This window comes from Camellia sinensis, chromosome 5 (assembly GCF_055761805.1).
Source record: "Camellia sinensis isolate YWXY chromosome 5, ASM5576180v1, whole genome shotgun sequence".
Classification (NCBI taxonomy): Eukaryota; Viridiplantae; Streptophyta; class Magnoliopsida; order Ericales; family Theaceae; genus Camellia; species Camellia sinensis.
The window spans coordinates 82,934,817-83,006,905 of NC_138965.1; the positions used below are offsets into that span (position 1 = coordinate 82,934,817).

Genomic DNA, 72,089 nt, shown 5'->3' on the forward strand with positions numbered 1-72,089 from the left:
CGTTCAGTGAAAGAGGTTCAAAAGTTGATGGGAATGGCCGCTGCACTCAACAGGTTCATCAGTCGGTCCACAGATCGCTACCGACAATTCTTTCATACACTACGGCAGGGCAAGGCTTTCGAATGGTCCGCCGAGTGTGAAGCCGCTTTCAACGGCCTTAAGACCTACCTCCGATCAGTGCCACTCTTGACAACACCTTCGGCAGGTGACCCGCTCATTTTGTATCTAGCAGTTTCCGACCGGGCCGCTAGCGCCGTACTGATAAAGGAAGAGCTGGGGGAGTAGCAGCCAGTGTATTATGTGAGTAAGGCAATGGTTGACGCCGAAACACGCTACCTTCTGCTGAAAAAACTCATCCTAGCCCTAGTCATGGCGGCAAGAAAACTGATGCATTACTTCCAAGGGCATAGGATTCGGGTGCTAACAAATTATCCCCTCCGATCAGTACTACGTAGTGCAGAAGCATCAGGAGGCGTTTCAAAGTGGGCTCTTGAACTTGGCCAGTACGATATTCAGTTTTTACCTAGAACCTCAATCAAGGGACAGGTGCTGGCCGACTTTGTCGCCGAATTCACTAGGGTTCTTGTCGACTTCAAGTCTAATGAAATTCCATCGAAGCCGAACTGGAGAATTTATGTTGGCAACATTTGGCAGTTGTACTATGACGGATCATCCAATCAGCAGGGCAGCGGAGCCGGAGTAGTAATCATGGCTCCTGACGACACAATAATTAAGCAGGCCGTCAAGCTCGGCTTCGAAGCATCAAATAGCGAAGTCGAGTGCAAAGCCCTTCTAACCGGTTTGCGGAATGCACATCTTCTGGGTGCTCGGCGTCTGCTTTTATTTTGCAATTCAAAACTAGTGATCAATCAGCTGAAGGGGGAGTATGCGGCAAGAAACGACCATATGGCGGCTTACATGAAAACGGCTAACTCCTTGCTGGCAAAATTTGACCATCATGAATTAAATCAGATAACACGTGATCAGAACACACATACAGATGCCCTGGCTTGCCTAGCCTCCGCCATTAACTCAGAGACTAAACGGACCATCGATGTAGGTTTCATCCCGGAGCCGAGCATTGGCCCTTCGGAGGAAGTTCAGGTCAATGTCATAGAAGCTGGACCGAGTTGGATGGATCCCATTGCTACATTCCTGTCTTCCGAACAGCTCCCAAAGGACAAGAAAGAAGCGCACAAGCTGCGAAACAAAGCCCTGCGATACTACTTGGATCCGCAAGGAAAGCTTTATAAAAAAATCCTTTTCTGGTCCATATTTGGAATGTGTGCATCCGGACAAAGTCGAAGAGCTTCTGACTGAAATACATGAAGGCAGTTGTGGCGCCCATTCTGGCGGGCGATCTTTGGCTCATCGAGCCGTGACTCAGCGGTATTACTGGCCGACAATGAAAGCCGACGCCGAATGTTACGTGAAAAAGTGTGAACAGTGCTAGAAGTTCTCTCATTTGACCCACCTGCCTACTAAAGAGCAAAGCTCCATAACCAGTCCTTGGTCATTCGCCCAATGGGGACTTGACATCGTCGGACCACTACCTCGTGCCACGGGTAACAAGCTGTTCTTGATTGTCGCGACAGATTATTTTACAAAATGGGTAGAAGCGGAGGCACTAACGCACATCCAAGGTACCGACATGAAGCATTTTGTTTGGAGAAATATCATAACATGATTCGGCATTCCAAGAGCACTTATCTCAGACAACGGCACCTAGTTTGATTGTGATGTCTACCGAGAGTTGTGCAGCAAGTATGGTATCCGACCTTACTTTTCCACGCCGGCTTATCCACAAAGCAATGGTCAGGCTGAAGTCTCTAACAAATCCATCTTGGATGACATCAAGAAGAGGCTAGAGAAAGCTAAAGGCAAATGGGTCGAAGAATTGCCGAGTGTGTTGTGGGCTCATCGAACTACGCCGAGGCGATCCACTGGGGAAACGCCGTTTGCTCTATGCTTTGGAACCCAGGCAATCATACCCCTGGAGATCGGCCTCCCAACCTTGAAATCGAAAGTTTTTGATATGGGCCAAAACGGCATGATGCTAGCCTTGGATTTAGTTCTAATTGAAGAACGAAGAGACTGTGCCCTTGCATCCGTGGCGCGGTATCAACAACAGCTTGCTAAGTCATATAATCAACGTGTTCAGCTGCGCCGCTACACGCCAGGAGAGTTGGTCCTGAAGAAAGTACTTCCAGTTGCCAGGAAACCGACCGATGGAAAATTGGGTCCTAATTGGGACGGCCCTTATCAGGTCGACTCGATCGCGGGAGTAGGGGCATAACGACTAAAAGACATGTTTGGAAGGAGTCTTCCACGGCCTTGGAATTCAACGCATTTACGTAAATTCTATCATTGACCCGGCTTGTGGGGCTTGATACTTGTACATATTTCACTTTTACAATGCAAAGTTTCTCATTTCTTCATCGCGCAATTCAGTTCACAAGTCTCCGGATTCGGAGCCCCATCGGCGCATGATGCCTTTAAGCCGATTAAGCCTCCGGATTCAGAGTGCCCTTCGTTCATATCACGATTGGCCGATTAAGCCTCTGGATTCGGAGCGCCCTTTGTGGATATCACGATTGACCAATACAAGTCTCCGAATTCGGAGCGCCCTTCGTGGATATCACGATTGGCCGATTAAGCTTCTGGATTCGGAACACCCTTCATAGATATCACGATTGACCAAATAAAGACTCCGGATTCGGAGCCCCATCGGCGCATGACGCCTTTGGGCTGATAAAACTCCAGATTCGGAGCACCTTTCGTGGATATCACGATTGGCTGATTAAGTCTTCGGATTCGGAACGCCCTTTGTGGATATCACGATTGGCCAAATAAAGACTTCGGATTCGGAGCCCCATCGGTGCATGACGCTTTTGGGCCAATAAAGCCTCCAGATTCGGAGCGCCCTTTGTGGATATCACGATTGGCCGATTAAGCATCCGGATTCGGAGCGCCCTTCGTGGATATCACGATTGGCCAAATAAAGACTCCGGATTCGGAGCCCCATCGGCTTATGATGCTTTTGGACCGATAAAGCCTCCGAATTTGGAGCGCCATCGGCGCATGACGCCTTTGGGCCGATTAAATCCTTCGGATTCGGATGGCCTTCGTACAAGCCGTATAAACAAAGGCTGAAATATGCAAATATTCAAAATGGAATAGTTCAAGCCGCATAAACGTAGCCTAAAACGTGCGAACATTCAAAATAAAATGTGTCCTTACATAAATCGATTTGCATCAAGTGTACTAATATAAATAAAAAGTACGCTACAAATTGAAAGCTAAGCGTTTTATTAAAATCAGCCAATAAATACATAATTTCGCTCTCAATCTACATAAGCATTACAAGGTCTTCTTCTGTTCGACGGCTCCCTCATCATCACTCTTCTCAACTTCGAAAGCGGAAAAGGAGAAATCATTCTGTTGGTACAATGACAACGCAGAATTCACACCTGCTGCCTGGAGAGCCTCAGCTTCCTGAAGTGCCTTGATCCAGCCGTGCTTAAACCCACGATTTTCACATCGGCAAACTTCTTCGGCGAGTTTCTCCTTGGTCTTCTGAATTGCAACCTTTCGGCTGTCATGGAAGCCTTTTTCATAGGTCGCGGCCCTCGTAGTCTCAATCGTGAACATGCTAGTTGTGTTCCGATCGGCAATAGCATCACTTATCAGCCTTTAAGTCACCTTTTCTTCCACAACTGGGTTGGGATGGCTGGCTAATTGAGACTCGACAGACTTGACTTTTTTTAGCTCACGCTCGGCCTTCTCCGCGCGAGCTTCTAACTTTCGAATGCGTTCATCTCTCTGCTCTATATTGCGCCGAGCGGCGCAAAGACGCATGCCGATTTCATAAGCGGTGTACAGCCCCTTCACCGCCCCGTGAATGCCTTCACGAAACACTTCGAAGTCCTGCCGACCTACCATCGACTGCTGGACTTCGGGTGGAAAAATCTATCGAGCGAACTCGATTGCCACATTTGGATCTCGAACGATCGAATCCGCCTCTGTCATTGGTCTATTCCCCACAAAGACCGCAAAACTCAATGGGCGTAGAGTCGCGTAGGATTCCCTTCTAGAACGAGGTTGAGGAGATTTGCCCTATGGCTGCTTATCCCTCCTGGGCGACCTACTTCGACGACGAGGAGATTGGTGTCTCTCCCGATCCCTCGAAGTCCTACTTCCCGTGCGCAAAGGTTCACCACTTCGACTCATATCTCCTCCCAGCTCAGCTAGCATCCTCGTTTTCCCTCTGCTGTTGAAGAAAAGTCTATTCGACATTCGCACTTGTTTAACCTTCCTCAAAGAGCTGGACTGAGTTGCTGACTAAGCATATAAATAGGACTTTCGTTCACGAAGTACATGCCCATTTATTCCCTACAAGGGCAGCACCTCCGAGACAATCTCATTAATATTGAAACCTCAACAGCCCAGCGCCGATTGAGTCATATGCTCCAATCGCCCCATCAACCTTTGTTATTCGGCGTTCTATGTTCATGAACCAGCTAGAGCAAGGGCAGATTCATCAATCTAGTCGGCTTGAGTGCCCCAACCGCTCCATGAATCAATTCATCAGTACAATATTCATAAGTTCATTTTATTCGGTGTTCTATGTTCATGAACCAGCTAGGGCAAGGGCAGATTCATCAATCTAGTCGGCTTGAGTGCCCCAGCCACTCCACGAATCGATTTATCAATACAATATTCATAAGTTCATTTTATTCAGCGTTCTATGTTCATGAACTAGCTGGGGCAAGGGCAGATTCATCAATCTAGTCGGCTTGAGTGCCCCAGCCGCTCCATGAATCGATTTATCAGTACAATATTCATAAGTTCATTTTATTCGGCGTTCTATGTTCATGAACTAGCTGGGGAAAGGGTAGATTCATCAATCTAGTCGGCTTGAGTGCCCCAGCCGCTCCACAAATCGATTTATCAGTACAATATTCATAAGTTCATTTCATTCGGCATTTTATGTTCATTTCATTCGGCGTTCTTGTTCATGAACTAGCTAAGGGCATATTCGTCAAGCTAATCAGCTTATATACCCTAGCTGCCTTATGAACTGACCTATCGGCACCTTATGAATTCATTTTATTCAATCATAAATCAAATTCATTAATTTGATCGGCTATTAAGTTTGCCGTCTCACGTAGTCATGACATTTTATTCTAACTGTTGATTCTTTTAATTATGTACTCATATAACAAATAATACAAGCAATAACTTGAGAGCATAGAAAATTTTCATTCATAAATTGGGCGCTAACAGCGAACATTTTACACATGAAAATCCAAAAAAGATGAAAATCAACTAACAAAGAACATACATTGAAATAGAAAATACCTAATAAAATTAAAATGTCTCCCAAATCAAGCCTCAGGATCAGACTCAAGCGGCTCAACGTCCACTTGCTCGTATGGAATTGGCATGGCCAATATAACTCCAGCGATAGCAAGGGCTTTGAGCCACCCGTGTTTGAATCCCCGATTCTCAAATTTAGGGACTTCTTCTACATAGTTTTCAAGGGTGGCGCTCTTTCCAGCCTCGAACACCGCAGAAGCCTCAGAGTCGACTTTTTCCTTTGCCTTCTTCAACTCTTCTAACTCGGCCTCTACCTTGGCAAGCGCCTCCTTGGCTAACTTGAGCGCTTCCTCGCTCGCGTTTGCCCTCTCCTCGGCGTCGGATTTGAGTTGGTCAATAATCCGAGCCCTCTCATTCTCAGCTTCGGCTCGAGCACTTTCCATTGTGGCTCTAACTACCTCAAACTCGGCCCTACTCCTCTGACCTTCAGCTTCCGACTTCAAGTGGCCAATTCTCTTAATGGCATCGTGCAACCGGCAGCCTAGTTCGACTATCCTTCCAACCGTCTGCAAAACAAGGAGTTGGGATTGTCACATACCAAGAAATATCGTATGCAAACTAAACGAGGAGTAAAAAAGATCAAGTCATATACCAGAAGGGCCGACTGGGCAGCTAATGCTACTGCTACCAAATTCGACTCGGCACGAAAGGTTTCCATGTCAGCCGGCAAGGAGACCAAGGCAGCCAAGCTCAGAGCCACAGCCGGATATTTCAAAGTCGACGCATCAGAGGAGATCGGCATGTTTTTTATCTTTGGTTTGACAACGAAAGGAACAACCACACCCGACTCCTCTAAGCGTAGCCGTTTGTCAGCGGGGCCCTCATTGGAGCCGGCCTTGCTCACGGTAGTACGTTTTTCTCCCTGATCTTCTGAAATCGGCCGTTCTTCTATTATCGGCCTCTTGGCATCCTTCTCCGTCTCGGCCGCACGAACTTGAGTCGTTTCTTCCACTATAATGGGTTCAGAAGATTCAGTCGGGGCAGGTCCAGAACGGGTGGCCTCGGCTTTCCGTCGAGCGGCCATGCGTTCGACGTTTCTCTTTCGTGCTAACTGTGAGAGGCTTTCCCCAGCCATGCCCTCAGAGTAAACGCCAGGAAGCTCTTCCAAATTCGTAAAATTATCTTCAAATGAGACGTCCCCTCTACCTGATGTGGACGGAGGGTCGGACGAGTTGAGTCCAGCTTCCTCAAAGGCCGAATTAAGAGCTTCGTCAATCTCCGCCGCCAACTGGTTCGGGTCCTCGGCGATTGGTTCGGCTGCTTGTTCTTCTACTTGCTCTGAATCAGATGCTTCTAAACCATTTTGTCTCAAGTTTTTGAAGCTGGGGAAGATAAGGGCTGTAAGATGGTTGTCACCTTTTGGGATCGGAATGTTGTCTGCCGCCAAAAATATCGTGTAAGTTGGCTCGTACCGTAGAAGAATGTGGGCCGCCCTCCCTTGTTTTTGAAGGTTTGGACGGCCGACAAACTGTAGCGCGGTTTTGATTTCTGCAAGTATAGCGTCGTCGTCTGAGACCAACACTTTCTTCAAGTCGCTTCCTGCATAAGCAAAGCAATTAGATGTATATAGGGTCGAATTCATATATGGAAATAACATAAACAAAAGTGATCTAATCGGCCACCTGGTTCGCCATCAGTATCCTTGGCTCTAAGAAAGTAGCGTCCTAGCTAGCCAATAGATTTGGCTAGGACATAACAGTGCCGAACAGCAGTATACCTAAATTAATCCTAAGACGCTGATTTAGCTCTACAATTCCTATTATGATACAAAAGAAATTCACGTTGGGCTGGGAAAGGATTAGACCCCAGTATCGTAGAACGGCCCTCAAAAATGGATGAAGGGGAAAGCGGACTCTGCCCTCAGCAATTGACAGGAGAGGAAAGACGATTGTACTCTCGTTATCCCTCTCCATATCAGTGGTGCTGTCTGCCAAAAGTGACAGATGAACGTCATCGGGAATGGAAAAATGGCGACGAAAGCCGGTGATTCAGTCCGCTGAAAGTAGCTCCTTCAGATGTTTTGCCATCATGGCCAGCCCAAGGATTATGAAAAACTAAAAGCAAACAAGGAAGTGGGATCGAAAGTGAAGGAGAAGAAAACTTACAGGGGGCGAAGGGAAAGACGAGAAACAAGGAGTTGCAGAAGCCGCGAAGTGAAGGAGTTGCACTAGAAGGTGAACCAGATATCTTTGAGTATTCAGAACATACATTCGAAGAGACAATTTCAAATCACATTAAATAGAGGCAGTGTACGAAGGGGCGGGAAAGCGTTACAATGACCAAAAAGCGTGTACGCGTTCTGACATGCATTGGGAAGAGGGTTAACCGTCGAATTTTTGACTTCCCAGGCTAGAAGCTAAACACGCCGACTAATTGATGCTAGTGGGGTGTTTGGGAGGCAATTGTGGGAGCCGAATTTAACTGGGTCAATAGGGACGAATGGACCCGTCCGGTCCAAAACGTAACCTCTATTCGGCATTGATCCTAGTCAATCGAAGAGCTGAATAAAATAACCGGCACTCTAGCCAGTAGAACAAACGCTGAGTAGAAGTACATGTAAAGGATCAAGGATGGGCCTGGCCCTAAGGCCCAAAGAGAACACCATAAATATGAGATCATCAGTCAGAGAAAGGTATGTGAGAATCATTACGCTTAACTTAAAATACAAGTAATCCAGAGAGTAGAGACTGACTTGCCTGTCGGAGTGCTAATTTGGACACCCCCAACCGGAGTGTTTATTCCTTTTCAGATGACTAGCTGAGGATCATGGGCGTCTCCCAAGATCAGAAGAGTATTTCCAAACCACACCCCCACAAAACTGTATGTTCGGAAAGAGGTTTTGGAAATTCTCGTATTTTGTTTTGAAACATTTGAATTGTTTTGAAAAAATAATATTTTGAATCACACGTGTTGTGCTATAGGAAAAAGGTAAATAAAGTGGTAAAGCTATGAAGGGATGTTAAAGAAGAATTAAGTTGGCCTATGTGTCCATGGTGAAAGACCTAAACTCATGCCGTAGGTGTCAAGCCTTTCGGTTAGCATCGGTAAAAATTACATTGTGACTTGTATAGTTTTTTTTTTTTTGGTGAATATGACTTGTATAGTTACTTGTATTAAAACTAGCCCTAGAGATTTGCCCATTTTATTTATTATCGTTTTGGCTTGAAATGATGTTTTGGAAAAAAAGGTTTTAGCAAGGTATCTACTGTTGCTTAGCAATGTATTCGCATTTGATTTAGCAATGCACTTGCTGGTTGGTATTGAGATACCTGGATTGGTTTTTGGAAAGGGATTTTATATCAAACAGATGTTTTGAACTCTGAAAACGTTTTGATTAAACATAAGGTTTTAGTAATTGAAAAAAAAAAGATTTTGTTGAGAAATCAGATGGATTTGAAAATGCATTTAGGCATATTGTATATATGTATTGCATCATGAACATTTATGCTGATAGAGCATGTTCAATTTTTGAAATATTCTCTACTGGGCTTTATGCTCAACCTACGTGGCTTAAAATGTTTTTCAGGTATACATGTACGAATGTGGACTAAGACGTAAACCTGTGTTCGGAACCGTGTATGGTGGTTCTGTTATTTGTAGGCCACAGGCCATTTATGTTATTTATTGGTCATGTGCCATTCTTGTAAGGGTTGCACCCATTGTTTATGATGTAAGCCTCAGGACGTTCAATTTATTTTATAACATCTGTGTATGTTTTTAGTTACAGAACATCCATTCAACTTAGATATTGTATCTAGGAATGTATGATATTGGATAAACACATGTATTATGTGACTATATTATATTCATTTGCACGAGAGTTGTTATCTATTGTTCATCGTTGGGTGGTTTATTCACGTGAGTCGAACCGTGTAAATCCGAAACGTGACAATCTCTTAAACTGGGAAGCATGCTTAGTTAGTAAAAAGTTTGGTGGACTAGGTTTCAGGAAAACAAAAAAATGCAATGAATCTTTATTGTGCAAATTATAGTGATCCTGATTTTGACCCGACTCTTGTAATGTTCCAGACTCGGGTTTAATGTTTTTGTGTTGTTGTTTATCCCTTTCTTCCCTTGTATACCTTTGAAATTGGTCTTTGAGTTGTCTTGGGCGTGTTTGGAACAGGTTGGGTACTAGTTGGTCTAGATTGTTGTTGCCCAGAATTCTGGTCTTCCGCTCGAGCGGGGTTTGCAAACCCTCAGTATTTTGTGCGTCTGCAAAAGTGTTGGAGGAGTGTCTTTAACGCTCGAGCGGCGTTTCCTACGCTCGAGCTGGTGGGCGCTCGAGCGGTCCTTCTTGTGCTCAAGTGGTTGGTTTGTTGTTTGCAGAAGTTCTGGAAGTGTGTATTCTGCGCTCGAGCGGGCCTCTTCTTGTGCTTGAGCAGAACAAAAGTTTGTGTCTGACGCTCGAGCGTCAAACTCTCCGCTTGAGCGGACTGCGCGTATATCAGATCGTGAAAAGCACTTTTTACATCACTTTTCATATCTTTTCAGCCAAAACCCTAAAGTTGAGAGCCTCTCTATCTAAAACACACACTCTCTCTCTCTCTCTACATTTTGGCCTAGATTCTTTGATCTCCTCACCCTACTCCCTTTGATAAAAGTTGGAGCTTCTCAAGATCTTCTCTTTGAACCGATTAAAGTTGGATTTCGGCACTTTTGGGGTTTCTCTTTTTCTTGGCTCATCTTCTCTCTTTGAGATAGGGATATTCTATACTTTGGTATGACTTTTAACCTAGTTATTTGGTATTATGTATAAATGGTGAAATCTTGGGAGTTTTGGATAAACCTAGGGTTTGGTTTTAAATTGAAAATAAGGGTTTTGATATTGTGCTTCATAGATGAATATGGGGGTTTGAATATAAGGGTATCTTGTGCTAAAATGGTGGACCTTGGCCTTTGGGTTGATATTTGAGAAATGGGGGAAATTTGCCCTAATATGTGTTAAATAATTATTTTGCATAAATAATGAAATTGATATGTGAAATGTGAAATTGGGAGAATGTGTGAATAAATGGTGTAGTTGGATTCGTTAAATCACTAACATATGGAAATTTGATAAGTTATCTGTTATAAAGATTGTATATCTATTTAGAAATATTTGTATTGGGCTATCGGGGGAGGATAGCTATGATTGTTGTAGAAATGGCATGATGATTAGGTGAATTGAAACTAATCATTTAAGTTTGTCATTAAATATGACGGTATGATTATGGCATTGAGTATGTGATATGGATAGTTATTGTATATGACGATGGATTTAAATACATTGTATATGTATAATGTTTTGGGAGAAAAAATGGGATGTACTCCATTGTTTGGGAGGAGATAGGGGATGGACTCTATTGGGAATTAAGTTTGCCGGAGTGTCCAGAGTGAAAGTCCCGAAATCTTATGAATACATGGGTGCCAATCCCGCGAACGAAATTTCCGTAAAATGACAAGGTTGAAGTGTTTGTATGATGGTTATATGGATAGGGATCCACTGAGTCGTAGTCTCAGTTGGATCATTTGGAAAATCATTTATATTTTCCATATGACTTGGAATGAAATGAATTAACTCGAAATGAATAAATGAGAATGGATTGAGGTATGAATATCAATAATGAATGGTTATGGAAAGAATGTAAGTTAATCATGAATATTGAACATTTATCTGGCACTTATATCTTAGTTAAACTTCATACATTGTATTAGACTGTTTCTACTGGGCTTTGACTCACCCTACTTGGGAAACCATTTTCAGGTACTCGTGACATGCCACCTCCAAGGACATAGCTTGGGAGGATTGAGGGCTGAAGGCTCCATTTTTGTTATATTTGAGCTTATATGTTAATTCAAGCTAAGGGTTTAACTTGTATAGAGCGTATGACTTTTTCTTTTGTTGTAACCAAGTGATGTCTTGGAAAAATGTAAGTCTGTATGGCATTTGTTTTGTTATCGTTAATTTGAATTACATGTTATAGATTCATAATGAATGTTTATGAATGTATAATGCATGTAATCCCCTTTTGTAATAGAAACTCTGATGAATGAAGTAGATCATTTTATTATGTTCTTAGATCTTCTAGAATGGATTGTTATATTATTTTGGGGGCGTTACACAAATGGTGGTAGAGATTTGAAAATGAACAAGAGGCCTTGTGGAGGAAAGTCATCTGTGCAAAGAACAATGTGGATCAAGCTGGTTGGCTACCATATCAATCAACATTCAGACATTGCTCAGTTGTGTGGAAGAATATTTCCTCTGCTCAGTTGTGTGGAAGAATATTTCCTCTCTAGAAAGGTACAATTCCTAAATTCTCAACCTATTTCTCAAAAACATTCAACTTCAGCTAGGAGATGGGAATATAATCAAGTTCTGGAAAGATGCTTGGATCTCAAATCCACCTCTATCAGAAATCTATCCTAGATTATTCTCACTAGCATTAGATAAGGACTCATGTGTTTATCACTTCATGCATCATGAAGATTCAACCAACCCACCTTGGATAATTCAGTATAGAAGAGATCTAAGAGGTTGGGAAGAGGAACTACATCAGAACCTCCTCACAAGACTGCAACTTCCATCAATTAATAGAAGAAGCAACAAAGATGCATCGATATGGAATCCACTACCCACTGGGTCATTTACAGTTAACTCTATTTACTGTTTCTTTGAGAACTCTCAACATCTCACATCCTTCCCTGTGATGAAGCTCTGGAAATCAATTGCACCACCAAGGACTAAAGCCTTTGGATGGCTTGCTTAGTGGGATCGGGCTGCCTCCTCTGAGCTACTTTTCAAAAGACACATCATTCCTGCCCCTATTCAATGTGCTTTCTGCGGATGTGAGGAGGAAACATCAAAACATATTCTACTGCACTGCCACTACTCATGGACGATCTGGATTGACATTGCAAAGGGGGACTTACGTGTAGGTTGTGAATTTATTGTCCAGTAAATTCTATGAGAATTAATAATGTTTTTTTTATCAAAACACTATTTAAAAACGTCACTAATTGTTAATTTTAAGTGATAGTTTAAAAATTTTATCACAAAAAATATTACTAATTATAAATTTTAACTACCGTTTAAAAAAATTGTTACAAAAAAAGTCACTAATTTTCAACTTTCAGCGATAGTTCAAAAAATCCGTCACAGAAAAACGTCACTAATTGTATGTTTAAGCAACAATTAATAAAAGCCATGACAAAAAAGTCATTAATTGTCAATTTTTAGTGATATATGCAAAAAATCATCAGAGAAAATATCCAATTAAGTTTAACTATCAAAGACATGTTTACCCCATTGCAAAATGGTGGGGTTTAGTTTGGATAGCTCCAGGGTCAATACAAGATCTGCTAGTATGGTCGTAATGGAATAGTATTTAACAGTAAAGAACCAGCTTGGGATGAGATTGTGGAAAGTATAAAAATCAATGTTACAATATGGGTGAAATTCTCAACTAATCCCAAAGATTATGAAATTCAAGATTTTTTGTTTTGCTGGGAGGGACTAAAGAGCATTAAGGTGCAAGGTTGCATCGAAAGAGGCTGACTGTGTTCTCAAACACACTCCAGCAGTGTTGTGCTCTGCTTCAATGCTGTGCTTTGCTTCAATGTGCTTTGTACCCGTCAGTTACTTTTGTTGTTTCTCGTTCTCTTGTTGGGCTATTTTTTCTATTGTATGGATTGGTTAGTGTTGTAATTTACATTGTCTTGTTGGTTCCTTACCAACCCTGATGGCATGCTTGCACATGATTGGACATATATATCGGTGCTAACCTAATTAAGATCAATTGGTTTTGCAATGATGTACTGTGCATCCATTCCTTTGTTGATTTATTATCTCCAGCTTCATTAGTAAGCATCAATAAAGTTACCCCAATGACGTGCTTGCACATGATTAGCCATATATATCGGTGCTAACCTAATTGAGATCGATTTGTTTTATAATGATGTACTATGCACCCATCCCTTTGTTGATTAATTATCTCCACCTTCGTTAGTAAGCATCAATAAAATTATCTTTTCTTGTTGATAAAAATAAAAAAATAAAAAAAATAAAAAGAATGTTATAAGCATGTGTACCATATGTAAATTATGATATTTATAAAATAACAATAATTGAGATCCAAAGGGAGTCGTGGGGGTCTCCAAAAAATAAGGGTTTCAAGCATTTTTCTTTATAAAATTGATTAGAAAAATGCTTGAGACCCCTATTTTTTGAAAAACCCCATTTGGATCTCCACCATTGCTGTATGTATGGGACCCACTCATGTATGCGTGGGGCTCACACCATTAATGGTGGAGATCCAAAGGGATTGTGGGGGCCCCCAAAAAATGGGGTCTCGATCATTGTTGAATTGATTATTACAAATATCATAACTCAATCCTATCAGAGTGATAATTAAAAAATAAATAAATTATAACCAAATACTACCTACGATATAATTAAAAGACTCTTAAATCATAATAAAAATAATATCATAATTAACGTTATAATGAACACCGAACGCTCAAATAGGTTATAATTAGGTTTTTAATTTTTAATTTTTTTATTTTAAAAATCATAATAAAAATAAAGCAATGATTCATGGCAATAAATAATGATACTCTAATGGAGCACTAATTTTGATACTCTAATGGAGCATTAATGACATGGCAATAAATAAAAAAAATAAAATAAAAACAAACTAAGACCAAAACATCACATCAGTGTGGGTAGAACCCACTACCAACTCATTAGCTCTACCTTTAGAGCTCAAAAATTAGAGGTTCAAAACATTTTTCATAAAAATAATATCAACAGTATGATGAATCATATAACTAGATTGTACCTAGCGATGTATAAACATAGAATTTCCCATAAATAATAGGGTAAGGTGCAAAAACATCTGATATGTTAACTGTTTCAATGCCATTTCTACAGAAATGGAGACAAAAGACTTTCTCCTTTCGTTCTCTCTCCTTTTCCTTCTCTGCGCAAATCTGAATCGTATTCAAAATACTGTTAGTTGAAGTAAGAGGTATTCTGATTGATTAAATCTCAGTCTCATAATTATTACTCCAATTTTTCTGTTATTCACTGTTTCAGCTGATTTTCAAGCCAAAAAATGTTGAAGCTCAGCTCAACGGAGGCCTGAATTGGATTCATTTTCTTGTTTTGAATCCATCTGACAAAGTTAAACTGACGAATCGAGAATCATCTGTGTTTTTATTATATTCTACCGCGATTCGATTTGATCTGTTTAGAAACGAAAGCTGAAAGTAAATTGGTGAAATTAGTGTGATGTATGGTGTTGGGGATTCAGGGGCGATTTCGAAGGACTCGAGTATGTTGTTTTCGTCCAATTTCAAGCAATCAGATGGAGAATCAATGATGAAGAGTAGAGATTCCATGAATTCCGATCTGTACCAACAACCTCAACAGCAAAATCGGAGCTCTGGTTTAATGCGGTACAGCTCAGCGCCGAGCTCGTTCTTTCATCATCATCATCATCATCAATCATTATCGTCGAGCCCTCCTGAATCGGAAGTCATGTTTGCGAGTTTCATGTCTTCTTCTAATGGCTCTGGTGGCGATTCTGACTCTCACGATCTGCAAATTCAGACAACGGCTATGAAGCACGAGCCACCAGAGCAGAACAAGCAGTATTCAAGTTCTACTTCGACGCAGATGATTTACCAAACCGCACTAGATCACCATGATTTGGCTAATAATCATAGTAACTCCATGAGTAATAATTATAGTAATAATCTGGAGAATCCGATGATGCAAGGAAAGACGACGACAAGTGGTAATTGCTCGAATCTGATCAGACAGAGCAGCTCTCCGGCTGGATTTTTCTCCAACTTGACCGCTGCTGCTGGAAATGGTATTGTTCTCTACATCTTCATCCTCTTGTTTTTTAACTTTAGTTATTATTTTACTTTTCCTAGTTCTCTTGTGTTTACTCGGTCCTGAATGTTTCTCTTCACACTATTGAATTGGTGCTAGATAACAAAACAGAGTAATTAAGCTGGAAAAAAAGTATCAAGGATTTTTGGAACTTTTGTTTTGTCAAGATGAGTTGACTTTGAGCTTCTGTTTGGATCTGAGGGAAGGATGCCATGGAAAATACTGAATAGCCATGCTTAAAAAACACGCCACTTTTAAGTTTTTTTCTTTTTTCTTTTGCACTGGAGAGGGAAGGAATGGTAGTTGCCAATCTATTGGGGAAAAAAAAAAAAAAGAAAAAAAAAAAAAGAAAAAAGAAAAAAGAAAAAGAAAGAAATGTTTAAAGAAAACAAAACAAAATCAGCTAGAAGACCAAATTATGAGAATGAATGATGGAGATCTCTGTAAACTGAATTTGTGCAAGATTGAGAATTGGATTCCCAAGCCCACCCATTATACAATGCCTTTGGTAGTGAATGGAAGTGTGTCATGTGTAGATAAGTTTTTATGTTCATTCAAAATGGCATTTAAGGAGCTCTGATTCTGCACTTGCCAAAAATGTCTCAAGCAATTCTTTTCCCATCCGGGATTAATTTGAAAATCGATAGTAGTTTTCAATTCCATTTGCATTTGTCTTGTTTATTACTTGGGAATCGTTTGCTAAAGACTTTCAAATAAATTGCAGGATTTGGTATTGTGAGAGATGTGGGAAATGGAACCAATGGGAAAGAAAGTGCAACAACTAGGTTGAATGATCATATAAACTTCTCATCTGGGCCTGCTTCTTGCTCAAGGTTCATGCCTCAAATCACTGAAAATGGAAACGAAAGCATAGAGGCAACTAGTCAAATGAATGGGCACTTGGGTAGTAGTAATAGCAGCAATAGATTTTTTGTACCCAGCTTTGAAAATGAGTGTTGGAATGATTCTGGGTTTACTGGCCTAAAAAGAAGCAGAGATGGTGATGAGGTCAAGTTTTCTGGCTTCAATGCATTGGAAAGTCATCAGGTAGCATTTGTAGATCATAAGTAATTGTTACTGTTTCCACTTGAGCTTGTTTGTCACTCAAAATGTGTTTTTGGCTTATCAGAATGGAGAATATAGAAATTACACTGCTACTGGTTTGACTCACCACTTGAGCTTGCCAAAGACTTCTGCTGAAACGGCTGCCATAGACAAGTTTTTTCAATTTCAACAAGACTCTGTCCCCTGTAAGATCCGGGCCAAAAGAGGCTGTGCGACACACCCACGAAGCATTGCAGAGAGGGTAAAATTCTTCTGCTGCTGTTTTTTTAAAAAGGGATTAGTTTCTCAAGATGTCCTTGTGTTTCTTTTGCGCGAGCCTTGTCACCCAATCTAACAATAATCATTTGTTTGATATGCTTTTCGGGTTTTGGCTCCAGGTGAGAAGAACAAAAATTAGTGAAAGAATGAGGAAACTACAAGAGCTTTTCCCAAACATGGACAAGGTACATAACAACTTTTTATTGTGCGGGATCCTCTGTCCGAAGATCTGTCTGTCCGCCCCTCTGTATCAATGCACTCACAGCAGCATTATGGTGTTTGGTTGAGTTTTCCGAATCCATTTTCTGAATGTTTGGTGAAAAAATAAATTAATTAATAACTCATTATTTTTAGTTGGTTTTCAGAATCCGATTATTATTTTTTGAAAATTAAAAGTCATGTTTAGTTCGAATTTTTTAATATATTTTAATTAATTTTTTTGTACTTTTAGATGTACTTAATCAAGATGCATCTTAAAAATGAAACAAATTGGCTAAACTATTTTTAAAAAATTACTAAAAATAAAAAATCACTAAAAATAAACGAAAAACTGAACAAACAACTGTGTGCATTTTTTTTTCATAATTTAGCTAAATTTTTTACTTTTCTAGATGCATCTAAAAAATAAAAATAATTGACTAAAATATGAAAAAAGTTCAATAAAGATAAACTCCGTTTAAAAATAGGTTCTGAAAATGTAATTTTGTCAAACCAGTTAATAATTTTTTTTTTTTAAATTCCAAAAAAAAAGTTCTCAAAACTCAACCAAACACACTGTCCAGGCTGCTTTCTAGATTCAAGTAGCCATGCACATTTCACTTGAAAAGTAATCCATAATTAGAAACTCAAATAATCTTCTTCACTGTCTTTCAATTGGCAGCAAACAAACACAGCAGATATGTTAGATTTGGCAGTTGAGTACATTAAAGACCTTCAGGAACAGCTTAAGGTATGTACATACACACCCAAAAGAAATCAAACCAACATGAATGTCTAACCAACTTTCTATATTTCCCTCTACTCAAATTTATTGCTTTTTGGTGCAGATACTCACGGACAAACAGGCGAAGTGCACGTGTTCGAGTAAGCAGAAACAATTTTCAAATCCTGCCTCATGACTTGCTCGTGTACAGATAATAATATGAATCGAAAAAGGTGGAAATGAAAAGGATATAGCAGATCTAACTAATCTTTTTTTGTGAATGCACTTGTATGTGTAATTCAAATTGTAATAACTCTGTTTAGTTGAGAGAGTTTCAACCAACTTCAGATGATACATGCTTTGCTGGTTGTACCTTAAGTTGTAAGGTGGGCCAAATATTTTGAATTATGGAAGGAGATAATGAATAGATTTAACAAACCTGATCTGATATGGGATTAGATGACTTGTGTAAGAATAATACTAGGCATCATGAAAAAAAAAATCATAAAATGTTTCATGAAAATTTTTCATCATTTGATTAGTGTGTGGTGTTTTATTGTATGTATAATCCAAAGTTGGATAATATTTCATAATCATCTTCATGATATTTTTTTCATGATCCCTAACATTACTGCTTATGTCAATTATATTTTTTTATGGTGACTAGTAGAACTTTGATCCTATCCATTTCTTTTATGTAAGGGAAGGTTTCATTACATAACTAATCACTATAAAATAAAAATGCAAATTTATAATTAATTTTAATTAAAAAAGAGCACTACACTTGTCACGACCCCAAACCGCCCCTAGTAGTTTGGTGCCATGATGGCCAGTAATCCGTAATTACCGAAGGCCAACTTTTCAAAAACTTAACACAATCAGAGTATGGATATAGGGGGCTCACAAATGCGGAAGCAATAAATCAAATACAAGTGGTCCATAAGAGCTGTGCGTAAATCAAAGCAATGCCAAACATTTTCAATTAACTTTACAACTTGAATACAACAAGGTAAAATACATGTTACATCTTGATCAAAAGGCTTCTCGAACCGACATATACAAAATACAGCTAATACAAGTCAAGAAGCATGATTTTCAAGATTTGCCGACATGCAAGGCAGGGCATCGCCGACGTAAATACAAAAGCAAAGCCGACATAAGTACGAATCCAAAACAAGCATCCAAAACGATCTAGGCGTCGCCGCCGTCCTGCTCATCACCTACATATATATAGAGGGGTGAGTACAAATACTCAGTGAATGGTACTAATAATAAAGGTTTTGCATGAATATAGCCGAGGTCTTTCAAAACAAAACTCATCAACTTTAGCAAGACGAGGGATGAACCGTATTCATCAATCAAATATCATAACATCGGCGAAGCAAGGGATGAACCGTATTCATCAGTCAAGTATCATAACATCGGCGAAGCAAGGGATGAACCGTATTCATCAGTCAAGTATCATAACATCGGCGAAGCAAGGGGATGAACCGTATTCATCATTCAAGTATCATAACATCGGCGAAGCAAGGGATGAACCGTATTCATCAGTCAAGTATCATAACATCGGCGAAGCAAGGGATGAACCGTATTCATCATTCAAGTATCATAACATCGGCGAAGCAAGGGATGAACCGTATTCATCATTCAAGTATCATAGGGCTGTACGATCCGTAATCGTTTGGTCAAAGGTACTGCGAAAGTTTATAGTCCTCCAGCACAAAGGACTTGTGTTACTTAGGCCCGTAGCCCGATTTAACATAGAAATCTTTTCAAGAAAGGATCGTATCCTTTTACACATAGTACTGCGAAAGTTTAGAGTCCTCCAATACAAGGGACTTGTGCACTTGGTACCGCGAAAGTTTAGAGTCCTCCAGTACAAGGGACTTGTGCACTTGGTACCGCGAAAGTTTAGAGTCCTCCAGTACAAGGGACTTGTGTTACTTAGGCCCGTAGCCCGATTTAACATAGAAATCTTTTCAAGAAAGGACCGTATCCTTTTATACTTAGTACTGCGAAAGTTTAGAGTCCTCCAGCACAAGGGACTTTCCGAGGATAACAATCAAAACAAGGCTATTTATTCATGCTTAGCAAATACCCACGTCAAAACAAACAAAACAAGATTTATCAAAAGCAAGTGTAACGTAGCTTTATTAGAAATACCACTCACCTAGTTCTTCAGGTGTAGACTCAAAGCAAATATCAAGGACCTACAATCACATGGCAAGTCACATTCTCAAAGCAAGCTCTATATACATGCAAATGATCTCGGCATTCTTGCCAGATCCAAGTCAAAGACAAAGCAAAACAAGCTGGAAGCTTAATCACTGCTCCCGCTTCATGAAAACACACTGGGTACCGTCCAGGACTATGCCGAGGTCCCGCTAAACAAAGTCAGGAAAAACCTGGGTTCTCCTTTGAAGAATATGAAGAACATGATCATTTGAAAGATGGATGCAAGCTCACAACTTGTTACAAAAATCTGAGTTTTCATGCCAAGAGTTCAAAATATGGATCTGGGTACCCATTCAAGAAAGTCATGCAAGAACAAACACAAAAACATGGTTTTCGTTCCAACTTTCGGATCAAAACGAGATTTTCTTCAAGAACACATGAAAACCATTTTCTCTTTCCAAAACCAACTTCAAAACAATGCATGACATGCAACACGAGTTCGATCATGCAATGCAGCTAGATGATCAGCAAGAACAACCAAAGGAGATCAAGATTCTAACCTCAAAACTCGGATCCAACGGTTCAAACCACGAAGATCAAGCTTGGGAGACTTACTCTCACTCAAGAACTTCTCTAGAGCCTCTCTCTCTAAAACAAAGATTTGAGACAAGAAAATGATGTGTTTCAAGGTCTGCCGGCTGCCTTAACAATCAGCTCGGACACGTGGCGTTATCGGGTTGGTTCAGCTCAAAAAGGTGATTGATAGACAAGACAAGTCTCTGACAAAGCGTATGCAGCAAGCTCGGGTAAGACACATCGGCAATAAGATGACATCGGCTCAAATCAAGGATCCAGCAACAGGATAACAAAACATCGGCTAGGGAGGACGACACTTGACTAAGCTGTGCCACACCTTGGCCAGGGTGTGCCACATCTCGGCCTAGGCCATACCTGCCTGCGGACAAGGTTCACTAAGTGCAAAACATCTCGGCAATAAATGCCCGAGGTGAAGATGGGGTTGAACAAGATCTCAAAACAAATCTAAGTACAAGGTTCAAAGGCGGACTAAGCTCAAGATGACCTTGGCTACGTACACACCGAACAAGGGACAAGATCACGCAAGTAATACTAACAAAACAAGACAAACAAATCATTCCAATTATTAAAACAAGACAAGATCATGCAGGAACGTATGCAAGTCAGACAAGAGTAAGGTGAGGGTTGTTACATCCTACCCCCCTTAAAGAAGTTTGGTCCCCAAATTTAGATTACCTTGTTCCCAGAACAATTTCGGATAACGGATCCTCATATCCTCTTCCTTTTCCCACGTGGCTTCTGTGCCATAATGCTCCTTCCATTCGACCTTTACCATCGGTATCGATCTGTTCCTCAATTGCTTCACTTGTTTGTCAATAATCCTCATTGGCTTCTCCTCGTAGCCCAAATCCTCATTAACTGTGATCTCGGAATGATCAATTACATGTTGTGGATCTCGGATGTATTTTCTCAACATCGAAACATGAAACACATCATGGACTTGGCTCAAATCTGGCGGCAAAGCAAGCCTGTAGGCAACGGAATTAATTCTCTCAAGAATTTCAAATGGTCCAATATAGCGGGGTGCTAACTTACCTTTCCTTCCAAATCTGGAAACCCCTTTCATTGGTGAAACCTTCAGGAATACATGATTCCCAACTTCGAACTCTATCTCATTCCTTCTCTGATCGGCGTAGCTCTTTTGTCGGCTCTGGGCAGTTCTAATCCTCTGTTGGATAAGTTTAATCATCTCCGTTGTCACTTGAATCAATTCGGGACCAAGCAGAGTTCTGTCTCCGACTTCGGTCCAACATATCGGCGACCTACATTTTCTTCCATACAAGGCTTCATACGGCGCCATGCCAATGCTAGCTTGATAACTGTTATTGTAAGCGAATTCTACTAAGGGCAAATGTGTTCCCCAACTTCCTTGGAAGTCCAACACACAAAGTCTAAGCATATCTTCAAGTGTCTGAATTGTCCTCTCTGTCTGCCCATCTGTCTGGGGGTGAAAAGCTGTACTAAATCTCAACTCGGCTCCGAAAGCCCTTTGTAGACTCTGCCAAAATCTAGAAACAAATTTAGGATCTCGGTCTGAAACAATTGACATCGGCATTCCATGAAGTCTGACAATCTCGTTCACATATAGCAAGGCAAGTTGATTGGCGTTGAAGGTAGTCTTAACAGGTAGAAAGTGTACTGACTTAGTTAACCTATCAACAACAACCCAAATTGAATCCATACCCTTTGGTGTTTTCGGCAAACCAATCACAAAATCCATGGAGATATGTTCCCATTTCCACTCAGGAATCGGCAAAGGTTGAAGAAGTCCTGCTGGTCTTTGATGTTCTGCTTTCACTTGCTGACAATGTAAACACTGGGACACGAATTCTGCTATCTCTCTTTTCATACTTGGCCACCAGAAGGTCCGCTTCACATCTTGATACATTTTGGTGTTCCCTGGATGGACGGCAAACTTAAAACCGTGAGCTTCCTGCAAAATTTTCCTCTTTAACTCTGGGATGTCGGCCACACATAACCTTCCTTCAAACTTGAGTACTTGGTTTTCGATGGTATACCCTGGTCTCGGCTTTGTGCCAATTTCCTCGGCCATTTTCTTGAGGAAGTTATCCTCCATCTGTCTTGTCTTTACCTCATCAACAATAGTCGGCTCCGCTACCATCATGGTCAAGCACGCCAAATTTCCATCTGACTTTCTGCTCAAAGCGTCGGCTACACTGTTGGCTTTTCCCGGGTGATATTGAATTTGCATATCATAGTCTTTCAACAATTCAAGCCACCGTCTTTGCCTCAAATTCAATTCCTTCTGAGTGAATAGATACTTTAAGCTCTTATGATCTGTAAAAACCTGACAAGTAGCTCCATACAAATAGTGACGCCAAATCTTTAAAGCAAATACTACGGCCGCCAATTCTAAGTCATGGGTAGGATAGCTTTTCTCATGAGGCTTCAACTGACGAGATGCATAAGCTATAACCTTACCCTTTTGCATTAATACACAACCCAAACCCTTATGCGATGCATCACTATAGACATGAAACTCTTCGTTACCTGATGGTAGTACAAGTACTGGTGCTGTAATTAACCTCGTCTTCAGTTCCTGGAAGGCTGACTCCCGATCTTTAGTCCATTCATACAGTGTTCCCTTCTTAGTCAGTTGCGTCAATGGAATTGCAATCCTTGAGAAATCTTTCACAAACTTTCTGTAATAACCTGCCAAACCCAGAAAACTGCGAATCTCGGACACATTAGTCGGTCTCGGCCAATTTACTACGGCTTCAACTTTGCTAGGATCTACTGAGATACCCTCTTCATTAATCACATGATCCAAAAATGAGATGGTAGAAAGCCAAAACTCACACTTGTTAAACTTAGCATACAACTTCCGTTCTCTCAAAATTTGTAAGGCAAGTCTCAAATGGTTTTCATGTTCAACATCACTCTTGGAATAGATCAATATATCATCAATGAAAACAACTACAAATTCATCTAAATATGGTTTGAAGATTCGGTTCATTAAATCCATAAATGCAGCAGGGGCATTGGTCACTCCAAAAGGCATTACTAAAAACTCGTAGTGGCCATATCTTGTTCGAAAAGCAGTCTTCTCAACATCTTCGGCTTTAACTTTAAGCTGATGGTAACCAGACCGAAGGTCGATCTTAGAAAAGACTCGTGCTCCTTATAACTGATCAAGCAAATCATCAATTCTAGGTAACGGGTACTTGTTCTTAATGGTGACTTATTAAGTTCTCTATAGTCAATACAAAGACGGAGTGTGCCATCCTTCTTCTTAACAAATAAAACAGGTGCTCCCCATGGTGAAGTGCTCGGCCTAATAAATCCCTTATCTAACGACTCTTGCAATTGCAGTTTCAATTCTCTAAGTTTAGCGGGGGCCATCCTATAAGGTGGTTTGGAGATCGGCTGCGTTCCCGATATAATGTCGACAGTAAACTCTATTTCTCTATCGGTCAAGTGGCCCGGCAATTCGTCCGGAAAGACGTCGGGGAAATCACTAACAATCGGGATGTCGGCTAGGTTAACATTTCCATTCGGATCACTCAATACACTACACAGGTAGCCTCGGCACCCCTTCTGGATTAACTTACAGGCCTTAATGGACGAAATCAAGTAAGGTGGGGGCACTACCCCTTTACCCTGGAAAATAACCTCGGCTAGGTTTGGGGGTCTCAGTGTGACACTTTTCGAAACACAATTAATAGATGCATCGTTTGCAACTAACCAGTCCATTCCCAGTATAATATCAAAATGAGCTAGGTCTAGAGGCATTAGATCTACTAACAACTCAACATTCTTAATCACAATAACACAGGCCCTATAAATGGATGCAACAAACATAGATCTCCCAGATGGAGTAGATACAGACAATACATAATCAAGGGGCTCTAGTTCTCTATTAATTTTCTCGGCAAACTTAGTAGATATAAACGAATGAGTAGAACCCGAATCAATCAACACATAAGCATCTTGGGAGCAAATTAGAAGTATACTTGACACTACTGCCTCAGCATTCTGAGTGTCTCCTGGTACTAACGCAAACACTCTGCCCTGTCTCATCTGTCCTTTCCCAGCATTTCCCTTCTGAACGGAACCCGAGGTATTCTCTCCTTTCTTGCTGTTATCGACCTTTGTCTTGGGGCAATCTCTCACATAATGGCCCATCTCGCCACATTCATAACAGGCTCCAGACGTTCGTCGACAGATCCCGAAATGCTGTTTCCCACAATCCGAACACATCGGTTTAGCACTTCCTTCCTGCCTTAGGTTACTAGTACTGCCCATGTTCGTTCTCTTCTTGGTGCCCAGCTGTCCTCGGCGATTGTCATAGTTCTGCCTCTTTCGCTGGTTTTCTCCCGAGCTCTGGTATCGGTTCAAATTAGCTTCGGCCTGAATGGCTTTGTCCAATACTTCGGCATAAGTCGGCATGTCGAGCAAACTAACCCGGTCTTGAATCGGTCCACGAAGCCCACACTCGAACTTCCTGGCCTTCATATATTCATCGTTGGTCATGTGAGGTACAAACCTTACCAATTCAGTAAAAGCGCGGTCATATTCGGCCACTGTTCTGTTGCCTTGCGTCAGAGTATGAAATTCGGTAGCCTTGCGGTTTCGAACACTTAGGGGAAAATGTTTCTTGTAGAACAACTCTAAGAATCGGGTCCAGGTCAAATCTGGATTGCTCCCTCTAACCATCATCCACCACCTGCGGGCGTCATCATCTAATGTGAATGCTGCCAACGTCACTTTCTGAGCGTCAATGCTAGGGAAGATCTCGAACAACTTCTCCATTTCTAAAACCCATGCTTCAGCCTTCATCGGCTCTATACCCCCAGAGAATCTCGGTGGCCTCATTTTCTTGAACTCCCTGATCAAAGCTATCGTGCCATCCCCATATAAGGCAGGCTGCGGGGGAACTTGCGGCACTGGCGGAGGCGGAGCTACATTTCGGCCGTTGGTCTGCTCGGCCTGAGTCGACGTAGCACTAGCGAACTGCTGCCTGGTTTGCCTCAACTCGCGATCCAAACCTTCAACTAATCTTTCCAATCTGTCCATTCTATCTTCGGGCTGATCTCGGCCAAGCGGTGGTCTACCTCTCCTCATGATGCTATGAGTATGCAAGGTATGACTTTAAAACAATTAAGCAAATAACCACATAGGCAAGTAGCAAATAAGTATATCAAGACAATGCACACTTGTTCGAATAGCAAACACCATGATGCAACCCTAACATCTTTCCAAGGGAAATCCTATGCTCTTCAGGACTCAAAGTGTGTGAATAGCGTATACCGAGAAACTTGTGCTCTGATACCATTCTGTCACGACCCCAAACCGCCCCTAGTAGTTTGGTGCCATGATGGCCAGTAATCCGTAATTACCGAAGGCCAACTTTTCAAAAACTTAACACAATCAGAGTATGGATATAGGGGGCTCACAAATGCGGAAGCAATAAATCAAATACAAGTGGTCCATAAGAGCTGTGCGTAAATCAAAGCAATGCCAAACATTTCCAATTAACTTTACAACTTGAATACAACAAGGTAAAATACATGTTACATCTTGATCAAAAGGCTTCTCGAACCGACATATACAAAATACAGCTAATACAAGTCAAGAAGCATGATTTTCAAGATTTGCCGACATGCAAGGCAGGGCATCGCCGACGTAAATACAAAAGCAAAGCCGACATAAGTACGAATCCAAAATAAGCATCCAAAACGATCTAGGCGTCGCCGCCGTCCTGCTCATCACCTACATATATATAGAGGGGTGAGTACAAATACTCAGTGAATGGTACTAATAATAAAGGTTTTGCATGAATATAGCCGAGGTCTTTCAAAACAAAACTCATCAACTTTAGCAAGACGAGGGATGAACCGTATTCATCAATCAAATATCATAACATCGGCGAAGCAAGGGATGAACCGTATTCATCAGTCAAGTATCATAACATCGGCGAAGCAAGGGATGAACCGTATTCATCATTCAAGTATCATAACATCGGCGAAGCAAGGGATGAACCGTATTCATCAGTCAAGTATCATAACATCGGCAAAGCAAGGGATGAACCGTATTCATCATTCAAGTATCATAACATCGGCGAAGCAAGGGATGAACCGTATTCATCATTCAAGTATCATAGGGCTGTACGATCCGTAATCGTTTGGTCAAAGGTACTGCAAAAGTTTATAGTCCTCCAGCACAAGGGACTTGTGTTACTTAGGCCCGTAGCCCGATTTAACATAGAAATCTTTTCAAGAAAGGACCGTATCCTTTTACACATAGTACTGCGAAAGTTTAGAGTCCTCCAATACAAGGGACTTGTGCACTTGGTACCGCGAAAGTTTAGAGTCCTCCAGTACAAGGGACTTGTGCACTTGGTACCGCGAAAGTTTAGAGTCCTCCAGTACAAGGGACTTGTGTTACTTAGGCCCGTAGCCCGATTTAACATAGAAATCTTTTCAAGAAAGGACCGTATCCTTTTATACTTAGTACTGCGAAAGTTTAGAGTCCTCCAGCACAAGGGACTTTCCGAGGATAACAATCAAAACAAGGCTATTTATTCATGCTTAGCAAATACCCACGTCAAAACAAACAAAACAAGATTTATCAAAAGCAAGTGTAACGTAGCTTTATTAGAAATACCACTCACCTAGTTCTTCAGGTGTAGACTCAAAGCAAATATCAAGGACCTACAATCACATGGCAAGTCACATTCTCAAAGCAAGCTCTATATACATGCAAATGATCTCGGCATTCTTGCCAGATCCAAGTCAAAGACAAAGCAAAACAAGCTGGAAGCTTAACCACTGCTCCCGCTTCATGAAAACACACTGGGTACCGTCCAGGACTATGCCGAGGTCCCGCTAAACAAAGTCAGGAAAAACCTGGGTTCTCCTTTGAAGAATATGAAGAACATGATCATTTGAAAGATGGATGCAAGCTCACAACTTGTTACAAAAATCTGAGTTTTCATGCCAAGAGTTCAAAATATGGACCTGGGTACCCATTCAAGAAAGTCATGCAAGAACAAACACAAAAACATGGTTTCCGTTCCAACTTTCGGATCAAAACGAGATTTTCTTCAAGAACACATGAAAACCATTTTCTCTTTCCAAAACCAACTTCAAAACAATGCATGACATGCAACACGAGTTCGATCATGCAATGCAGCTAGATGATCAGCAAGAACAACCAAAGGAGATCAAGATTCTAACCTCAAAACTCGGATCCAACGGTTCAAACCACGAAGATCAAGCTTGGGAGACTTACTCTCACTCAAGAACTTCTCTAGAGCCTCTCTCTATAAAACAAAGATTTGAGACAAGAAAATGATGTGTTTCAAGGTCTGCCGGCTGCCTTAACAATCAGCTCGGACACGTGGCGTTATCGGGTTGGTTCAGCTCAAAAAGGTGATTGATAGACAAGACAAGTCTCTGACAAAGCGTATGCAGCAAGCTCGGGTAAGACACATCGGCAATAAGATGACATCGGCTCAAATCAAGGATCCAGCAACAGGATAACAAAACATCGGCTAGGGAGGACGACACTTGACTAAGCTGTGCCACACCTTGGCCGGGGTGTGCCACATCTCGGCCTAGGCCATACCTGCCTGCGGACAAGGTTCACTAAGTGCAAAACATCTCGGCAATAAATGCCCGAGGTGAAGATGGGGTTGAACAAGATCTCAAAACAAATCTAAGTACAAGGTTCAAAGGCGGACTAAGCTCAAGATGACCTCGGCTACGCACACACCGAACAAGGGACAAGATCACGCAAGTAATACTAACAAAACAAGACAAACAAATCCTTCCAATTATTAAAACAAGACAAGATCATGCAGGAACGTATGCAAGTCAGACAAGAGTAAGGTGAGGGTTGTTACAACACTCACCGTTGGATGATAGAATGAAACCTCTCCATTACAAATATGTAATGGAGATATGTGCCATTTTTCTTCCAAAAAATAAAAATAAAAAATAGATTGACAAATTACTGACTAGGCCACATTAACAAAACTCTAATAATTGAGGGATCAAGTTGAAAAAAATTAAGCTATTAGTGACAAAATAAAAATTAAGTTATATGTTAACTTCTAGGTACATAGTATAATCAAGAGCAATTCTACACTACATCTATTTAAAATTTTACTAATAATCCTATTAAAAATATTCATATCCAAATATTATTGGAGGTTTACATGTTATTATTTTTTTTGACGACCAATCATATTTGACCATTTGTATTGTTAATAAGATTATTAATGTGTATATGGGTGAATAGTATAACCTTTCTAATTAGTTAAAATAATGAATTTTAAATTAGATCCACTGCCTTTTGGTTTTTTGGCAAACAAAAAAAGCTTCACTTCATTTCATATAAAAAGAAGTACAAGAGATACTCACTCACCCTATTATTTTAACTAATCAATGAAAAAGGTGTTATCACACATCCGTCAATTAAATTGATAGCCTTTCAAACTACATTTTATAGTTCAAAACGCAATATTATTTGATACTTTTATGTTGATTTAAGTATTTTTTATGCACTAAAATGATGTAATTGAAAAGCTTTTGCAAGCTTAACTAAATAATTGGCAAACTTTGATTCCAACCGGGGAGCTAAGCTTAAAGATTTGAAGTGAATAGAAAAAAGAAAGCATAATCCGTGATGTTTTGAGAAGAAAAGATTGAATTTGATGCAACTCTGCTATACGAGCCACTCTATGTAGCTTCACTATTTTGTCGTATCTCTCTCATCTGATATCGAATTGAATGATTTAATTGGTGTTGGAAAGAAGACATAAATAGATATGATTGTGTGTGAAATAATTAAATTTTTTTTAAAAAAATCCGTACATTTACTTGGTCAAAATTCAATAACAAGAATTTGTTGTTGTCAAAATCCACAAGAGTGCAAGCTCAAATGTAATAAGCTCTCCTCTGCCTAAATTTGCACGTGCAAAGCACAACTTCGGAAAAAAAATATAGAGTAAATCGCATACTATGGCAAATCCGCAAAAAAAATCACCAATCAAACGAAATGCCAAATAAGGATCACATCACTAGACTCCGAGCCGCCACCTAATCTTTTTGGGGAAAATAGAAAATCCGGACTCCTACTGATGTAGGCCACTGCCCGTCACAATCAGAAAGTTTGATCCGAGAGTTTAGGCATAAAAGGGAAAGGTCATGAATTGAGCATCCATTCCCATCCGATCAAAGATCGGTCTCTACTAATTTTTGACATGAGATTCATTACTAAAATATGTCCATGTCCCAGTTATTAATACTAACCTTACTATATGAAGTAAACATATAAAGAGTAAATCGCATACTCTGGAAAGCATCTATCTCTTTCGTAATGAAAATGATTTTATTGAGAGTTTTCCAAGAAAAATGATAAAAAAAAGCCCTTATGAAAGAGATATGGGCACTCCCAACTTAGGAAAAATTCCCTCCAATCAACAAGCACACATAAAGATATCTCAAGTAAGCATATAATGTCATGGTAGCATACTAGACATAGTAAAAAAAAAGAATGCACAAGCAAGATGCAACCATGACAAGAGCAAAAAGGATTAAAAAGCATGTATGATCTTATATACAAAGATCTAAAATACGGGATATGAAGAGAAGAAGAGGCTCACCTAGTACTCTACAGCACCAAGCCAAGCACAAAAGGGGTTGAAAAATATGCATGATCCTAAATACGAAAATCTAAAAATGCAATAAAACTCATTAAAAGATTGTTAAGATCTGTCAAAAAGGTAGTTATACTATCTAAGGAGATAGAACTTAGAAGAGAGGCTACCAAGGGACTCATTAGTGACATTTCCTAGATTTCAACTCTTAGAATAGAATTTGGGGCGTCACACGCCCTCTTTTATTCATCGACGGAGCACGAAGAGAGAGAGAGAGAGAGAGAGAGAGAGAGAGAGACCAGATCTATTATCAGATCTAAAAGAAGAAGAAGAAGAAGAAGAAGAAGAAGATGTTAACATGTTTGAATGAAGAAGAAGAACAAGAAGAAAAAAAAAAGAAGCGGGAGCAGGAAAAATGAAGTGACAATAGAGGAAAAAGTTGAGGCAAAGAGGGAAATGATGGTGAAGTGGTAGTGGAGTGGCGACGTCGATAACGGACCGGTGGAGGTGGTGGTGATGGGAGAGAATTAGGGTTAGGGTTTTTTAGGATTTGGGTGCAAGAAGGAAAATGAGAAAGGTTAAGGATAAGGGTAATAAATGAATTATAAAAATAAAAAATAAAAAAATTGAATTTTGAGGGTGTAAGGAGTTAAATTAATGGTGTAAGTAGAATTTTGCTTCTTTTTTTTTTTTTTTTTTTTAAACAGAAGTAGAATTTTCCTTTTAGTTATTTTTTTAATTTTTTACGAAAAGACGTGTAAAAAAGTAGAGACAAGAGTTAAATTTTTTATAATGATTTTTTGATTTTTTGACTACTTTAGATTGTTGTCAACCCTTAAGGAGTGTTTATCTGGTAGGTGATATGCACATATGTCAAAATTAAGGGGAAATCATTGTTTAGTTATTGTTGGAAAAAAAAATTACCACAAACATAAACTCCACCACTTTTGACTTACACTCCACTAGAATGAGTTGCATCCCTTATGTTTTTAGGGGGGAAAAAAAAAATTCTATTGTAATTCCCCCTAAAATAAAATTTACCCTTTATAAAAACCTTACTATATAGCTTTATGAAAATATTAAGTACACCCAATTTGATACCTATTAATGATGTCTATTTCTATATAATATAAGCTCTTTCACTTAGGAAACAGTGTCAGCATGGGTTTGTTTTTTGTGTTTTTTGGGCCACATCTGCAGAAATTACCCTTATGTTTCGATAAATTCCTACTTTCTTTGTTGCTAATTCCATGAAATTTTGATAGTTCCTTGGCTGTTCACATTGGCGACTTCAGAAAATTTTTTTCAAAATAGACATTTAAAAAATTATTTTTTTTACATTTTTTAAATTATACACAAATAAATAAATAAAAGTATAATATATTGATATCATTGTTTCGAAAAATAAAATGTAAATACAAATATTTACGTAAATAAAATGTAGATACAAAAATTTACATAAACATATTTTAATAAAAAATAAAGAAAATTTCTTTAATTTAAATTGAGATAAATAATAAAATTGTTGATCCACATCGACATTCAAGTGATACACTTACTAAAAATTGCAAAATTATACAAATTTGTCAAAAGAGGTACTTTGCACAGAGGAAGTAAAACTCTAAAACATGTGTGATCACTTTACAAAGCATATATATTGATTAAAGAATTATGGATTGAGTTGGATTGGATGTTCAAAAAAGTGGGCTTGAGTGAGTGTTCAACTGAGTTGGGTGTTCAGAAAGGTGGGTTAGAGTGTTCAACATAAAAAATTTCAAGGTGTTCAATTGAACACCCAATGGTGGTGGTAGAGTTGCTCCTGGCTGTTCACGTGGGCTTTCTTTTATGGGCCAGGTTTTGTCCTCTTGTTTATTTGTTTTTTTCCCATGGAGTAAGTATCTGAGTAATGTTAGAGATCTACACTTTTAAATTCATAAATTCACTTATAGTGATGTGGCAAGAGAGTTTAGCTCTATATTATCGGGTGTGTAACAAATTAAAAATTAACACTTATCATACTATATGGTTGAATTATGAGAACCTTTTGGGGGTCTCAAAATTTTTTCTAATTAGGAAAATGTTTGAGGGTTACAATTTTTTGTGGCCACAATGGCTCAAAACTGTCAAAACGACGTCGTTTTGGGTGCAAAACATGCCAAAACGACGTCGTTCTGACAGTTTTGAGCCATTGTGGCCACAAAAATTGTGGTCCTCTAGCATTGTTGTTCTAATTATTCTTTTATAATGGAAAATGATAATTTTATTTACAATGTATTTTCATAATATTGTAATAAACCAAATATAAAAATGAATATTTTAAAGGAATGATCATTTAATTCCAATGAGTTAAAAGAAAATAATAGAGTAAAAAACCAGAAACACATGGTTTTCAAATGGTAAAATTATTTGTGCGAGTTTTCATTTTTTTTTGGGTGTTTAGTGATTTTTTTTATATATTATTATTATTATTTGAACATACACTTAGTCGAGATGTACTAAAAAAAGAAAAATAAAAAATGTGAAGAGACCTTTAAAAAAAAAAGGATCTTGCTAAAAATAATAAATAAAAAAAAGCAAACAACAAAAAGGAGCACATTTTCAATTTTTTTTGTAGTGAAAATTTTCGAAGTTTTCATAAATATTAATGTTTTAAATATACTTACATTAAAACAAATAATTTTTTAAATTAAAATATAAAAGAAAATCACTAAAAATAAAAGAAGACCAAAAAAAAAAACTATAAACTTTGTTTATGTAGAATATATTTCGTAATCCTTTACTGTTATTTAAAATATATATATATATATATATATATATATTATTTTTAAAAATATAAAAAATATTTAGTCCTACATAGCACGAATTCAATGCTAATTTTTGAAATTCATAGTACTTTCCATTTGTATTTCCCTCCTACTTATAGAAAACCTCATTTGCTTTACTCTTTTTCTAGTTCCATTTGAGTTGCTTTACTCTTTTTCTAGTTCCATTTGAGTTGTGTGTTTAATTATGAGTTATAAGTTTTTGTATCAAATATCATATATCACATTAAAAATTTCATATTCAATTCAAAACTCATTCACCAAAACTCGCAAACTCAAAATACAACTCTGTTATCAAATCATATTTAAAAAACTGTACCAAACGCAACCTAACACTTCAACATCTGTAACCTCCAAGTAGAACAAAACCTATGACAATCTATTATCTTGCGCAACACAAAATTAAAAGCTGACTTCATATATTTTTAATCCATTAAAAGAGACTTTCATTTGTGGTAAGATACTTCCTAGCAAATCTCCTGCTTATGAAACCGACACATCAATAATGTCCATGAACTGACAGGGTGACATTAGACCTGGAGAATGAACCCAATCGAGAGAACGATTTTTTTTTTTTTTAAATGTTTGCCTAGTTATCGAATCAATTTTTAAATCATTCAGAAAGAAGAGGGGCTCTTCCACAAAGAAAGCTTCTGTTACCCGAGTCATATCCGCAATGAAACATGACCAACAATATTACATATACAGAAACCATCCACATAACCAAACGACAGAAGACTGGTAAAGTTTTCTGCATATCAGTTCCATTCATTTGCGAGACAATTTTCCGTTGTGCAGAAATGCAGCTATCAGGTTACATTGACACAGTTCAAAAAAGAAAAAAGAGGTTACGTTAGCACAGAATTATGTCGAAAACATTCAGAAATATGTTGAGAACTCAGCAAATATCATAAAACAAACATGCACAATGGCTCAATTAGAAGGCACAATTAGTCTGATTTCCAGGCAGATAAACAATGGGACACTATTATTCAAACCTACTTCATCATAAAACAAACATGCACAATGGCTTGATTAAAAGGCCCAATTATTCTAATCTCCAGACAGATAAACAATGGGACACTATTAATCAAACCTACTTCATGACTCATTTCATCACAACAATCTTGAAATGCTGTTAGCTTCTTCAAGGGAAAACAACACATGCTTTCTCAGATAATGTTTCATCAAAGCTCTCCTTTGTTTCCTTTGAGATTAATTACAGCAAGCTCTTGTTCTACAAACTCTCCTGCACAAATGGGTGGATAGTTGCTGGCAATTGGAGATCCAGCAAAGTGGCCTAAAGGCTTCAGCACAGCATCAGAAGCTATGTGTGCAAACAACTAGATAAGACAGAAGAACGATAAGTCAAAAAAAAGAACGAAAAAATGCATAAATATTTGAAAATAACAAATTACAGCAGTAAAATGATAAGCATGATAATAATGTTGGCTTCACTAACCGTTGAGGATACTCTCCAAAGGCTGCGATCTTGCTGCAATGCTAGTTTAATTGCATCAGTGGTCCTATTAGTCACAACAACTTCATGCATACCAGCTATGCAGTCTCCTGCTGTCAACCATTCTATCTGCAATTTACACATTCAAAATGCATATACCATTCATGGTCAGCCAAATTAAGCTTGAGCAAAAAGTAAAATTATTAGCAAATAAAATTCAGCCCATTCGTAACATTAGACTTGAAATGGAAGGCAGGATCAAAGTCTCAAACCACGAAGACTAAAACATATCATGAAGACAATTTGTTAGAATTTACCAATTTACTCCTCCACCTACCATCTCCACTAGCACCCACTTCACCTACCACCTCCACTACACTACACCTACTACCCAAACCCTCTCCTATATAATGCCACTTTGATTTGTAATCCAACACATCAATACAACAATCTTGTAACATCTATCTCAATCAATAATACATATATTTTTACATGGTATCAGAGCAAGGTTAACAACCTAATCATTCTGCTTCACTGGCGGGCGGCAGTCTCGCCTTGGCCGCCCGCCGGACCCCTACACACCGTCACGTCCGCACCGTCACGTCTGCCGTTAGACCGGAAGGAAACCCCAACCCGGACAATTGACCCGACCCGACAGGAGCCGGGTCAGCCTGCTCCCAGAACCCATCCCTCTCCGTCACGGGCGGTTTCCAGGACCCGGTTTCATTTCCAAACAAATCATAGGCCACAATCATGCTTACCCACCTCCTGGACTCGTCCTCCGCCCACCGACGCCGCCGTGGTGGAAGACCTGAGGCTCCGCTTGGCCGACACGGAGGCGCGTCTGGAGCGAGCCCGTGCCCGAGAGGCCGATCTCAGCCGCCGTCTCGCCGAGATGAAGCGCTTCGTCTCTGTCATGGAGATCCTCGAGACCTACCTCAAGCGACGCTTTCTCCGCCAACAACACGACGTCGCTCGTCTCTTGCCATGGACTCGACTGTATCCTCGATTCTTTCGATTCTTATGAGTCGATTGTGTTGAAGTTACCAGAAAGCAGTGTGGATGACTATTGTGTGTCGTCAAAACCATTTGAAGTTGCCGAATTTGATAACAAGGATTGTCGAAGTAAGTTGAGAAGGGGGAGGAGACTCAAAGATTTTCAGAGCGATGTACTGCCCGGTCTGGCATCTCTTTCTGAACATGAGATCTGCGAGGATATAAATCTTATGAAAACAGTACTTAGGTCAAGAGAATACAAAAGAATGAGATCGAAGATGGCTGGCGGAGGGAAATGGTTTGCACCTGTCAGCAGCAGAAGGTCGAGACTCCATTACGTTGGGCTGCGATATTATTATTTTTTTTATTTTTTCTTTACCTCACTTTACACTCACTCTCTCTTCCTTTTGGCAGAATTGAAAACCCACTCTCTCATATTTTATTAAACTATCACCACCCACCCACTTCCTTCTCTCACTCTCTCGACAGCTTTAACAACAACAAATAAAATAAAATAACAATACAATAAAATATACAATACCCACCAACAACAAATACCATAAATAAATACATCAGCACCTCACATGCATTGAACCTCCTTGGGCCACCCATTCACTTTCTTATTTTAACATATTTTCCATTTTCACATATTTTACCATCTTTTCCCCCAACACCATCATCACATTTTCCACTTTTTTTTAAATATATATATATATATATATATATTTTCTTCCTTCCACATAAAAAAAAAAAAAAAAAAAAAAAAAAAAAACATCCAACTTTGCACACCAACCCATATTTTATTCATCTTCGGGATCACCCCCGATCACAATTTTCCACATCAAAAAAAAAAAAAAAAAAAAAAAAAAAAAAAAAAACAACGGCTTTGTTTACTTTTATGCAGCCGGCCACACACCGACATCCCTTCTCTACTCTGCCGCCGGTCTCTTCTTCTTGCCTCCGTCCTGGGAGGCCCTTGACGGTGTTGCCTCAATGCTTCCCAGTCCACCGAGCACGTTCCCCCCATACTCCTCCACTGCCGCATATGGCGGCCCTCCAAATCGGAACATCACGGTGGCCTTCCGCTTCAGCTCCTTGTTTTCTGCCCTTAGCACGCTTATCTCTGCTCGCGCATCCTTATACATGCGTTGGAGCAGAGCCAGCTGGGAGTTTAAATGCTGCACCTCATTTGTCCTACTCTGCAGCCGGTTCGACAAATTTGTGACCGCCGTCATGGTTTCCACACATGACTTCAGAGTATACTGATTGGCCTCCACATCCGACTGCACTGCCATTCTTTGCTCCACCGACTGCATCGGAAAGTTCAACGGGGCAAACTCCGGGGCGCTTGGTTGAGTTTCCAGTGCCACCGCACCAGTTCTCTCTCTCGTTGAGGTCGGGAAAGAGGGTGAGCAGCCCGCGGGAAGACGATGAAGCCATTTTCTCAGACAACAGAGTGATACAGAATATCTCTCTCAGCAATCTCTCTCCGAAACTCTCAGAATATCTCTCGCAAGTTTTTTGTCTCCGCCTTTGCCTCAGCCTCAGCCTTCGTCTTATAGCCGAGGCAGCCACGCGCATCGCGCGCCTCATACCCCCAGCCGACAAACGGGCGCACCAACCAAGGCACTCACGTGCCTCGCCATGATGAATCCGGCACACCTTTTAATGAATTGGGCACGCCTTTTGATGGCACGCCTTTTGATAAAATTGGGCACACCTTTTGAGGGTGCAACTTTTACAACGGTCCGACATGACCCCATAAACTGTCCCGACATTTGATTCCGGTTAGCCTTTTACAACGGTCCGACAAGACCCCATAAACTGTCCCGACATTGATTCCGGTTAGCCTACAGTGTCCTCTACAACGTTATGACACCACCATACCGTGTCCTCTACCACGTTATGACACCACCATACAGTGTCCTCTACACCATTATGACACCACCCTACAGTGTCCTCTACAACGTTATGACACCACCATACAGTGTCCTCTACCACATTATGGCACCACCTTTCAGAGTCTTCACCAACGGTCTGACACGACCATACAGTATCTCCTATCTTTTTTTTTATTTTTATTTTTATGTATTTTCTTGTTTATTTTTATGTATTTTCTTGTTTTGTTCCTCTCTTCAAACTCAAGTTGGTTAGTTTCTATCCTCCTTAAGTTTGCGGGGGGCTGTTAGAATTTACCAATTTACTCCTCCACCTACCATCTCCACTAGCACCCACTTCACCTACCACCTCCACTCCACTACACCTACTACCCAAACCCTCTCCTATATAATGCCACTCTGATTTGTAATCCAACACATCAATACAACAATCTTGTAACATCTATCTCAATCAATAATACATATATTTTTACACAATTGATTCTATAAAATGGGGTGACATAAATTTCCTTTACCTTCCAATAAATGTGGCTTACACAAGTTTTTCATTTAATCTTCCAAATTACTTCATATACTATGAAAGCAAATTGATTCCTCGCATTCTTTCATCTTTGTTCAATTTGTAGCTTCTTTCCATACAGACTCAAAAAAAAAAATGGCGAGAAAGCAGAGAATTCTTCAGACAGTATGGAAAACTTTTGATCACGTAGATGATAGGTGGAAAGAAGTGGCATCCAAAGGGAGATGTCTTCTTGGGAAAGAGATTGGGTGGGTTTGAGGCCATTTGATGAGGGTGTTGGAGAGGCAAGAGAAAGCAAATTGAAGGGTAATGGAAGAGAGGTGATTTGCAGGAACCTTGAACCTTAGCAATTGGGGGAGGGCGACTCTAGGCCAACACACATGGTAGGGAGGAAGCTAGGTCAGGGTGGTAAGTGGCAGGACAGTTGAGAGCCTATTTTTTTAATTCTAAAAAGAGAAAGGGGATAGCTGGCGGGCAAAGGAACAGGGTGGAGGGCAATGAGCCATGTGACTGTGGAGAGGGGGGTGGTTTGGGCTCACAATCCAGTTCAAGCAAGGGTTGGTAGGAATAAATTCTCTTGGGCCAAGAAGAAGAAATCAGTTCAATCTGATCCTCATCGCCCAAGTACTGGGCTAGACCTGAGTGGGGGTGTCTTAAGAAATATTTGGGCTATGCATTCAACGGCATGGGGATTGTTCAGACCTAACTGTTTTGAGCCTCTCTGTGAATATCTTGGGCCAAGCCTTAATTTTGAAGGCCAACTTCGAATCATGTGCCTTCTCTTGGATAGTGGTGGTTTGTCAAAGGGCCTAAAACCTTTCATGTTTGAGAATATGTGTCTCAGGGAAGAAGAGTGAGGAGCAGGTGGGAGGGTTTTGAGGTGGTTGGTTCCTCAAGCTTTGTTTGGCCAGAAAGATTAAATTGTTAAAGCTCAATTTGAAGGTGTGAAACAAAAAAGTCCTAGACAAGGTGGAGTTAAGAATTGCTAGACTTCTGGAGGAAAAAATTGAAGTTGAAAGATAAGGAGGGGAGGGAACGAGAGTTGGAGGAGGTAGTCGAGGACGAAATTATGGAAATTTTACAAGAATCTTTTCATGGATCGCCTCATCTTGATGGTTTGAAGTATGATTCTTCCATTGATGTTGGGGTAAGGATTGGTTCGAGAGGCCATCTTTGAACGATGAAATTTGAGAGGCTTAGAAGAGGTTAAATGGAGATAAGGTACAAGGTACTAATGGTTCATTGACATTTTTTCAATCGTGTTAGGAGGTTGTGAAGGCGGATGTTATGACTGCTATCCAAGAGTTTCATGATTCGGGGCATCAAGGACTATAAACCATTAATATGCTTGGAAGTGTATTCAAGTTCATTATGGGATTTATCATCTCTACCTCTCAAAATCTATACTATATATAAAGTGAACAGCTTTGATGGTGTCCTGAAGCCTTTGCTTCTCTTGGTGCTAAGTGGATTTCTCAACTTAAAAAAAAAAAGACACAGAAGACAGTGATACTCGAGAACCTAAGACCTGATAAAGAACACTGTTACCACTTAAGTGACACACAAGATACAGTATTTTTCAACTTTTTTTTTAAAATTTTTACTTATTTGACTTGCACACACATCGCGTGTGCAAGCCACTAGTACTTTATTGAGGGTAATCACCTTTTACTTCATTATATGTTGGCTTCAAAAGTTTGGGGTTTAATTCTTTCAGTTTTTGGTGTTCCGAGGGTTATGTTGGGGTTGGTAAAGAATCTTTTTGAGTGTAGGCATAGGGGTTGCCTAACTAAGGTAAGCATGGAGACCTGGGAGGTTGTTTTTGTTAAAGATAAGATTATATTGTCAAAGATATCAGAAGATATAGAAAATATCAGAATATATGGAGATATCTTTGACAATATGATCTTATCTCCAACACTCCCCCTCAAGGTGGAACACAGAACAACTGAAGTGAATGTCCAACTTAAATTCGAAAATAGGATGATCATTACAAACAATTACAATGAAGTTCCCGAAAGACAACAAAAATCGTAATAACTCCCTTCAATGACACCTTCAAAGAACATAGGTACGGAATCAACATTTTGCAACAAAGAAACGAGCATGGAATTAGTCATGATGGTAGCAAGAGAAACCAATTGAGAGAGAGAGAGAGAGAGAGAGAGAGAGCAAGGCTGAAGTAACAGCAAATCACCATAAACAGAAAGGCCCAAAAAACGACATCTTACGAAGAATGCTACCGAACAAACCGGTAGCCCAAAAACAAAAAAGAACTAACTATGTGCTTACCACATGAACACAGGGACCCTAAAAGGGTAGAGAAGTAGCCGAAAAACTCAACATATCACAGAATAATGCTACCGAACACATCGGCAGTCCCAAAACAAGTAAAAATCACAAAGATTTCTTATCACATCAGCAAACTAGTGGTCAACACAAGAAAAGGAGAAAACACCTTGAAAAAAAAAAATGCGGAGTGAGAAAGCACTCCATAAAGAAACATGTTTAGGGTTTGGTAGGCTCTGATACCAAGTTGAATTTTATAATATGACAATAAGGTTGAATATGAAGAAATAATAAAGCCTGAAAAGAGGAAAGAAAGAACACAAAAGATTAATGTGGTTCAGCCAATATTGGCTTACGTCCACACATAAAGCCCTATAGGCTACATCTTTCATTCACTCAACTTGATATTCTTGTTTACAGTATCTAGTGTTAATTAATTAACACCTCAGAAGAAGTATTTGACAACCAACTTACACCAGGTGAATATTGAATATGCATAAATCATAGAATCTTCATATATTCTGATATCTTATAATCTTATCTCCAACAGCTTCATTATGCATTCTATGGTGCATCTGGATGTAAAGGAACGACAAATCATTTCAAGGGAGGGAGAATTCCATTTTTGCTTTGAAGGGTAAAGTCCTGGCACAATTATTTTATTTTAATTTACATTTTCGCTCAAGGAGGACTGCACATTTCCCCCTTATTTTGTGGATGTTTTGGCTGATTTGTACATCTGTGTTGATATATATGATTTTGTTTTGCTCCTTTTTGTTGTTGTATACATCCTGTGTATATAGTTGCCATCTTTCAATACAATTTCTTTACCTATCAAAAAAAAATGTAGCTACTTTTCATTTTAATTATCTAATATAAAACCACTCTATGAGTACTTAAAAACCAGTTAATACTAGCATCGTATAGACACTAAATAAACAGACTGACAAAATTAAATTCATGTATCTTTGTGATAGATTGAACCTGGAAAAATAGTGTTTTTAATCGTTTCAATGACCAAAATAACATGAATGAGAAATGTAAAATGTGTCATTTCTATGGTAAAAATTGAAGCACGTTTCTTACATACAAAATTAACATTGAGTGGTTCTGCAATTCTTTTGGAACATGCTTTTTCAAGTCAACTTCTAATAGCAACACATCAGTTGCTCAACTAGCTCAATATATAAAAGCAAATAAATACAAGTACTAAATATGATCTAACCTGCTTTCCTGTCTGAATAAGGAGACAACCTATAGGAACCTTCACTTCCATCTTTTGCCCATTTCTAAGCCAAATGTTTAGACCAGGGAATCTACTTCGGCCATGAATTGTTAGAAAGTTAAGGTCATAATGATATCCAGCAAACACAGTGCCCTCCTGGCCATAACGTTGAAGGTCACTCCCCGTTGGAGCAAGCAAATGTGGTCCCTGGGTTGGAAGACAGAAGGCACTTGTTAAGTAGCACAAACAGCTAAAAAGAAATAGTGCATTGTAGTGCACTATCACAAGCCATCAGTGCAACACCCTTCTTTATATGATTTTAAAAAGGAAAAAATAAATAAAAAATGAGAAGCATTTGTGTTGCATGCTGCGGACACCCTGGGGACACATTGCATGTGTCATAAAATATTTAAAAATGACATATAATAAATGTATAAAATTATATGTTTTGCACGTGTCCCCAATGTGCCATGTCCTTCACTTTTTGAAACTTTGTGTGCCTGCATGTCTGTGTCGTGTTCGTGCTTCTTAGAACAAAAAATGTTTCACGTATCAATCCATTTCAATCCCACACATTTGACACCAAAAAAAAGGGTAAAACCCTCTGTCTTTGTTAGTCAAGTAAATCAACTGGAATTTTTTTAAATTGCCCCGCAGTGAATGACACGTATATTTTCTTGTCCCAACCCAAAGGAAGCACAAATATGAAGTTAAATTTTGGTAGATATGCAATTTTGCATCAACAAAAGTCTTCAACGCAATCTGATTAGACACCACACAAACATCATGTATTTTTATGTCTTCATTTTATGCTTCTGATTTTAAAAGTACAGCATAAAAAATGACTTGGCCACAAACACAAAAAGAGGTGGTAAGATAAGAACAATAGTTACCTGCTTCATGAGAGAAGTGAATGCATCCTTAGGCAAGCCAAACCCAATTGCTGCCATTTCTGCAACAGCCTGGGCCAACCCAGAAAAAAAAAAAAAAAAAAAAATACAAATGATATTGCAGATGATATACATAAGAAGCAGGTTGAGACAATTGAGTAACCTCACTGATGATTCACCTCTATAGCAGATATCATTTTGTAGCCCCAGGAGTCCATGGTGTCTTTCCACTCCAGAAATCCCTCAGGTATGACTGGCTCAGCATTCAGTTCCTACATAGGAAGCATGGCAGTTAATGATAGCAGTAAAAAACAACCATCTTGATATTGAGAATGAAGAGAAGATGTGAGACCTGAAAGCGAAACCATGACAGTTAATGATAGTAGTAAAACCATCTTAATATTGAGAATGAAGTGAAGATGTGAAACCTGAAAGCGGGTGTTTGATGGCCGAGGACCAACTCTCCACATGTACCGCCACTTTGGGTCTGGTCCCATGGGAGTGGAGGGTTGAAACTCTTTGGGCATTGCTCTTAACTTGCCTTGTATTTCCTCATCAACCAAGCTACGAGGAACTTCAACTCCTTCAGGTGTTACCCCAACCTGTTGTTGTCATTTACATACACCAGAACTACTTATAAAGCAATGATTCCTTCTCTAACAACAAATGCAACCTTACAACATATGCACCACCAGAAAGATGAAACTGCCCCTAATCTTTCATTTATTATTTACCTTTCCCTTGTTTTCTCACTATGAATTTGGCCCCTCTATAGTTTTTATAGCATGTGAAAATTGGAAATGGAAAGAATAAAATTGAAAAATAAAATAAAACATCGATGACTGTCTTTATTCATATGAAAGTAAAGGTAGTTGAAAACAATTGAACAAGATATCCTGTCCAGAAGATGCATCAAGGTTGAAAGGCAAAATGGGTAACCAGATGGTCACCAAGGCAGTAGTAGGGATGGATGGTGGACTCATCACAACTCAAATTACTTGTGAATTTGATATTATAAAAGATGGGTAATGATGAATAAGATCAATTAAGAATAAATGATCTAGTATGTTTTTGTACCAAACCTAAAGGGTCAGAATCCATGAACCAAACACAGCCTTAAAAATAAAAATAAAAATAAAAACAAGCAAGATTGGTACATAGCCTAATTTGGTCATCTCTTCAGAACATAAAGAAGCTAAAAAAATAATTATAATAGTTGTATATCATTTTCATTGGATTCAGTTATTCAATCATTTTATTTCTTCTATTTTTACAGGGACAAAACTGGTATTATGAAAATATAAGAATCTGTTGGTTTATTTTTTCTTCCAATCTCTCCATTTTGGGAAGATTAAAAATGAGGGTTACAAAAAAAATGAATTTTTCTCCATTTCTCCCTATTTCTCTTCCCTTACGTTATCCAAACACCTTAAGTTATCCAAACAAGTAAAAATCTTTTCTTTTTTTTTTTTCTCTCCAAATCCCTCAATCCACACAATGTAAGACCCAATTTTATTAAAGTATACACCCATTATGATTCATCAATTCTAGTTTAATTATTACTATTATAGTAATTAAAAATTTAACAATAAGCTCAATACTAGCATTGATATAATGATCTAGAAATAAATGCATGATGATGGTAGTAGTAAAAAAAGGAAAGACCTGGTAATGCAAGTGAGGACGCTCTTGGAGGCGCTTGAATTGTGGTGGGCGTTGGAAATACTTCTCCATCATATCGATGAAGCGATCGTTGTCTTGGGCGGAGCATCTGGGATCTTTGACAAGCAAAGCTCCGGTCTGTGCTAGGGTTCGACTCACCTCCTCACACAGCTTCTGAAGATTTGGATCATCCAACTTCTTCTCTCCTACTTCCCGGCTACATTTAGCTGATTTCTCCAGATACGGTGCTAGATCTATCACCGGCAGCTCCATTGCCTATTCTTTCTTTCCTTCTAGAGAGAGAGAAAGAGGAATTTTGGTTCGGAGCGCTTTTCTTGATGATGGCGGGAGAATAATGCCACCAATGGACCGTGGCGCATGTTAGCAGCACTCCGTTGATTGCCTTTGGGATTCGTACTTGTTCTTCTCGGAATCAAAGAGCCCATTGCGTGTACTATACCCACTATGCTATGCTCCGTTCCGTTCCGTGTACACCTCCTCCTTTTCTTTTCTTATTTATTTAATTAATTTATTTATTTTTATTTTTATTTTTGTGACCAATTTGGTGGGCTGGTCAAGGCTATCTTTGCTATGTGAGGTTGGGTTATTTTAGTTTAAAAAAAAAAATAGAATGATTTTAAAAGTTAATAAAATAAAATATTATATTTAAATTATAATTATAATTATTTTTTTTTATAAAAATAAAAATAAAAAAAATTTCATTCTAAACAAGATTTTTTAATCCAAACTAAAATAGTCAAAAAATAAAAAAATTAGCTCACTTCTTAAACGAAGGCCAAATATGGCCTTATCTGGGTTATTGGTTATTTTAGTTGATTATTTATTTATTATTTTAGCTTAGTTAAAATAGTTGTGATTAGAAAGATATTTTTTTATAGTTGATTTGATGATTGTGAGAGAAAAAATAAAATGATTATGAGTTGGATGTAACATTTTGTCTTATTGGTTATTCTAACATACTTTGTCTTTTAATGTATTATTTTAGCACACAATTCTCCTCTCAAATAAGGCCTATATATACCTAAACTCAATTTAAAAAAATGGATAAATTATAAATATATTAGATGAGATTTACTTGATATACAAATTCTCTCTAATAATTTTACAAATTATAAATATTCTATTATAAGAATTTTTTATTGAGAAAATTGTTACAAAATTCAATCTAAGTAAGGTATAACGTATTAGGTCTAGTGGATATTTTTTTTATTGGTGAGAGGTCAAGACTTTGTGAAATAATTTAGTGAGAAGTTATTTTGTTTGTTTTGAAGGATATTTTATTTTCAATTTTACTCCTTAATTTATTTATTGACTTTTTTGACTGTTTGTTCAAATTTATATCAATCTGTTCAAATTTTTTTCTATCTGTTCAATTTTTTCCCCTTATTTGTTCAAATATCGGTCTAAATTTTATTTCTGTTCAATTTTTTCTCTGAATTCTATTTGCTAATTTTTTACCTATTCAAATCTTTGTTATCGAAATACATTAAATCACTATATGTTTAATACCAACAAATTTTTATCCAAATATATATGTGCAACAAGAGATCTAAACAGATTAAAAAAAACTAATCTGTTGAAAATTTTCATTCTCAAACACACACCCACACACATAAATGATCCATTATCTATACAAAATTAAGTTTCCAAAAATCAAAGAAGCTAAAGGCATTTTCTAATAAACAAATCCAAAAAAAAATTGAAACACAAAAATTTCCTAAGAAAGAGAGAGAGAGAGAGATACAAAAGTGTTGTAAAGAGAAAAGCAAATCCATTCTCGGTCTTCAACACCTTTTTAGCCCGCTCAGGACTCACGGTCCCACGTGTTATTGGGTCGGATTTGGAGCTCATCCTCGCTATGGGTGTATCAGCAGAGGCTCGTCTTTCACAAAGGGTGCACAACTTCTTCTTCTTCTTCGGTTCTTTTGTTTCTCGACTGGTTCGAGTGAGTCGGTTGGTTGAGGATTGGATAGCTCTAATTGTTCTAGGGAATTTGATGGGGTGGTTCGGTGGAATCATGGCCGTTGATAGGAAGAAATTGTTCGACACAGGAAATTAGGGTTTCGGCAGGAAGGATTTGGTTATTTGAATATGTCGCCATTGATGAACACTTTGCCGCCTCTCTGGTAGTGGCTGGATGGCAGTAGTGAGAAAGCAACGGTCTAGGTGGTCTAGGATCTAAAAACAACGGCGGATCGTTAGTTAGGGTTCAAATCGTCGATGGATCGGTGGTTCTGGATCAATGACCTAGATCCAAGAATGAAGTCAATGAAACGTATGCTAGGCAGCTGGATCGGCGCCAGGCGGTAGTACTTCGTCATGGTCTAGATCTAGGACCAATGTTCTTCATCGCCATAGATCTAGAGATCTGCAAAGTGGAAGGAGATAAGACCCAACAAAGAGCAACGACAGACAACGATAGAAAGCGGCGGCAGTCGACAAACGCCAAACAATAACGGAGAGAATAGAGAAAGAGAGAGAGAGAGAGAGAGAGAGAGAGAAAAAAAAGAAGGGTGTTTGTTATAGCAACTCCAAAGAGCTGGCTAAAAGAGGCCTGTTAGGCATTTTAGCCAACCACAACTCATGTTGGGCCCTCCAACAAGCTAGCTAAAACATTGACTACTTTACCATCAATCTTACCCGCTGGCTACCTTTGAAGAGCACTGGATCACTCTCCAAATCATATCGAAACCCTTTTTCTGGCGAAATTGTTACCGTTCACGTTTCTGCAACTCCATCATTCACATCTTTGCTTGCAGCTCTCTTCTTGGTATGTATGTTTCTCAATCTATCTCTTCTTCCCTTTCCTTTCCCCCTCTCTGCAACTCCCTCACTCTATACCACCAGGCGAAACCCTCTTCCCAAACTTCTCTGTAAAACCCCTTATTTCCCTCCCTATGACCCCCTTTCAGCTGGATTAATTCATGAAATCAAGAATATGTGTGTGCGTGTGTGTATGTATAAGGTTCTATTCTGAAATACTGGTTGTATGTAATTGATTTTTACAGGAATAACCTTACTCTCTCTCTCTCTCTCTCTCTCTGTGTGTTTATAGAGCCTTCCATCATCTAGAGGTATTTCTCTTAGATCTCTCTATGATCTGGATTCAGCTGATTTTATTAATTTGGTTATTACTCAAAATTTTCATTGCAAAGCTGGAATAAGGGGATTTGGAATAAGGGATTTGATCCAAATTTGTTGGTTTTTTTTTTTCCTAGTTTGTATTGCTTTTGCTTTGTAAAGGGTGAGAGAATTAAGTTGGTTAGAGTTTTTGTTTTTAAATGCCATAATGTAATTTTCTTTCTTTGTCAAGGCTTTGGATTGCAGTTAAGAAACTATAGGTTCTTTGATCATTTTCACAATAATGTTTGATTCTGATATTGATTTAGAAGCATATAACATACAATAGCTATTTATTTTAGACTATTTATTTCTTTTCTTTTTTTATTTGTTGTTTAGTTTTTTGGATTTTAGGTTTTTATTTCAAAATTTTGTGATATGTTCATGCTTAGATTCACATTATATTGTATTCTTTTTATGCAAGATTTTTAGACTAAGCTTGATTTTTTTCTCAAAAAAGAAAAAAGAAAAAAAAGAAGACTGATTTGAGTTACAAGCTTGAAATTCCAACTCTTACCTTTGAAGTATTTGTTCATTCCTCATGAGGTTCTCCTGTGTGTGTGTGTGTGTGTGTGTGTGTGTGTGTGTTAAAATTTATTAAGGCAATCCCATCTTCATACGTTTCCATTTCAAAAATTCATGTTGAGAGAAAAATTGACCCTCTTTTGTTGTTGGTTGTGAAATTGTTTTCCCAGTACATTGCAATGTTTTGCAAAATAATCATAAATAGTTTGGAATTGCACTTTCTGTCTTGCATATATAGTTTTTTGAGCTATTGAACTTTCTGAACCACGACTCAATCCAAATTCAATCTCCATAGAAGGCACTACGAGTCAAGGACACCATGTATTTGTGTGGTCTTTCTTTATATGTAGGTTTGATTTATAGTTATTTCTTATAGAACTGTTGGATAAATCTTCTGTGTAAAATAAATAAATTGAAATAAATCAAACAAATAACATAAATTACGTACCGAATTTATTTTATCGAACCGAATAAATATTTAAAGATCAAGTCGAGTGTGTGACACTCTGTCCTTAAGACAGATTCGCCCCGCTACGGTGGTTATAGATAAATGGCGTCTATCTCCCAGGATACAATGATTTTCACAAATTGTGGTAACACTCCAAACAATTTGCTCGGCGAACAAGAGCCTGTGTTCTTACTCTCTAAATTTTTGAAAAAAATAATATGAAGATTATATAATGCAAGAGAGCAAAAGTACAAGGAAAATGAAGAATTTCGGATTGAATGACTACTAGAAAATTGTTGTATTTATAGATAATCCAAGGCTGTCCGAACAGGTATGAATCTGCCGAACAGATATAGATTTTGAATGAACATGTATAGACTGTTTTTGAACAGATTCAATTCAAATTTTGAACAGATCTGCAAACTGTTTGGCAGTTTTAAAACTGCTCAGAATTGCTGGCAGTTTTCCCAATCTGTTGGACAATTTGAACTTGTTGAACTACTAAAAATGGACTGGAAAAACGGGTACATATTGGACCAAAAAAAATGGTGCAAAAAATTTAAATAAATAAATTTTTTCCTACAAGAATTTTTGAAAAAATTCAAATGCATTTTGTTCAAAAAATTAATAATAGAACCGACCCGACCCACACCCCACACCTGTGTCCGACATGGCTTGGCTCGGCTCAGCCAGACAGACGGCAACGGCGACGTGCGTACGCGTGTGTGGTGGTTTGAGTTAAGGTTTCATTTGTCCATAACTCCTTCTTTCTACAAACTTAGGGTGTCCCTTGGGGCCCAACTCAAGTGTTGTCACGTAGAACCTATATACACACATAAGTTCTCTTGAAGTTTCAATGTGAGACAAGCCTCACAAGGAAATCCACATTAAATTCTTTAATTGTCCATTCCACGAACTCGAAAACGACGTCAAATTCTCATTTACTCATAAATGGTTTTGACGAACCGTCTTCACCGTGTGAGTTGCTATGAGGCAAAGAACATGTCATCTCTTCGGACTCACCCCAAAAGACGTGTGGACCCCACTCAATTTTGGGCTCAAAGATGGCCCAAAATAAGCCTATATAAAACCAATTTTCCAACAGTCCCCCACATGAATGGAATTTGACGGAGAGAAAATGCAAAAACATGATCTAATTACAGAGAGTACAAAAATTGAAAATATTCTGCAAAGGATAAGTAGCTTTTGGCTTTGAGCCTTCCCTTGTGAGACACTATCGGATTTACTAGCTAATCAGTGAACATGATGTCTTGAACTGTTTAACCATTTGTGTAAACCAAGACAATAGAACTCACACAGTATATCACCAGACATAGTTTAGTTCTTACTATTATGTTCATTTTGACCCTGAACAACCTAGTCTTTTATGAGTGTTCAAGAGAATTGTAGCCCTTCACAAATCTCATAGAACCGGCCTAGTTCACACTCACATAGGTGATTATTATAAAGAGTATCCTGCCATACTCCACTAGGTATACCTAGATATAAGAATCATAAAAAGCATTACTTAACCTAAAACGCTGCAGACATCACTATTTCATCATAGAAATGGGTAGGAGTTTGACTCCCCAGTGATCTTTCTGAGTCATACACAACTCGGTTGTCCCTTTGAACCTAGATCTTGGGATCTCCAGTCAATTAGGTTGGGCTGCCATTTTGGTAACTCTTATTTAATAGGCTTAAGTCTCATTTCTCTCAATGAATTTTCAACTAACTCTCTTGCTAACCCTTTGGTTAGTGGATCCGCTATGTTGTCTTTAGACTTCACATATTCAATGGAAATAATTCCATTAGAGAGTAGTTATCTCACGGCATTATGTTGACGACAAATGTGTCGTGACTTACCGTTATACATATGACTTTGTACTCTACTTATTGCTGATTGACTATCACAATATATGCATATAGAAAGCACCAGTTTTGTCTACATTGGAATATCTTCAAGGAAGTGCCAAAGTCATTCTGCCTCTTCCCCAACTTTATTTAAAGCTATGAATTCTGACTCCATAGTAGACCTAGCAATGCAAATCTGTTTGGAAGATTTCCAAGATACAGCCGCATCACCAAGAGTAAAGACATATCCACTAGTAGACTTTGAGTCTCTAGTATCCGATATCCAATTTGCATCACAGTATCCTTCAAGTACTGCTGGATATCTAGTATAATTTAGCCCAATGTTACGAGTAAATCGGAGATAACTTAGAACCCTTATAGTTGCTTTCCAATGTTCTACTCCTGGATTACTCTTATATCTACTTAATTTACTTACTGCATAAGTTATATCCGGGCGAGTGCAGTTCATCAAGTACATTAAGCTTCCAATAATTTGGACATACTCTAATTGAGAAATACTTTCTTGTACATTCTTAGAAAGAAACAAATTAACATCCGCAGGTGTTCTAGCAAGATGATCATCATCTTTACTGAATTTCTCAAGTATTTTCTCAATGTAATGAGATTGTGACAAAGCATATCCTTCTGATGTTTTGGTAATTTTCATGCCAAGTATTACATCAGCAATACCTATGTCCTTCATGTCAAAATGTTTATTCATCATTTTCTTGGTAGTTTTAATCATGTCATTATTACTGCCTATGATGAGCATATCATCCACATAAAAACATACAATAACATAACCTTTGTCTGTGTTTTTAATATAAACACATTTGTCACACTCATTAATTTTAAATCCATTTGACATCATTGCCTTGTCAAATTTCTCATGCCATTGCTTTGGTGCCTGTTTTAAACCATATAATGATTTAACCAATTTACATACTTTCTTTTCTTTTCTTGGAACAGAAAAACCTTCTGGTTGTTCCATGTAAATTTCTTCATCTAACTCACCATTTAAGAAAGCAGTTTTCACATCCATTTGCTGAATTTCTAGATTGTACAATGATGCAATAGCAATTAGCATTCTAATGGATGTTATTCTAGTAACCGGTGAGTATATGTCAAAGTAATCAAGACCTTCTTTTTGTCTAAAACCTTTGACCACAAGTCTTGCCTTGTATTTGTCAATTGATCCATCCGCTTTCATTTTTCTTTTGAAAATCCACTTGTACCCAAGAGGTTTATAACCTAGTTGCTGATCCACCAATTCCCAAGTGTGATTTTGCAGGATGGATTCAACTTCACTTTTCACAGCTTTTTTTCATAAAGGAGCCTCAGGATTGGACATAGCTTCTTTAAAAGTTAAAAGCTCATTTTCTAACTAAAATGTTAGAAAATCTAGACCAAAAGATTTTGAGGTTCTAGCACGTTTACTACGCCTAGGTTCCTCTTCCTCATTTTGATCTATCTCTTGCTCTTGTTCTTGATCATGACTAGTAATAGCATCATAAGATCTTTTATTAGTACTAGTCTCTTGTCCAGTCTTGTTTGGAAATATATGTTCAAAGAATGATGTATTCTGAGATTCAATAACAATATTTACATGCATTTCAGAATGTTCTGATTTATGAATCAAAAACCGATATGCACTACTATTCTTGGCATAACCAATGAAAATGCAATCAACAGTTTTAGGACATATCTTAATCTTTTTAGGACTAGGAACAACCACTTTAGCCAAACACCCCCACACTTTTAAATATTTATAAAATGGAACTCTCCCATGCCACATTTCATAAAGTGTTTGATTTACTTTCTTTCGGGGTACTTTATTAAGTATATAATTAGCAGAAAGTATTGCTTTCCCCTACAAGTTCTGAGGTAATCCAGAACTTGTTAACATGGCATTCATCATTTCTTTTAAAGTCGTATTTTTCCTCTAAGCAATTCCATTTTGCTGAGGTGAGTAAGGAGCGGTGGTTTGATGAATTATTCCATGTTCTTTACAAAACTCACCAAAAGGTGATTCATATTCATCACCTCTATCACTTCTAAGTTTCTTAATTTTCTTACCAAGTTGATTTTCAACTTCATTCTTGTATTGAATGAAAGTTTCCAAAGTTTCATCATTGGTTCAAATTAAATAAACATAACTATATCTAGTATAGTCATCAATAAAAGTGATAAAATACTTTTTCCCACCTCTAGTTTGAATTGATTTAAAATCACAAATGTCACTATGAATTAATTCAAGTGGTTCCGTACTTCTTTCAATTGAATGAAAATGAGTTTTGGATAATTTTGCCTCAACGCAAATTTCACATTTATGATTTGAATCAATATCAAATTTAGGTAATTATTCCATATTAATTAATCTACGCAAAAATCCATAATTAGCATGTCCAAGTCTACCATGCCATTGAAGACTCAAGCAAGTAAGAAGAAAATGTATTTTTATTACTAACAGAGGGTATAACAGTCATTACATTCATTTTGAAAAGACCATCAGACATGTAACCTTTTTCCTACATACATCCCGTTTTTGGTAAGTTCAAATTTGTCACTTTCAAAAACTATCCTAAACCCATTTTTACTCAACAAAGATCCGGAACAAGGTTCTTGCGAATGTCTGGTACATACAGCACATTGTTGAGAGTGAGTTATTTTCCATATGTCATCTTCAGAATAATCTTTCCTTGTCCTTCAACTTTGGAAGTTGAGTAGTTGCCCATAAAAAATTGTTCACCGTTGTCCACCACTGAATAAGATGTGAATATCTTTTTGTCGGTATAAATATGGCAAGTAGCACCAGTGTCTACCCACCACTCTTTAGATTTTTCGACAAGGTTTGCCTCGGAAACAACTGCAAAAAGATTTATAAAATCTCTATTGGAAATTTGTCCATATAGGCTTGAGCAAGCATCTTGCTTGATCTTTCTTTGCCTTTGCGTTTGCAACGGCAATCTTTGGCCCGATGTACCTCTTTGTCACAAATGTAACACTTGCCATTAGACTTGTACTTTTGAATTTCCCTTCCTCTAGATAGCATTTTCTTCTGCCATCTTTTAAAACCAGTTCCTAAAAACTTCTCTGGTTTTTCACCATGATTGACTGGTACAATCACAACAGGAGGAGGGGTTGGCGCAGTTGCAGCCACCATACCAGTACTGGTTTGAACATTAGTTTGACTAGTTTTAGTAGCCATGAATTCTAAATTATAAAACAAAATTATAATTATAATTTTATACTACACAGAAAATTTAAACCAAAACCAGAAAATTAAATTATGTAAAATAAAAGAAATAAGAATTGTAACTTTTATTTTCAATTAATTTGAAAATAAAATAAAATTTTATTTAACCAAATTAATTCCACACAGAAAATTAAATTTCTGTAACACTTCAATAATTAAAATACTGAAACAGAATTTTAATTAATGAACACTCATAAATTATTTCTAAAAATCAAAATTAATTTCGGACAAACTTCACAAATAAATATTCTGAATTGTTAATGACACCAGTATATTACTACTAGTTATCAAAGAAAATAGACAGTATATTACTACTATCTGTCAAACAGTATATTACTACTATTTGTTTTTTCCATCAGAATATTATTTTGTAGAACCACATAAAATAATTTTTGTAAGAAGAAAAGAAACAAACGAAAAATTCTGTAAACAGAATACTTCGAATCTGTCTTAAGATTGTTGAATCAATCTTCTATGTAAAATAAATAAATTGAAATAAATCAAACAAATAAAATAAATTACGTACCGAATTTATTCTACCGAACCGAATAAATATTTAAAAATCAAGTCGAGTGTATGACACTCTGCCCTTAAGACAGATTCACCCCGCTACGGTGCTTACGAATATATGGCGTCTATCTCCCATGATACAATGATCTTTACAAATTGTAGTAGCACTCCAAACAATTTGTCTGGCGAACAAAAGTCTGTGTTCTTACTCTCTGAATTTTTGAAAAAAAATAATATGAAGATTATATCATGCAAGAGAGCAAAAGTAGAAGGTCAATGAAGAATTTCGGATTGAATGACTGTGAGAACCCGAATATAAAAATTAAGTAAATGATTAAATAATAATAATATTACAATCTCAAATATTTTGATGGGGAATCCTAAAGTGCAAATTAATTAGTTGGAGTGTCTTTTAATTAATTTTAAAACCTAAAATAAATTTATGGTGAAAGTCTTTAATTTAAAGGCAAGATTTATTATTTTTAAAAAAATGAGTGACAAATTAGTAAGCATATTTTGATCTAATAATATTTGTATATTGTTTAAATTAATTGAGAGAGAAAATAAAATAAAACAAAAGATAATAAATTAGAGCCATTTGGTTAGATATATATATATATATATATAAAGGATAATAAAACCCTAATTCTTATGTTATTGTTTTCCACAACTTTTTGAGCAGCAATGAGAGGTAAAGAGAGGGAGAGAGACGTCTAGGCTTATTGGGTCAAAAGTGCTGAAAATTGTTGAGTTTTGTGGTGGCCATTAGCAAGGTAAATCCCTTATTTTTTTGTTCCCTCACTATCTTTTTCTTCTTCTTGTGAGTTGCTGCGTAGTTGATGGGTCAAATCGGTGAAGTAGGTACATGTATTGGGCATGGCTATGAAATATTTGGCTGATTGGGATAGTGTTTTGTGTATAATCATGCAAAAGTTTAAAGCAAATTAAGGAGCTAAAGTCGTTAGATAAGAATTATGCATAGAATCACAAACTTTAAAAATCAAGAAACCATATCAAACGGATGACTTTTGAACTGAAATTTTTACAGTAGATTAATTACATATTGAGTTGCATATCTGAATTTTCTCAAAAATTTTGGGAGTCGAAATCTATATTAACTGATGCGTTCAAATCTGTCCAGAAAACTGGTTTAAAACAGTAAATTCGGGAGTGTCGTTCTCTTTGGGTATAGATCCGAAAATTATCAAATTAGTGTCACTAGAACCGGTTACGAGTCTAGTTTTGTAAATTTTTGGCCTTGCATTGATTTCTTGTGTATACTAGGAGAACCATTATTTTATTTAAAGTGCTGCAGAAAATAACCTGTTTGGTCATAATTAACTGTAAATAATTATTTTGATAAGCAAATCAAGTAAAACCAATTGGGTTTGAAACTTAGGATATATTAGTTGATATCTGGAGGGTTTTAGAATTTTTTGAACAGTGTAGAGTGGGTTTTGTTATTTTCAAAGTTAGCGAATAGATTGGGAAAACCTGTTTAAAACTCTGTTTTATCTTAAAGTTACTTTTAATTAATTTTCGATTTGAACCCATGTCTTAAGTAATTTTAGACCTTGAAGAACATGAGCTTAGGCAATATTTAAGGGTAACGGTGAGTTGGGTTGAGCTGTGTTAGTGCACTTTAGTGTGGGGTACTTAGTTTATTATTCTCTTTAGTATTTTTAAATTAGTAGTAACGTGTAGTCTTCATACTTGGTTCAGGACACTAGTTGGACTTTCATAATCTATTCGAGGATTATATTATTTCATTTTCAGGTGAGTAGTTTCATACTACATATTTTTATAAATGTTCCATACCCTGAACTGTTGGAAAATTAAATTGTTATTTCAAGACTAAACTGTTTTGATAAATTATTATATTATCAATGGAATCAAATTATTTCTGAGACACGTGTGAACTTGGTATACTGTAAACTATTTGTTTTGGTCTCATGTTTATAATGGTGAACTACCATGTTTTGTGAAACTGATGTGTATTGATTATTGGGACCATTTGTGTATTTAGTCCAGAAAAATTATTCCACTGTGTGTGGTGACTATGGCCACTAGGGAACAGATCCGGGTTGGGCTGTGATGACTCTAGTGCTCAACGATTGTAAGGAAAAGACCTACATTAAGTTAGGTGAACTACAATCAGATCGTCTTAGAGAAAAGACCCAAGTTTCCACCCTGAGGATGACTCTTAGTTCGATATTGGATCCAACGGGGCTTATAGCCTTGAGAACTGTGTGACATATTATTTATTATTTCTTGGTACCTAGAAAATTATTGGTGTTCATGTTGTAATCTGTTTTAAGTGAAAAATGTCATTTATCATGTTCTTGAGAGACATGAGCATTTTAACTATTGTACTGTGGAACATTCTTTTTTAAACAGATTCTCTTTACCAAACTGTATGTTAATCTAGTTTCTGTGATATATATCTTATTTTGGAATTGAACCCTGTTTTCAAAACTGTATTTACTATACATGTTGCTACTCACTGAGCTATCAACTGTCTTAGTTGTTTATCATTTCCAAGTGTTAGAAGGACTTAGAGTGGACTCATGGCATAGTGGGGACTCAATTGCATGGACCTCTACGACATTCATTTATTTTGTTTTAGATTGTTATGTCAAGGTTATACATATTTATTTTTATTTTTATTGAGGTTCATTTAGGATTATTTTGATATGTGGGCTGTTTATATCTCATATGTTTGGATGGTATTGATTACGGTTGGTTTTGCCGTTTATACTTGTAGCATGTCACTGGATTGAGTTTGGTTATTTATTATTGGACTATTGTATAGTTATTCAATGTGTTTCTATATTTGTGTTTAGGCTTACGTGTGCATTGAGCTAAGTCCCTGTGGGCCACGGCCGGTCATGCTCGGATTTGGGGTGTGACAATGACTGCTGGAAAATGGTTGTATTTATAGACAATCCAAGGCTGTCCGAACAGGTATGAATCTGCTGAACAAATACAGATTTTGAATGAGCAGGTATAGACTTTTTTTGAACAGATTCAATTCAAATTTTGAACAGATCTGCAAACGGTTTGGCAGTTTTAAAACTGCTTAGAACTACTAGCAGTTTTCCCAGTCTGTTGGACAGTTTGAACTTGTTGAACTACTGAAAATTGACTGGAAAAACGGGTACAGATTGGACCCCAAAAAAATGGCGCAAAAAATTTAAATAAATAAATTTTTTCCCACAATAATTTTTGAAAAAATTCAAATGAATTTTTTTCAAAAAATTAATATTAGAACTGGCCCGACCCACACCCCACACCCGTGCCCGGCATGGCTCGGCTCATCCGGACGACGGAGGCACCCGCGCGTGTGTGTAGTGGTTTGAGCTAAGGTTTTATTTTTCCATAATTCCTCCCTTCTACAAACTTGGAGTGCCCCTTGGGCCCCAACCTAAGTATTGTCACCTAGAACCTATACACACACATAAGTTCTCTTCAAGTTTCAATGTGGGGCAAGCCTCACATGGAAATCCACATTAAATTCTTTAATTGTCCATTCCACGAACCCGAAAATGACATCAAGTTCCCATTCACTCATAAATGGTCTTGACAAACAGTCTTCACCGTGTGAGTTGTCATGCGGTAAGGAACAAGTCATCTCTTCGAACCCACCCCAAAAGACGTGTGGACCCCACTCAATTTTGGGCTCAAAGATGACCCAAAATAAACCTATATAAAACCAATTTTCCAACAAGAACAACTTATAGGATTTAAGCCCCATGTAGATTGTCTAGTAGTAAACCCAAATGGTTCGGAAATTGACATTTGTGCTTAAGTTCAGTATTTGAAAATTAATTAATTTTTTTTTGTAAATTTCAATTTTCTTAGGAATATTTTTAGTTCCTCCTCAACTTTGCTCCTTCCACCCAACCATGGCCTTACCCTTCCACCCTTGCAAGCTTTGAAATCAAAGGGCCCAACAAACCGACACAGCCTTGCAAGCTTTGAAATCATAGCAATGATAGGGCTTCGTTTTAGTAGAGTTTGAAGTAATGAAAGAATTAGTGCAAGAAAGCTTTCACTTTTTGAATCACCATGTCTCTTCATTTATATTTATACAGTTAAATAAATGCTGAATTTGGATTGATCAATAGGATGTATATGTGATGAATTTGTGACATTTAATTTATATTGTGATTTCTATTGAATCTGATATGTTTTATGTAACAAAGTCACATGCATGTTTGATATGTTTTATAAATTTGACTTTGCAAAATACTGGAATTAAGCAAGAACTTGTAAAGCATTTAAATTCTATGGCTCGCAATAGCGTAATGGATATGATTATGAATGACTCTAATTCTGATGATGAATTGGAAATATTTGCGATAGCTGTTATAGAAGAAGAGCAACTAAATAATGAGTGGCAAAAAAGATTACGTCATGGTTCTATTCAAGGTCATGTCACAAGAGACTGTATTAGGACTACTTCTTTGAAATGCCTACATATCCTCCCAATTTATTTAGGAAGAGTGTAGGAACCCACATTTTATGTCCTCGTCATGTTCATGAGCATCTGTATGATTATGGCTTGTTAAGTTGCATGTGTATGTTTGTGACTTGTTTCGCTTAAGCAAGTGTGATCCATGCCTTGTTTTGAAGCCTTGTGATTTGTCTAAGTGTAGTGTGCTTGTCTTGTTCCTTCCTTGATGTGAAACTTAGGTCACGCCTTGCCTGAGTTATACTAGCCGATGTTATTCCAAGCCTAGGTTACGTTACGCCTAGATCATTCCAAGCCGAGGTCATCCTCAGTCTAGAAGTATCTTGGAACCCCTTGTTGACCTACGTCCTTGCCTTGACACATTAGCCGAGATGTTACCTTGCACCCAAGTGATCTCGTCCTGGAGTGGTATGACCTAGACCGAGGTGTGGCGCATCTAGGCCAAGATGTGGCACAGCTTAGTCAAGTGTTGTCCTTCCTAGCCGGGGTTATTGTCACCTTAGTTGCCGAGGTCCTTTTGTTAGCCGATGTCACCCCTTGCCGGAGTGCCATTCCGTGTGGCTTGTTAAATACGCCTTGTTATTAGCCGATGTCATTGCCTCGTCAGAGAGCCCATACCGCTTTACTTGTTGAACACCCTTCCACTATGCTTTGTCTGGTCTGTCAGCCACCTTTTCAGGAAAAAAAAACCCAACCAGTCGCCGCCACGTGTCTCAGTAGAGGGTTAACCCCAGAACCGGGTAAAGAAAACTATCATTTGGTATCATAACCTTGCCTTGTAGAGAGAGAAACTCTAGGAGGAAGAAGGAGTTTTAGAGTGAGGAAGTAGATCTTCAAGCTTGATTCCTAGAGATCGAACCGTTAGATCCGTGTTCTAAGGTTAGATTCTTGATCTGCTCATGATGTTCTCTATGTTCATGTTATTGCATTGCATGATCGGATACGATTTGTAAGCCATGCATTGTTTTGAAGTTCGATTTTAGAAAGAGAAAATGACATTCATGTGTTCTTCAAGAAAGTCTTGTTTTGATCCGAAAGCTTGCATAAAGAATCATGTTTTTGTGTTTATTTCCGCAAGGATTCCAAGTACGGGTACCCAGGTCCATGTTTTCAAACTCATAGCACCAAAATCCCAGATTTGTGATGACAGATTATGATTGAACATTCATATTTTTCATGTTTTCACACTCATGTTCTTCATGTTCATCAGCAGAGGGAAACCCAGAGTTTCCCGACCTCTTTTCCTTGCATGTGGCCCTCGGGAACACACCTCGGCGAGGAGGTGTGGAACCTCGGCCTAGACCTGGTTGGTGCCCAGCATGTTTTCCGAAATCAATTGTGTACATACGAAACTGTTGAAGGTGCATTCAATAGGCTTTGCCATGTGTTTGTAGGACTTGGGCTTGTCTCGACCCCGACGTTTGAAGAAACTATGTGAGTGGTATTTTTAATAAAGCTATGTTACACTTGCTTTCATAAATCTCGTCTTGCCTTGTTTTGAAAAGTACTTGATCTAGCATGAATGACTATCCCTACTTGCATATTAAACACTATCTTGTTTTGATGACATGTCTTGAAAGTCCTTAGTTGCAGGGGACTATAATGCAACTGCACTCTTGTCTTGAAAGTCCTTAGCTGCAGGGGACTATAATGCAACTGCACTCTTGTCTTGAAAGTCCTTAATTGTAGGGGACTATAATGCAACTGCACTCTTGTCTTGAAAGTCCTTAGCTGCAGGGGACTATAATGCAACTGCACTCTTGTCTTGGAATTGTCATCACCCCCTTGTATTAAGTAGATGTAATAACATCCAAAGAACTTGAAAGGCCGGCAATGAACTTGATTTCCCCCTTGATTGTAAAGTATGCTATGTATTGTTTTGAAAGAAATCTTGGATATCAATCATGCAAAACCTTTATTTCTAATATCATTCACTGAGTATCCAAGCTCACCCTCTCTATATATATGTAGGTGATGAGCAAGAAGGCAATGAGGCCTAGACGTGTAGCCGATGTGTTTTTTTGGATGCATTGCCGACGTGTTCTAGATTAGCATTTTGTACCATCTTGAAGATTATGCTTCTTAGCCTATATTTCATGTGTACTTGTATATGTCGGCTTGAGAAGCCTTTTGGTCAAGATGTATTTTGTATCTCATTCCCTTATTGTATCTAAGTTGTAAGACTTTGTAAAAATGCATGTCATTTCATTGGACTTAAGCACGGCTCTCATGGACTATTTAGATTCTGTATATATATATATGCTGCTTCCGCACTTGTAAGCCCCATATTTTATACTCTGATTGTGTGTAATTCTTGTAAGTCGGCCTTCGGTAATCTCGGATTACTGGCCATCACGGCACCAAACTACTAGGGGCGGTTTGGGGGCGTGACAGAATGGTATCAGAGCACGAGATCCTTATAGTACGTTAATCACCCACCTTGAGTCCTAAAGAGCATAGGATTTTCCTTAGAATGATGTTAGGATTGCATCATATTGCTTGCTACTTGACTACGTGTGCATCATTTCGGCATAGACATTTGTTACTTGTATACGTATTATCTGTTCAGTTATTTTTAAAGTCTCATCTTGCATCCTCCTAGCATCATGAGAAGAGGTAGACCTCCAATTGGCCGAGATCGCTCAGAAGATAGATTGGAGAGATTGGAAAGGTTAGTCGAAGGCTTGGTTCGTGAGCAGAGACAACCTAGGCTACAGGATACTGGTACGACTTCCACGCAGGCCGAGCAGACGAATGGCCGTTATACAGCTCCACCCCCTCCAGTGCCACAAGTGCCTCTACAACAGGCTTTGTATGGGAACGACACGATAACCCTAATCAGAGAGTTCAAGAAAATGAAACCGCCGAGATTTCAAGGAGGTATAGAACCAATGAAAGCCGAGGCATGGGTTTTAGAGATGGAGAAGTTGTTTGAGATCTTCCCCAGTACAGACGCCCAGAAGGTATCTCTGGCAGCATTCACATTAGACGACGATGCTCGTAGGTGGTGGATGATGGTCCGAGAAAGCAATCCGGGTTTGACTTGGGCAAAATTTTTGGAGTTGTTCTACAACAAGCATTTCCCCCTCAGCGTCCGAGACCGAAAGACCACGGAGTTTCAGAATCTGATGCAAGGGAACAAGACAGTCGCAGAATACGATCGTGCCTTTATTGAACTGGCGAGATATGCGCCTCATATGGTTGACGACGAATACCGAAAGGCGAGAAAGTTCGAAAGTGGGTTACGTGGACCGATACAAGATAGGGTCAATATGCTCAATATGCCGACATACGCTGGAGTACTGGACAAGGCCATCCTGGCTGAAGCTAATTTAAACCGATACCAGAGTTCAGGTGAGGGTCAGAGGAAGAGACAGAATTATGATAATCGCCGAGTTCCGTTCAATGCCAAGAAGAGAATGAGCACAGACAGTTCCAGCAACTCAAATCAGGAAGGTAACGCCAAGCCGGTGTGCGCGAGTTGTGGAAAGCTACATTTCGGGGTTTGTCGTTGGGCAACAGGAGCTTGCTATGAGTGCGGCGAGATAGGTCATCGTGTGAAGGACTGCCCGAAGGCAGGGACTGACAATGGAAAGAGGAATGGAAGCACCTCGGGCTCTGCACAGAACAACAACGTCGGGAGAATACAGGCAAGGCAAGGCAGAGTTTTTGCATTGGTACCCAGAGACGCCCAGAATGCCGAGGCGGTAGTGTCAGGTACCCTTTCAATTTGTTCTCAAGATGCATACGTATTGATTGATTCGGGTTCTACGCATTCATTTGTGTCCACTATATTCGCCGAGAAGTTGAGTAGAGAATTAGAACCCCTTGATTACGTATTATCTGTGTCTACTCCATCTGGGAGAAATATGATTGTTACATCCATTTATAGGGCGTGTATTGTTATGATTGAGAGTGTAGAGTTGTTAGTTGATTTGATGCTATTAAGCATGACCCATTTCGATGTCATATTGGGAATGGATTGGTTAGTAGCGAACCATGCATCCATTAATTGTGTTACTAGGAGCGTCACATTGAAGACCCCAAGTCAAGTCGAGGTCATTTTCCAAGGTAAAGGAGTAGTACCCCCACCTTACTTAATCTCATCCATGAAGGCCTACAAGTTGATCCAAAAAGGATGTCAGGGTTATTTATGCAGTATACTAAGTGATTTGAATGGAAGTGTTGAGTTAGCCGACATACCTGTTGTTGAGGAATTCCCCGATGTCTTTCCGAATGAGTTGCCTGGCCACCTTGTCGATAGGGAAATAGAGTTTACCGTGGACATCCTGTCAGGAACACAACCCATCTCCAAAACACCCTACAGAATGGCCCCAGCCGAACTTAGAGAACTGAAATCACAATTACAAGAATTGTTGGACAAAGGATTTGTTAGGCCGAGCACTTCACCGTGGGGAGCACCCGTTCTATTTGTTAAGAAAAAGGATGGCACACTTCGTCTTTGCATTGACTACAGAGAACTTAATAAGGTGACCATTAAGAACAAGTACCCATTGCCTAGAATCGATGATTTGCTTGATCAACTACGAGGAGCACGAGTCTTTTCCAAGATTGACCTTAGGTCAGGCTACCACCAGTTGAAGGTTAAAGCCGAGGACATCGAGAAAACTGCTTTTCGGACAAGATATGGCCACTACGAATTTTTGGTAATGCCCTTCGGAGTAACCAATGCCCCAACAGCATTCATGGACTTGATGAACAGAGTCTTTAAGCCGTACCTAGATGAGTTTGTCATTATTTTTATCGACGACATATTGATCTATTCCGGGAGTACGAGCGAGCACGAGAATCATCTAAGACTTGCCCTGCAGACCTTGAGAGATAAGAAGTTGTACGCCAAGTTAAGTAAATGCGAGTTTTGGCTTTCCAGCATTTCATTTCTAGGGCATGTGATTAATGAAGACGGTATATCAGTTGACCCCAGTAAGATTGAAGCCATTGTGAATTGGCCGACGCCGACCAACGTGTCCGAGGTTCGTAGTTTTCTGGGTTTGGCAGGTTATTACAGAAAGTTTGTGAAGGATTTCTCGAGGATTGCAGTGCCTTTGACACAACTAACTAAGAAGAGAGCAGCTTATGAATGGACCAATGAAAGAGAATCAGCCTTCCAGGAGCTGAAGACGAGGTTAGTTACAGCACCAGTTCTGGTACTACCATCGGCTAATGAGGAATTTCAGATTTACAGTGATGCTTCACATAAAGGTTTGGGTTGCGTGTTAATGCAAGAAGGTAAAGTCATAGCGTACGCGTCTCGTCAGTTGAAGCCCAATGAAAAGAATTATCCTACCCATGATCTGGAGCTAGCTGCCGTGGTTTTTGCTTTGAAGATATGGCGTCATTACTTGTATGGAACATCTTGCCAAGTTTTCACCGACCACAAGAGTCTGAAGTACTTGTTCACTCAGAAAGAGTTAAATATGAGGCAGAGAAGATGGCTCGAGCTACTGAAGGATTATGACATGCAGATTCAGTATCACCCAGGTAAGGCAAATTCCGTAGCCGACGCATTGAGCAGAAAGTTAATTGGAAGTTTGACGTGCCTGACAGTGGTTTCGGTGGAACCGACCATTATTGAGGAAGCGAAGACCAGACAGAGGGAGGACAGATTCCTCAGGAAAGTAATTGACGAATTCGTCACCAAGCCGAGGCCGGGATACACTATGGAGAATCAAGTGCTTAAGTTTGAAGGGAGATTGTGTGTAGCCGACGTACCAGAGTTAAAAAGGAAGATTTTGCAAGAGGCCCATAGTTCCAAGTTTGCCATTCATCCAGGGAGCACCAAAATGTATCAGGACGTAAAACGGACCTTTTGGTGGCCAAACATGAAAAGAGAGATAGCCGAGTTTGTATTTCAGTGTCTGTGTTGTCAGCGAGTGAAGACAGAACACCAGAGACCGGCAGGACTTCTTCAACCCTTGTCAATTCCTGAGTGGAAATGGGAGCACATCTCCATAGATTTCGTAGTGGGTTTGCCGAGGACGCAGAGAGGTATGGATTCCATTTGGGTTATAGTCGACAGGTTTACTAAGTCAGCTCACTTCTTGCCTGTCAAGACTACATTCAATGCCGACCGACTTGCTGAATTGTACATGAATGAGATCGTTAGGCTTCATGGTGTGCCGATGTCCATTGTGTCAGACCGAGATCCGAAGTTCGTTTCTAGATTTTGGCAGAGTCTACAAGGAGCCTTGGGAACAGAGTTGAGATTTAGCACAGCCTTTCACCCCCAGACCGACGGGCAGACAGAAAGAACGATTCAGACACTCGAAGACATGCTCAGACTGTGCGTGTTAGATTTCCAGGAAAGTTGGGAATCGCATTTGCCATTAGTAGAGTTCGCGTACAACAACAGTTATCAAGCCAGCATAGGCATGGCGCCGTATGAAGCTTTGTATGGAAGGGAGTGCAGATCGCCGATATGTTGGACTGAAGTAGGAGACAAAGCCCTAATTGGCCCCGAGTTGGTTCAGCTGACAACTGAAAAGATCAGACTCATTCAGCAGAGGATTAAAACTGCACAGAGTCGACAGAAGTGTTATGCCGACCAAAGAAGGAGGGAGTTAGAATTTGAAATTGGGGACCATGTATTTTTGAAGGTCTCACCGATGACAGGAGTTTCGAGATTTGGGAAGAAGGGTAAGCTCGCACCCCGATATATTGGGCCGTTTGAAATTCTTGAGAAAGTTAACACCGTTGCTTACAGACTCGCTTTGCCGCCAGATTTGAGCCAAGTCCACAACGTGTTCCATGTTTCAATGCTGAGAAAATATATCCGAGACCCACTACATGTAATAGATTACTCCGGGGTTGTAGTTAATGAAGACCTGGGCTACGAAGAGAAGCCAATGAGAATTATCGACAGACAAGTGAGACAGTTGAGAAACAAGTCGATATCAATGGTGAAAATCGAATGGGAGAAGCATTATGGCGAGGAGGCCACATGGGAAAAGGAAGAGGAGATGAAAATCCGTTACCCGGAGTTATTCGTAGGACAAGGTAACTTAAGTTTGGGGACCAAACTTCTTTAAGGAGGGTAGACTGTAGGAACCCACATTTTATGTCCTCGTCATGTTCATGAGCATCTGTATGATTATGGCTTGTTAAGTTGCATGTGTATGTTTGTGACTTGTTTCGCTTAAGCAAGTGTGATCCATGCCTTGTTTTGAAGCCTTGTGATTTGTCTAAGTGTAGTGTGCTTGTCTTGTTCCTTTCTTGATGTGAAACTTAGGTCACGCCTTGCCTGAGTTATACTAGCCGATGTTATTCCAAGCCTAGGTTACGTTATGCCTAGATCATTCCAAGCCGAGGTCATCCTCAGTCTAGAAGTATCTTGGAACCCCTTGTTGACCTCCATCCTTGCCTTGACACATTAGCCGAGATGTTACCTTGCACCCAAGTGATCTCGTCCTGGAGTGGTATGACCTAGACCGAGGTGTGGCGCATCTAGGCCAAGATGTGGCACAGCTTAGTCAAGTGTTGTCCTTCCTAGCCGGGGTCATTGTCACCTTAGTTGCCGAGGTCCTTTTGTTAGCCGATGTCACCCCTTGCCGGAGTGCCATTCCGTGTGGCTTGTTAAATACGCCTTGTTATTAGCCGATGTCATTGCCTCGTCAGAGAGCCCATACCGCTTTACTTGTTGAACACCCTTCCACTATGCTTTGTCTGGTCTGTCAGCCACCTTTTCAGGAAAAAAAAACCCAACCAGTCGCTGCCACGTGTCTCAGTAGAGGGTTAACCCCAGAACCGGGTAAAGAAAACTATCATTTGGTATCATAACCTTGCCTTGTAGAGAGAGAAACTCTAGGAGGAAGAAGGAGTTTTAGAGTGAGGAAGTAGATCTTCAAGCTTGATTCCTAGAGATCGAACCGTTAGATCCGTGTTCTAAGGTTAGATTCTTGATCTGCTCATGATGTTCTCTATGTTCATGTTATTGCATTGCATGATCGGATACGATTTGTAAGCCATGCATTGTTTTGAAGTTCGATTTTAGAAAGAGAAAATGACATTCATGTGTTCTTCAAGAAAGTCTTGTTTTGATCCGAAAGCTTGCATAAAGAATCATGTTTTTGTGTTTATTTCCGCAAGGATTCCAAGTACGGGTACCCAGGTCCATGTTTTCAAACTCATAGCACCAAAATCCCAGATTTGTGATGACAGATTATGATTGAACATTCATATTTTTCATGTTTTCACACTCATGTTCTTCATGTTCATCAGCAGAGGGAAACCCAGAGTTTCCCGACCTCTTTTCCTTGCATGTGGCCCTCGGGAACACACCTCGGCGAGGAGGTGTGGAACCTCGGCCTAGACCTGGTTGGTGCCCAGCATGTTTTCCGAAATCAATTGTGTACATACGAAACTGTTGAAGGTGCATTCAATAGGCTTTGCCATGTGTTTGTAGGACTTGGGCTTATCTCGACCCCGACGTTTGAAGAAACTATGTGAGTGGTATTTTTAATAAAGCTATGTTACACTTGCTTTCATAAATCTCGTCTTGCCTTGTTTTGAAAAGTACTTGATCTAGCATGAATGACTATCCCTACTTGCATATTAAACACTATCTTGTTTTGATGACATGTCTTGAAAGTCCTTAGTTGCAGGGGACTATAATGCAACTGCACTCTTGTCTTGAAAGTCCTTAGCTGCAGGGGACTATAATGCAACTGCACTCTTGTCTTGAAAGTCCTTAGTTGCAAGGGACTATAATGCAACTGCACTCTTGTCTTGAAAGTCCTTAGCTGCAGGGGACTATAATGCAACTGCACTCTTGTCTTGGAATTGTCATCACCCCCTTGTATTAAGTAGATGTAATAACATCCAAAGAACTTGAAAGGCCGGCAATGAACTTGATTTCCCCCTTGATTGTAAAGTATGCTATGTATTGTTTTGAAAGAAATCTTGGATATCAATCATGCAAAACCTTTATTTCTAATATCATTCATTGAGTATCCAAGCTCACCCTCTCTATATATATGTAGGTGATGAGCAAGAAGGCAATGAGGCCTAGACGTGTAGCCGATGTGTTTTTTTGGATGCATTGCCGACGTGTTCTGGATTAGCATTTTGTACCATCTTGAAGATTATGCTTCTTAGCCTATATTTCATGTGTACTTGTATATGCCGGCTTGAGAAGCCTTTTGGTCAGGATGTATTTTGTATCTCATTCCCTTATTGTATCTAAGTTGTAAGACTTTGTAAAAATGCATGTCATTTCATTGGACTTAAGCACGGCTCTCATGGACTATTTAGATTCTGTATATATATATATGCTGCTTCCGCACTTGTAAGCCCCATATTTTATACTCTGATTGTGTGTAATTCTTGTAAGTCGGCCTTCGGTAATCTCGGATTACTGGCCATCACGGCACCAAACTACTAGAGGCGGTTTGGGGGCGTGACAAAGAGGTTTCGAAGCCGATCTCTATTTCTTTGTATTCTATCTATGGTTTTGTCCAGAACAAGATGCCATTGGGGCTATTGGTTTGTCTTCTCTTCAAAAGATGATAGCTGCTATGAGGATGCTCGCTTATGGAGTAACAACAGATTCTGTGGATGATTATGTAAGGATTGGAGAAAGCATCGCAATAAAGAGTCTAGAAAGATTTGTTAAGGCGGTGGTTGCGATTTTTTCAGATGTGTACGTGAGAACGCCAAACAACAATGACATTGCTAAATTACTAACAATTGGAAAAACGTGGATTTCCTGGAATGTTGGGAAGTATTGACTATATGTATTGGAAATGGAAAAATTGTCCTACTGCGTTGTGATCACATCCATGAACCAACTATCATTTTAGAGGCTATAGCTTTCTATGAGCTATGGATATGGCATGCATTTTTTGGATTACTAGGATCTCATAATGACATCAATGTACTAGAATGTTCTTCTGTATTTTCTTTCTTTACTAAATGGCGTGTTCCTCCTATTAATTACTCAATCAATGGAAATGACTATACTGCAATAACCCGACCCTCTTATATGCTTTACGTCCCTAGTTCTATGAGAAATTACGTGTTTAATGTGAAATTCCATGTAAAGTTATGCTTACATGTGTGAATTGTTTGACCATGTTTTTCTATCTGTTGATTATTGGAACATATCTGTTAAAATTAAAATGTTAACTTGGAAATTTAAGCCGTAGAGGCGCGATAAACTGGAATTGAGTATGTAAGCATGCTAGTGGGAATTTTTAAAGCCACTTGGGAGGTTTAATTGAAAATTTATTTTGTCTGATTCGCTAAGGCTCGTTTGGCAAGCCTAGAAGTTAAAGACTTATTTATGTGTTATATAAGTTTTTTTATGAACTCATCTCCTTACATATATTGAGTGGGGAATTCTAGAGAACACCCAAGGAAGATAGAAAGAAGATGGAAGAAGAGAGGCCTTAGGACCTAGGAAGATTCATGAAGAAGATTATAACTTTATTTAATAAAAATAGGGTTTGAGGCTAGAGTTCAAGGTATGTACAATCTGACTAGAACATCCTAATCTCTCTATATTTGATTTGGGAAGGAAATTTTTACATTCATGTAAGTTAGGGTTACAACAAGAGCCTCTCCTATGGAATTTGGTTGCTTAGTAGATGATCCTTGGGTTTGGGGGTTGTTTTGAGCTATGTTTCTTTGGTTCTACACATATTAAGCTCACTCATACATCTTGATGTTTATAGAGATATATTGTGATAAACCAAGCATGGTTGAAATATAAAGAATTTGAGATGTATATATATGAATTTAAGAGGAGTATGGATTAATTATGTTTATGATTCATGTTCCTTGTGTTAGTATGCCATGATATTGAGCTAATTTGCCCTATCTTATACCTTGCTATGGGTTTGGTCAATTGAGTTTTTGTCTAGGTTTCGGATTGCCAAAACAGAGCAAACGACCGCACGTGAGGGGCTCACAGCCGCACGTGTGGAAAACAGTGGAGAAAGATCGAACTACACTGCTAAAAAGGCACATGCGGCCCGTACGTGCGGCGAGGACTCCCGCACGGGCGGCCTAAGTTGGAAAATTTTGAAACTTCCTTTCGCTCTTCTCAACCCTCTGAATGTATTGTTATGTCCGTTCGATGTTCCTACAATGTATTTAATTACATGAAACATAGTTAATCGAATAATGAGAAATGAAAGGAAATTAAGAAAATGTGATGTACTTATGAATTATGTGCTATGTGCAGGGCATCCGCAGGAGGGAACCAGTGTTCACCCACATCACAGTGAGTGGTAGTAGCGTAGTATGATGCTCTATTCACGTATCATGTTTATATATATGTGTTGTTTAAGATCATATTCACTCTTTAGTGCACACCTTATGTCATATAAGATATGTTGGTATATGTTTGAACTTTGGCATGTGAAATATGGACCCAAGGTTGTTCTGTTTGTTAATACGGTAGGCCAAGGCCGTTTTGTCAATATGATGGGCCTGAGGCCGTTCTGTATTTTGTTGGGCCTAAGGCCATTTTGCTACTATAGGGGCCTAAGGCCGTTCTGTACTACGATGGGCCAGAGGCTGTTCTGTATCATAATGGGCCTAAGGCCATTCTGTATTCTGTTGGGCCTAAGGCCGTTCTGTCTTATGTGGGCCCAAGGCCGTTCAGAAAAGAAAAATGAGGCAAAATTATGATTTGTGGTTAAGCACTGTTAATCCATGTTCGTACTTTTAATCTATTGCACTGCTATCATTCACTAAGCCTTGCTCACTCTACTTTTTTTTAAATGTTTTGTAGGTAACCAGCTTGCGGGTCAACCCTAGGTCAGCCCAGAAACCTGTAGCTGAACCCGTTTTGTTGAGTCACTCAAAGTGACTCTTTTGTTATATTTTGGAAATCCCTATGATGGCATGTTTCATTATAATCCTTGGAAACAATAGACATGTATGTAGATATTATTAAATACCTAACTTTCGGGTTGATCCCCTTTTTGCATTCAGTAACGTGTATGGCACATGGAATGTTATGTATGTATAGTAATGTAACATGATCCTAGCATTTAGACACAACTCAATGAATGTTTATCTTCTGTTATTTCACTTCCGTTCAGGCCCCGAAATTGAGTAACATTTAAAATAGCTAAGTTATGGCCTCGAGTTAGGCCGGTCATGTCCAAACTTTTAGGGGCATGTTTGGATCGTGACATATATGATGGGATACTATCTTGCCGATGGTATATATCCTCAATGGTCAACATTTGTCAAAACAATCTCATGTCCACAAGGAAATAAGCAAATACATTTTGCTAAGCTCAAGAGTCAGCAAGGGAGGACATTGAATGAACATTTGGAGTGCTCCAAACACGTTTTGCAATTGTACAAGGACCTGTATGTTTTTGGAAACATAAAACCCTAAAAGATATTATAAAGGCATGCATAATATTGCATAACATGATCATTGAGGATGAGCGGAATGTCAATGATATAGACTTCAATTATGATACAATTGATGAAAGTCCTTCTTTATCTGTTTCATACAAGAGCACATATGAACTTTATGAATTCGTTCAAAATCACCATCACATCAGAGATAGGCAAACCCATTCTAAACTCCAAGCAGACCTAATTGAGCATTTGTGGCATCAACATGAAAATTCGTAAAAACTTTCTGTATTAGATACAGTTTATTTATTTTGAAGTTTATTCCCGACTTCACTATTTGTGATTGTCCCCTTTCCCCAGTTTGTTCCTTAACCTTGGTAAGGTTTTTGCTTAGTTAATTTGTGTTCTTTCAGTTCTTAAATCGATAAATCATTAAAGAACTTCCTTTATGTTCTATATATATATATACATTTTCTTCCGCTCCATATCATTCCACAAATTTTGTATGCTTGTAACATGCTCGCCAGTTTATTTGATTGCTAAAGATGTAAACAATTTTCCTAATATTTAATATAATGCTTTGCTTTGTTCTAAAAAAAAATATTTGTAAAATATTTATATATATATATATATATATGTATATATTTGTTAAACATATATATTTTAAAACATGTTAAAGAAATATTATTGCAAATTTACATTAGTAAAATATCCAGCAATTAGTATTTTTTGTTTTAAAAATTGGTTAAGTTAGTTTGAATGATTAGCTCAAATAAAGAGTGTGCTTGGAGAACACAATAGCTAAAGTAATTAGATAAAATAAAGAGTGTACTATTTTTGTACTTTAGCTGGCAAAAAATAAAGAGCATGGTTGGAGTTGCTCTTATGTCAATCTATTTGAGAGATAGAAAGAGAAAGTGAGTTTGATTTTCAACAGATAACAACGTGAATTCAATGAGAATTTGAAGAGAGAGAAGGTTAATTTAGTCATTTCGCAAAAGTTTGTCCTTATTGTTTTTATGTTTTAGCCCCTGGACCTTTGGATAAGAAAAATCCAAATTTGGATTTACTGCCCGAGTGCCCGTTTTTATCTAACAGAATTAATAAAAAAAATAAAACTTGTAACTAATCTTTTATACAACAATAAAATTACTTGAATTGTTAATTGTAATATATTTTTAATAACACTAAAAACTATTAATTGACTTGATAATTTTTTAATAAAATTGGTCATTTGCAGATTGTAATTTTTAGAACCACAAGAGCTAACCTATATTTTAAGAAAGTCTTATGAGGTGTATTTGTAATTTATTTAAAAGAAAATGGTCCAAATTCCTCTCATGCTCGATGTCATGACCCAAACCCGCCCCTACAGGTTTAGCGTCGTAACCGGCCAGTAATCCTGGGATTATCGAAGGCCTCTGAACATGTTAACATATAATAAGGGACTAGCGGAAGTAATTATAAACATACAATGCCCATAGAGCTTTGTAGACATACATGCGACAGGAAATTTTAAACTTATATACATATATGTGATGCCATATACACGATGGTCTTACGTCACCAATACAAATACAGTCAAAAAGGGACTTAGCCCTATATACAGAGTTTACAAAATTGTTCAAGTAAACAGAAGAAAATAAAAACTTGAAACTTGTTCGTAAAAGCATGGCCACGCTTTAACTCCAGAACCTCCTCGGGAGACGCAATAGCTGGCTGACAAAACAAACCTCCAGGCAACAACGTAGGCCTAGCCACGAGCCTAGTCACCTATATACATAATAATGCAATGAATTGGAGCCCAGTGAATAATAACAGAGTAAAGTGTTTAATGAATGATGTCCATAATAGATTCAGAAATCGAAGTTCAGTTT

General features: G+C 38.6%; 2 protein-coding genes across 2 annotated transcripts; one reads left to right on the forward strand and one right to left on the reverse strand.

Moving 5' to 3' along the window:
• The first annotated feature begins 14,184 nt into the window (after positions 1-14,184).
• Positions 14,185-17,945, forward strand: LOC114323030 (transcription factor bHLH130). The gene is made up of 6 exons (XM_028270485.2): positions 14,185-15,239; positions 15,987-16,309; positions 16,392-16,568; positions 16,705-16,770; positions 17,466-17,534; positions 17,632-17,945. Exons 1-6 carry the CDS (start codon positions 14,654-14,656, stop codon positions 17,701-17,703), a joined length of 1,293 nt encoding a protein of 430 aa, XP_028126286.2. The 5' UTR covers positions 14,185-14,653; the 3' UTR covers positions 17,704-17,945.
• Positions 17,946-33,634: 15,689 nt separating this feature from the next.
• LOC114323031 (2-oxoglutarate (2OG) and Fe(II)-dependent oxygenase superfamily protein) lies at positions 33,635-44,187 on the reverse strand. Its single transcript, XM_028270487.2, has 7 exons — positions 43,669-44,187; positions 42,432-42,605; positions 42,183-42,275; positions 42,007-42,075; positions 41,114-41,320; positions 34,189-34,314; positions 33,635-34,069 (listed from the first exon to the last, which is right to left on the reverse strand). The coding sequence occupies exons 1-7, from the start codon at positions 43,936-43,938 to the stop codon at positions 33,914-33,916; spliced, it is 1,095 nt and encodes a 364-aa protein (XP_028126288.2). The 5' UTR covers positions 43,939-44,187; the 3' UTR covers positions 33,635-33,913.
• Positions 44,188-72,089: the final 27,902 nt, after the last annotated feature.

Excerpts from the sequence above, each read along its gene's own strand:
- LOC114323030 (XM_028270485.2), top strand. The coding sequence starts at position 14,654 with ATGTATGGTGTTGGGGATTCAGGGGCGATTTCGAAGGACTCGAGTATG. Across the intron at positions 16,771-17,465 it reads TTTTCCCAAACATGGACAAG|CAAACAAACACAGCAGATAT; the intron begins GTACATAACAAC and ends TTCAATTGGCAG. Across the intron at positions 17,535-17,631 it reads ACCTTCAGGAACAGCTTAAG|ATACTCACGGACAAACAGGC; the intron begins GTATGTACATAC and ends TTTTTGGTGCAG.
- LOC114323031 (XM_028270487.2), bottom strand. The coding sequence starts at position 43,938 with ATGGAGCTGCCGGTGATAGATCTAGCACCGTATCTGGAGAAATCAGCT. Across the intron at positions 42,076-42,182 it reads AAATGATATCTGCTATAGAG|GCTGTTGCAGAAATGGCAGC; the intron begins GTGAATCATCAG and ends GGGTTGGCCCAG. Across the intron at positions 34,315-41,113 it reads TTATTCAGACAGGAAAGCAG|ATAGAATGGTTGACAGCAGG; the intron begins GTTAGATCATAT and ends TGTAAATTGCAG.